Consider the following 72,089-nt stretch of genomic DNA (forward strand, 5'->3'; position numbering starts at 1 on the left):
GTGATGTGCTCAGTGTGGGCACTCAGGGCACTCCAAGCCAGGACTGCTTTGCAAGCGGGGCACCTCTGAGAACTGTCTGTCCGGGGTGGGGGTTGGGTCCCTTTAAGCACAGCCCTCAGCTAGCCTGAGACAGCAGCTCCACGCTCTAAGTCCTAATCTGATGCTCTGCCAGCACTGCTTCCGGCCAGCCTTAACCTCTGTTCAGGGTCCACTCAGTGTGGACATGCTAGTTCGAATTAGCAAAACGCTAATTCGAACTAGTTTTTAGTTCTAGATGCGCTAATTCGAATTACCTTAGTTCCAATTAACTAATTGGAACTAAGTTAGTTCGAATTAGTGCTGTAGTGTAGACGTACCCTAAGGTGGATGAAGGAGATGGCATCACTTTACTCACTTTTAAACTCTTATTACTGTTTCTGCTGATAAGCTGTGGCAACTCTGCCCACTCTGAGGGACCCTCACTCTGCCCACTAGGGATCCTGTTGGGGAATAGGAGACAAGAGCAATGTGAATACTGCTCACTGAGATTACTCCTGCCCTGTTGCACATCCTTGCACAGCAGTGTAGGACATAGCTAAGTTTACCAACAGAATTCCGCCTTTAGTCTCACTTATTACGGTGGTTTCTTGTTCCCTTAATCTTCCCCCACATTTATTCCTCGCTACAGTAGTTTGTTTTATTTGTGAGATTGAGAGAGCTTCCAGACAGATTTTTTTTTTCAGTGAGTCAGTTCACTTGACCTTAGTTTGATCAAATGTATCTGTGAATTGTATCTCCTCACCATTGTTTGTATTACTGTGGCACCTAAGAACCTTTCTCATCAATGAGGACAATACTATGGTAGGTGCTATAGAAACATGGAACAAATAGATGCTCCCTTCTCCAAGAGGTTAGCAAGAGTGTGCAGTGAGGTGCTAAAAACAAGTACTGGCTAATACAAAAAAGTAATGGCTATCCACAGTAGTGTGCCACAACAGATTTAACTGTCAGCTATTCATTTAAACATAGCTCTCAAATGGTGTTTCTAAATGACTTCTGTCCCGAATCAGCATGATGGGATGTTTGCCTCACACATGCACTGGGAGCATTAATGCAGACTGAGAAGGGGGCTAATTAATCTAATTAACCTAACAGGCCAAAGTTCAGGGGAATTAGATGACTAAGTAATGTCCTGGTAGAGCAAGGCAGCTTAGCTGAGGAGAAACAAGCTGGGTTGGACTTATCAAGAAAGGAAATTGGAAAGAGAGGGGGTGTCTGGGAAAGTCTGCAGTCACTCCTGAGAGGAGGGACATCTTTTTGGGCTGGCAAAGCTGGGAGACTCAGGAAGGTTGGACAAAACTCAAAGTAGGAGTGACTCTATGAGGCAGTGAATAGGAAGACTGCCTAGGAAAGACTTTTATACTTAGGGAGGGGGCAATGCAGATAATGTCCTGGCTAGGGGGATGAGTCATGAAGTAGCAGTAGCAGGTCATGCAGCAAGAGAGGGGTTGCAGACCCAGAGAGGGTATGTCTACACTACCCTCCTAATTCGAAATAGGAGGGTAATGTAGTCATACCGCAATTGCAAATGAAGCCCGGGATTTGAATTTCCCGGGCTTCATTTGCATAAAGCCGGCCGGCGCCATTTTTAAATGCCGGCAGTTCGAACCCCGTGCTGCGCGGCTACACGCGGCACGGAGTAGCTAGTTCGGATTAGGCTTCCTAATCCAAACTAGCTGTACTCCTCGTGGAATGAGGAGTACAGCTAATTCGGATTAGGAAGCCTAATCCGAACTAGCTACTCCGTGCCGCGTGTAGCCGCGCGGCACGGGGTTCGAACTGTCGGCATTTAAAAATGGCGCCGGCCGGCTTTATGCAAATGAAGCACGGGAAATTCAAATCCCGGGCTTCATTTGCAATTGCGGTATGACTACATTACCCTCCTATTTCGAATTAGGAGGGTAGTGTACACATACCCAGAGAGAGTTAGAGGATGGGGTGCAACCACAGGAAGGGGTGTTGATGTTGCATACTTTTCCGCTGAATGACCAGGAGGAGATGCCATCATAACAGTGAGTAGAGCACACTGTCACAGTTAGTTTGGAAACTGTTTTCTCAGTTGTTGTTTTTTTTAACTTGTGTTGGCTTCTGTTCATCACTCCCTGCAAGTAGCAGCAATCTGAATGTCAAGGATTATGGAATCAAAAGACTGAATTTCTTATTGTGTTACCTAATGTGCAATATTCATGAGTTGGTACAGTATCAGGTTTTTGGTATTTTGAGGGGAGAACAGGGGTGATTTTTTGGAAAAAGGTGTAAACTTACTTCCAAAAGAAAGCAGCTGAGTGTGGAAATGAAAACAAGTACTGCTAATGGAGTGAACCGAAACTTTGGTTGATCTAAAAAAAATCACTGTTGTTTTGAAGAGAAATGGACTGAATACACCCAATAATGAGCATGAGACAGAAACCAATACAAGGCAGGAATTGGGTGAGCGAGAGGAGGAAGGTGTCTTCAATTCCAGGCTTACATGGTGCACTTCTTCAGACCTGTGATAACAGTCATAGTGTAACTGCTAAATACAAGATGGAACAGATTGTTTAGCATGAGTAGATAACATATTTCAAGGAAGCATTCACGGTGAAGTGGCCTATAAACACCCCTACAATCAAGAGGGTAGTGAGGGGAAAAGGTTGCTGGGGGGGGGGGGTGTGGAGGAATGGATTAAGCCATAAATGCAGTGTTTCTATTTACAGCAATCTATAACCTATTAACAACCCCTTGGATGCCTTACTCCACTTCCTGTTTACTGCCAATGAAGTATAGACTTGCCCCAAGTATGTTTCGCACACCAGAAGGAGAACTCTATATAAGCTCGGAAGCTTGTCTCTCTCAACAATGGAAGTTGATCCAGTAACACACATTAGCTCACCAACTTTGTCTCTCTTGCCTTAAAATGGTCATTTCAAGTAGTTTAATTGTCATGTTAGACAATCACAGTCTCCAGTGCAAAGATAGTAGTTGTTAAAGTGCTAGCTTCAGAAATACACACACACACACACACACACACACACACAAAAGTGGGTGAGAGCAGGTGGGTCCATAGGAAAATATCCATTGGATAGCAGAACAAGATCCCCAAATTCATTATACTTTTAATACACCATTGAAAAATAGAAAACTAATCCATTGCCCTTACTAGATTTCATTAAACTTTTACTAGAGACTCCTATTATCTGTAATGGATTTTAGATATGATTGTGGTTTCCTGAAGAAAAAACATCACCAGTTAAATCGTCAAGTCGTCTTTTGTCACAACAGTTGATTATAAACACATGTACAAATAATAAATAAAATCCAATTTCCAAAACAAAGCAAACTGATCCCCTATGTCTGCACCCATTTATTTAGCATATTTGTGATCCAAAATATAAATAAACTATAAATATGTGTAATGATTACACAAAATTTATCACAATCTTGTAAAAAAGGACAGAGAGATACAGGCTGTGACACCTAGACCTTGCTATTAAGAAGGATATCTTGTGAGGCATCATTTGAAAACTCATAATAATTTGCTGATCATTATTGTCCAGGTAAAATGTGTGGCAACATTGTAGGGAAAGTTTTGAAGTTCTAATGTATGATGTTATTAAGGGCTTGTGTACATTATTGATTAAATTGATGCTTCTTTGATTAATACAGCTGTGTCAATTTAGTGGGTCTGATGAAAACATGATAATTGGATTGAAGAGCATCTTCCATTGACATAGCATGGCTTAGATATTGCTATAATTCCAACTAAACTACATTGATTTAAGCATAACTTAGTTTAACTTGCCTTGTTGTCATACACTAGAACTTGGAGGAGTCACAAACCAGTTCCCCAGAGACAAAATGTTAGCTGACTCCTCAGCCAAATGTCATCAAAATCAAATGGACTATCACCTGCTTAAGTGGCCAATCTTTGGCAGGAAAGATAATGTGAATGAAAATATACATTGTGACAAAGAAACAGCTGTGGGTTCTCATCCACAAATGCTTCCTGCCTCCTGAACCTCAACTGGAGATGCTTCTCAAAGAAGAGAAAAAAAATAAAAAAGGGTGCGCACATGCCCCAAATAATCTCTCCCTTTCTGTGTACACACATCTTCAACACTTGAACAAAAGAAGCAACACTGGACTATGGGGAAGGACCCTGAATGAAAGTCAGTCAGTAAGACTGTTGAAACATGTGATGAGAGATCTTTGCTTTCAATTTATTTTAGCTTGTTATGTTAGGAATTGGTTCTTTACTTTTATCTTCTTGTAACCAATTCTGATTTGAATATCTCATCATCTGTAGTCATTTAAATTCTATCTTTCTGTAGTTAATACATTTATTTTATTTATATTTCTAAACCATTATGTTTGAGAGAATGGGATTTGTGCATATAATTTTCTATTAATAAAATGACAGACTTCATATGAGCTTGTATTGTCAGTGAGAGATGGGAAGCACACTTCTGGGAAAAGTCTGAAATTGGGATTTTGCTAGTGTTTCCTTATAGTGTAATTCATGGGTGGAGGCTGTAGCACTCATACAATATACGTCAGAGTAATTTAAATGCTGGAGGTTGTTTAAGAAGTCCAGGAGACCTGTCACAGCAGAGCAGTGTAAAAGGCACCCAAGGCTGGAGAACTTTATGTTCATGTGTCCAGGTTACACAAAGTATGGGGCCGAGTTGTTCCGGTGTAATTCCATTGACTCCAGTCGAGCTCAGGGATGAATTTGGCTCATGATGTGTAATGGCCAAGCAAAAATTGGTATCCATGAATTATCAACAATAATATTGTAGTTGTAGAGCATTTTCTCATTGCTGACTTAGCTACAGACTATAAACTCCATCCTGAAAATGCTCCTGAATGTATGCATTCACATGGAAGTGTTTGCAGAGCTATCTCTTTGTAATTAAACTCTGGATAATGTTAGACTTCAAATACCTTTTGAAATAACATGTAATTAGCATCTTAAACATGAGCGACACAGTTTCAAATTAGGATAGCAGGTTGGTCTTGCTTGCATTAAAGTGAAAATGGAATTTTGCCATTGACTTTAATGGGAGCAGGAATAGGAATGGGGGGGGGCAAAAACGGAGGAGTGTTAATGGGGGGAAATGGACATTGCACCTAATGGTGAAGAGAATGAGCGTACTGAGCACTAATGGCAGGAAATTATGATAATAGAGGGAATTACCTTGTCATGTGTCTTTTGTTAATAACATAGTGCTGGATTCAAAGCCATCCCAATGAAAAAAAACTCCATTGACCTCAATGGGCTGTGGGTTAGGCTCATGAGGAACACAGAACCAAAATGGACTATATTAAAAAAAATAGAAACTATTTCAAAATTGTGATCCAGTCTGACTTCCTACAAGTTGAGAACTCTTAGTTGTGACTCATATTTCTATAGCAGTGGTTAACCACTTGTGAATTGCAAACCCCTGGGGACTCACAGACTAAGATGTCCAAAGCAGTTCACACATCTATTCAAAAGGCTTAGGGGTCCACAGATGAAAAAGGTTGAAAACCACCATTCTACAGCATTTTCTTTCTTATCTGTTACATCTGCCAGATCTTATTAGGGTTATCCTGGGTTCTAAGGAGAGAAAACATCAAATTTTGCCCTCCTTCCTCAGATAGTTTTACCCAGTAGCACTTATGTGACAAAGTGCTATATGTTATGCAAATAAGCCCATTTATTTTCCATAGTCTCTTCACAGTTTACAGACTCTTATGAATTCTCTGCTGATTTATCATTGAGTAACTGACTCAAATACTAATTCATTATCAAAATGAACATTTATGATCTAGAATCCAAAGCAACTCTATAGAGCTAAACTCACATGCACAGAAAGTATATAAATATATACCTATATATGAAGAGTGAATATTTATTAAATATGTATTTAGATTTGAATGGAATCTGGGTGTTTAGCCTCCTTCGAAAATCAGGTCTTTTATTTAGATTCCTAATTACCTAATCGCAGTAATTCTTTTATAGATTGTTTCATCTCGAGTCCCTATAAATAGCTACAAAATAAATGCCTTTTTAGGACTGTTGATTATCATCATCTGTCTTCTGTATTCTTATTGATTTAAAGTATCACCTTCCAAATAACTCCTTGTTTCATAGGGAATTAAATGAATTGCTTATGTAGAGATTATATGCCAGTTGTATATTTTGGCCTCATAGTTATACATTGGTTTACCTCTATACACTGGACATGTATGTCATGGGAAGACGGCCCATTTAAGATTGAATTAGACATATAATTTGACAGCAGTTAACAAACTGGAATCTGGCAATATAAGATGCTCTTGCCCTTACGAAAGGTGTCATGTGATTACCAAAGTCTTAACATGTTCAGGAACAATGCCTTATGTCTCATCAGAGATACAATATACTTTGTCACTGTACTATCCTATCATAATATTACCTGCTGGCTAAACAGTCACCCCTTTTATGGCTGCTTTGAATAGAAGGGAATCTGAGGATTCTGAGTGGCACAGAGATGGCTAGCCCTCCACCACTGTTTCATGCCCCCACCACCCACATTAACAGGACATGTTAGAGCAGGGATGGACAATAATTCTTATAGAGGAACCACTTAATTAATTTTGGTATGTGGTAACGGGGCCCTCAGAAGGGACTGTGGACTAGCCTCCTGCCAGAATTGTGTGGGGCCAGAGGCTTTGAATTAAAAACATAGCAAAGGACTCACAGCTTCGGCCCCTGCTGGGGTAGTACTGCAATTGGGAGCCATTAGCTCTTTAAATAAGATCCTATTGCCTGAGCCAGTGCCTGGAAATTCGGTGGCAGAATGTAAATAGAGAGCAATCAGATGCAGTCCTCATCAAAGTACTAGGCCAACTGGATCCGGCCCACAGGCCACATCTTGCCCAGCCCTGTGTTAGAGTGGAAAGCTACATAGCCAGAAGACTTCTGATTATCATCTGGTTAGAGAAAGACCTAGATTAGAGTATCCTGGAGTTGATCTAGGCTGCATATGAACAATAACAGCCCCTGGCTGCTCCAGGAAGACAAAAAAGTAATGCAAAGACAATTTGCCCTACCCACTGGGCAATTATTTTCCTGATCATATTATTCTCTAATTTTCATACATACTGAAAGAGAATTATGATGAACATAAAGTTTGTTAGATTTTTGCCGTTAGTGTTTAGAACACATTCCCATTTAAAACAGGTTTTATATCGTATTGATATCTGCTTGAGATTTCAAAACATTAACAGTAGAAGTGGAAACTCCCCAGTATATTCCAGCAGGCCTGGAAGACTGATAGTTGTGTTTACTTCATGCAGAAGCCATTCTGATTCCACAATATGCTTTATACAAAAGCATAGATGAACAAGTAATTAGGAATTCCTTTATACAAGTTGTCAATGCAGGATGACAAAGAAAAGCCAGGAATGAAATCCTTATTTACTTTGTAAATATGCAAAATAAATTGATATGACATTTTGTTTAAAATCATGTTCCATGCACTGAAGGTCAGAGAAAAACTGGACTAAGTAGGAGAATCGCTAATTTTAAAACACAATATCGAATTACAGTTCTAGAAAGAACTGCGGAGGTGAAGTGGAAGTTTGATCAGTACTGTGCATTTCAGAAATGTACTTTAATTTTACACAGACAAGAAAAGTTTGCAGGGGATTTAACGCAGCAAGAATCATTTCACCTGTGCTCTCATTCTCAGCTTCCTTTGGATTTGTGCTTCTGGGACTGAGGGGAAAACTACATAGCCATCATCCAGAAGGACATTTCTATATAATGCTTATCAATTTTCTCAGCTGGGGCCTAAAAAAATTAGCTGAATGGTAGCTTGAGGAAGTGGCTTTAAAAACATCCCTTCCCATAAATGATACTGCTCCAGAGAAGAAAAAAAACCTTGATGAAGTTGTAATGCATAGCCCTCAATGATGATTAAAGCTAGATAAATCAAAATGCATGTGTTTTATTTTTCCCTAGTAAAGTATTATCTGATCTCTTCCAAGTTAAAGCTAAGTCTTCTTCAACTATGAGGATACAATAGCATACAAACAGTTAAATATTTTAAAAATACTTTTTCTTTAACAACATGCTTAATCATCATATAGATAAAATTCCAATCTCTGGTGGGTTAGAGATTGTTAATAATATTATATGTTAGAATGAATTACCAAAGAATTATTGCCCATGATGTTACTTTGGAAGAATTCAGGAAATTCTAGTTCCACTCGAGTAAGTGGAATTTTTGCAATTGACTTCAAATGGAGTCATGATTTCTCTCTTAGGGTATGTCTACACTACAAAGTTAATTTGAAATAACAACAGTTATTTTGAATTAAAAAATTAATTCAAAATAACAGCAATTTCAAATTAACTTTAATAGCGTCTACACAGGAAAACCGCTATTTCGAAATAGTGGAGCCCTTGTTTTGAATTTGGTAAACCTCATTCTATGAGGAGTAACACCAAATTCAAAATAGCTATTTCGAATTAAGTGCTGTGTAGACACTTAATTCAAAATAGGGGGCCTCCAGCCCTTCCCAGGGAGCCCTGGTGGCCACTCTGGGCACAACCAGGAAAGCTTACTCTGCTCTCCCTCAGCCCCGGAGACATTAAAGGGGTAGACCCTGGCCACAGTGCCTGTGCCAGCTCCAAGCCTGCTAGCTCAGAGCCAGCAGTGGCCACTGGGGCCCCTGACCCAGTGGCCTCAAAACAAGAGCCAGCAAGCCACTGGCAGCAAACCCTCCACTGCTCTCCAGGAGCAGTCTGCCAGCTCGCAGGAGCCTGACAGGAGCTGGAGAAGGCGAGCACTTTCCTGGTCCAGGGTGGAGATCATGGACCTTATTCAGGTTTGGGGGGCATGGCCCCAACGTCCATGATCTCCACATTAGACGGAGGAATGTGGTCGTCTATGACAGGATAGCTGCCAGCCTGGCCACCAAAGGCAACATGCGAACCCATGAACAGGTTAGCATGAAAGTAAAGTTGGTCTGGTGAGACCCCCCAACCCTGAGCCCTGTGCTTCCCCTCCCTCTTCTTCCCCCTTCCAGCTTCCTCCTCCCAGGTTTTCCCCTCCCCTCTCCCACCCTCACTCTTCCTCTCTGCCACCTCCTTTTCCCAGTCTCCCCAGAGATTCATTTACGCCCCCCCCCCCCGAGTTCTGTTCAATAAACCCAGTTTCTATTTTTGAACATATGTATCTTTTATTTGACATCAGGAAGGGGGACTAGAGAGGGATAAGTGGAAGGATATGAGGGAGAAATGGGGCACGAGCCCCCGGTGAGGAGGACTGGGGAGGCTCTGTGGGCTCCTCGGGGTGGACTCTCTCTCTCAGGGCCTCCTGGATCCTGACAGCCCCCCGATGGACCTCCCGGATGGCATTCTCCAGCAAGTGCAGCAGGGCTGATGGCAATGACCCCATGAGATGCACTGGCATGCCCAGGGGCAGCTCTGGCTCCATGTGGCCAAGCGTTGTGGTGTCTCGAGTGCACTCCAAGACAGGACTGCTTTGCTGTCCCTCATCGAGGTAGACAATCAAGTGGGGAACCCTGAGAACTGTCTGTCCGGGGTGGGGGTAGGGTCCCTTTAAGCATGGAGCTCAGTTAGCCTCCGGTAGCAGCCCCACACACTAAGTCCTAATCTGATGCCCTGCCGGCACTGGTTCCGGTCAGCCTTAACTTCGGTTCGTGTCCACCCAGTGTGGACGTGCTATTTCGAAAGAGCAAAATGCTATTTCGAAATAGTTTTGTGTATAGATGAGTTATTTTGAATTAGCTTAATTCGAATTAACTATTTTGAATTAAGTTAATTCGAAATAGTGCTGTAGTGTAGACATACTCTAAGTGTTTACCTGTGCTCTCACTCTCAGCTTCCTTTGGATTTCTACTTCTGGGGCTTGTGGGAAAACTACGCAGCCATCATCCAGCAGGACTTTTATAGATAACACTTACAATTTTGTCAGCCGGGCTCTAAAAAAAAAAAAAAAAAAGCTGAATGGTAGCTTTAGGAAGTCCAGTGGTTACACTAGAAATTTTCTAGCAGCATGGCTGCACCAATGAACCTGTGCCGTGTAAGCTCTTTAATGTATCAGCTTTAAGCCCCTGGGTGAGAGCTCTTCCATTGGCTTGACTGCTGCAGCCCCTGCAAGCAGCAGAAGCTGTGTTGGTGCAAGAAGCTCTAATATAACCATAGCCTGAGAGACAATTGTTATGAAACTGATCTTGAAACACACTGAGATTTCTTACTCCTCTAGGATTCTAATTAATGCACACTTCATTGCCATCCCATATTCAAGATTACATAAGTGTAAATATCATTATGTTTTTTTTAAACTCTTAAACATATCAGTTTATTAAATATAACCATGCCCCATTTTTGTGGAGATATTTTGGTCCTATCTGGCAATGCTCCCCTCCTCTTGCAATGTCAGCGGAGAGCAGAAAGAAAAGATAGAAAAGGGAAAGCGGCAGTTCAGAGACATTTTTCCCAGTGTAAAAAAGATGTTGATAAATTGGAGTGAGGTTTCAGAAAAGAGCCATGAAAATGATTAAATTACAAAATGTGCCTTTTAGACTCTACCGGCTCGTATTTAATTTAATAAAGAGACAGGTAGGGGATTACTGGATTACAGTCTGTAAGTACCTACATGGGGAACAAATGAACTCTTCAGTCTAGCAGAGAAATGTATCACCGAATGGCTGGCTGTTGAAGCTAAACAAATGCAGAATGGAAATAAGGAGTAGATTTTTAACAGTGAGAATAGTTAAGCATTGGAGTAATTTAACAAGTATCATGTTGTATTCTCCATGCTGAAATCATGATTGGATGTTTTCCTAAAATATATGCTCTAAGAATCATTTGTGGGTACTTTCTATTGTCTGGATTATACACACCAAATTCACAATCCATTTTGGTTAACTGCATGGTCATAGGATTTAAATTTCTAGATTTTAGGTATTTAAAACGGAAATTTCACGGTGTTGTAACTGTACCAATCCTGATCCTAAAATGAGTTGGGGGGTAGGGGGAGATGGGTGTCACAAAGTTGTTGTGAGGGGGTTGTGGTACTGCTACCTTTACAAGGTAGGATGCTCAGAGGGCACCTACCAATTTGGGTGCCATTCAAAATCTAACTGGAGGAGGAAACATTGCAACTCACCTTGGAACTTCAAGCCAGTGGTTAGAGTACTCACCTGGGATATAGGAGACCTAGGTTCACATCTCCCATCTCTGCTAGATCGGGAGAAAGAAATTAAGCAGGGAGTTTCCCACCTCTCAGGAGTGTGCTCTAATAGGATATTTTGATGGAAGGGGTACTCTCCTCTGAGGGAAATTCTCTCCTGCTTTACAGTCCATGTATACCTTTGTTGTGGCATGCATATGATGTACCAGAAGAGAGTAACTTGCTTTGACTATTCTTGGCTTTGGGAGTCAACCAGAGATAAATAGATTAGAGCCTTCTCTAAATTACACCAGAACCTTGAACACTCACCAACCGTTCTCAGAATTAGAAAGCCTTAATGGTGGCATCAAGCCAATTTTGCCTTCTATCCACTTTCCTGTTCCTGTTCTGAGTGCAGCTTAGTTGAACTAGAGAATCTGAACGATTAAATGAGCTGTAATTTTAGGAAGAAAATGTTCATTATGTTAATACGCAACTCTTCATTATTAAATTGGGGAACTATTATTGTCAAAAAAGTGGATTAATTCTAATAAAGTGGCTAGACTTTAAAAATCAGCCGGCCATCTGCTTGATGTTGATTGCTTGTCATGTAGGTGCAAGACATTTATTAAATCTGGTAAGGTGGTCTGGTAAATGCACAGCACAGTATATCTGTAATAATCACCACCAGATGATAGTAGGTCATTGTGTTGTTGTCTTTTTTATATATAGCATGTGACTTAAATCAGAAAGACCAGAAATATGACAATCTCAAACTGTTTTGTATTCTTGACATTTAACAAGCAGACCATCAGCCAAAACATAATACCTGCTGTGTGGAGGGTGGTGGTGGGGGGGGGAAGAAGGTGATAGACAGATGACCTTCCTTTTAAATGTGAGTATAATTTCATCTCAGATGAGCCATTTACATCAGAAATACTATGTCAAGAAATTTGATCTGGGTAAATCAGAAATGTTATGAACCTGAACCAAAACCCAGTGAAGTCAGTAAGGGAAGCCTTCCTTTAATTTCAGTGGACTTTGAATATTTTAGTGTAACTGCACCCATCTAGGTACTAAACTCTAAAACCAACTTTGAGAAAAACAGGTATCTGACTTCATATTGGTCATAAGCAAATAAGTTATTAACCTATAGATAACCTACAGAGGTAGGCTAACCGTTGCCATAAATAAAGCAACCAGCTGAGGAAGAAATTAACAATCTTCATGGTCTACAACTTTTTGTCTGGATGTCTAATTTGTGACTATGGGGCACATAGCACACAAGGAGAGCCTATCCTCATATGATTGAATCTGGTAAACTTGTGTGCTCTCTCTCATTATTTCTGCTTTATAGTAGCTCTGAGCTTTAATGCATCGTTGAGGTTGATTTGACAGATCCTCCAGCTGTGTTCAGAAACAACAGTGCTTTTCATAATGACTGCTGAACTCTGGAGTATGCAAAAAGTACCGCCAAGTAAATCATCCAGGTACATAAAAAGGTTAATAATGTACCAGATATGGAAAGATATAAGCACTACCAGTATTATAGTTCATCTTATCAGTTAAAGAGGAAGCACACTGTCAATAGAGTTTCAGCCATTTTATGCTATTCCTTTATAATAAAATGGAATTGATATTGTGTTCTGTCGTACCCTGTGTTAGTCATCAAGGGGAATTTCACACTTGTGCAGATGTGTGCACAAGTGTGAAGTCATCTGCAGATGACTTAAGTGTTATATGGATCTTATGCATGTCCTCTGTAAAGGGTGGAATTTCATCACTAATGAATATTTCAACAGCAGACAGGAAATCTGCTATTTTTGGGGCCTTTGACATTGTTTTCCAAATATGTACCAGAAAACCTTACCTTGCATTATGTGAATTAAAAGTAGATACCTGTGAACCACATATTTCAAACAACGCATCATGCAATTTTCTTCAGGGTTATCAACACCTCTGTTTTCTATATACAAATGGGGAACGATGTACATAACTTGCACTGACATTTACAGAACCATATGCTTTTATTCCAGAGGGTACTGCCACAAAGCTGATGTGTCTTAAACGTCTAAGAATCTACCCCTCTCTATGTGTTTTTGTTGGTTTTCTTTGGGGGGGGATTGCCTTTTGGGTGAGGAAGGGGGAGGTTTTGTTTGGTGTTTTTGGGAGAGGAGAAGGGGAGGGGGAAGTGTTGCCATGAAGGAATTATAGGAGCATTGTTCCTTGTTATATTTCCCCCCATGTAACTAATGAAAACAAATTTGTCCAGGAAGCACTCCCAATTTTCCCCAATTCCATTGTGCCTAGTTAGTTAGAATACTGAAAAAAACCTAATGAAAAGGATCCTGGTTATAGTTCAGCACCTCAGAGAATGAAAAATAATGTCCAACTCCATTAGGCACCTTGATCTGGTACATTATTTTTATTGTAAATTTCATGATATGACAGCCCCATTTTGAAACAACATTCTGTTTTACAGGACTCCTGGGGGTAGCATTAATGATACTGTAATTGTATTTCACAGCTGCTTATAATGAAACATCGGGCAATACTAGATTTTCTTCTATCATGATATTTAAACTGCAAAACATATATATTTACCCTTTCTCAAAGCAATCAAATGACAACTTTGATCTTTAATGGCATGCACAAAGAAAACATTTCTTAACTATTCGGTTTGTGTCTCAGGAGATCAGTAAATAATAGACCTTTTTTCCTTTAGGTCACCAATGAAATGGATTCAGGTTACTGGAACTGAAAATTATTCCCATCTGATGGCAGTTTAGGATCCTTTGTGAAATAAGGTGATGATCTCAGACCAAGTCCTACTGGACATTGTTCCAGTCATAAATCTAATAACTTGGAATTCACTGAACATTTCTGCATAAGCAAACAAAAAGAAACTACCTTGTTGTCTCTCACAAATGGTGTGCTATACCACAATGGACATATCTGTGAGTTACTGTGACCCATAGGTCATATCACTACAGGGTTAAACCTTGACAAGTCATTTCTTGCTTTATGTTTTATTCCTTCCGAACTTCATTTTTCTTCATCCATTATGAAGACGAGTGAATTGAAAATCAGGTCAATCTGTAGGAAAAAAGGCAGTGCTGTCTGAGAGGAATGAGAAAGAAAGAGAGGAGAAGAAGAAAAAAGGACCTTTCCCATCATAAAACAAGGCTTGCTAAATCTTTCCTTTTTCTTTTCTTTTATGTATTTCATTGGTTTAATTAAGCTTCCTCTACAAGTGTGTGAGACTGGTGATGTACTTTTAAATAAGAAGTGTGCTCACCAGGTGATTTATCAAAGCTTTTATACATCTACATTTCCCTGTGATGCTCAAATTTCATTTTCCAAGGGTTTCCATCTGCCATACAACTTGAGCTTTATTAGATTTCAAATTAAAATGTATAATTACCAAGAACAAGCTACGCTGCAATCTGTTCTTTCTCTCATTATCAAGAGCAGACCCAGTCCTGTCATTAAGAGGCACAGAAGTATTGAAGTAATTCATTCAATTGTATTTAATATCCAACAACATTAAATGCACTTGTTATTAACTCTGGCCTTGCTTATACTGAGACAGACATTCCCGTCTCAGTGTTTTGTATATTTTCTGTCACAGTAATTTTTATAATGTTTCGAATTAATCCGCTTAACTTCCTGCATCATCAAAATTGTGGGACATTGGCTCAGATACAGCACTCTAGTTGTCCTATGCCAGACCACAGCATGTTAAAAACAAATGCTTCCCAAGATACTTTGTCTGCAGAAATAAAATAAAATTCCTATTGAACTGATTTACATGACAAATCATAGTTTGTTTACAGTACCATCTTAAATGTCTGTATTTGTATGACTTGTATACATCATAGCAACAAATGAGGGGCATGGGAGTTTTGCCATTGGGAGTAGGTTTTGGCCTTGAGTTTGGGTTAAATTTGCTGGCATGGAATCCAGCCGCAGTTCTGCACCTGAGCCAGGTGCAGAGGCATGATAGAGTGTGTACGGAGTGATAGAGCTATTTGTAGTTAGATTTTTAACCAGTTGACTCTGGATAACAGCTATTAATGACTGAATTGATCCATGGCTGTAGTCTTTTATTCAGCTAGACTTCTTTCTCCATAGCCCCCCTGCAGTACAGTGCTTCCTCTCTCTCTCTCGGATATGTTGAGGTATAAAAGCCAAAATTCTCCTCATTTTGTTTGTGAACATGGTTTTATAGAAATTGTTTGTCAATTAATGCATTTCCTTTTGTCTTAGGCAGGGGCAGATATAGGGCAGGGCGAGCGGGGCGGCCGCCCCGGACCCCGCACTTCAAGAAGCCCCGCACATGTGCCGTGTCAAAGGGGGGCCCCACGCATGTGCATGGCACCACCATGCATGCGCCATGTCAAAGGGGGGCCCCGCAAAATTGTGCTGCTCGGGGCCCCAGAAAATCGTCATCTGCTCCTGGTCTCAGGAGAAAGTTAATTGAAATCTGAGAAGCATGACATAAGATGATAAGGCCTGACACTTAAACCTCCTTACAGCTGCTTTGCAGCACAAATCATCCAGAAAAGTACCCTAAAAGAGGAGCTTGTGTTCCACTGGTACCATGAAACTGAACTTGCCAACTTTTTGCCACATGCTCTCACACTCCCATTGTAAGATGTATGTAGGCTTGGGAGGGACAAGAGTGTAGCCAGGTACACTCTTCTGATCCTCAGCCATCAATTTCCCTAATAAATGGTTTCAGTGGCATAACATAGAGCAGCCCACAGGCTGCTGTGTGTTACACTGCAGGTTGAAATGGCCACAGGATTGCAGAAATGGAAAGGTGGCTCCAAGCGTGACTGCAGCTGGGATTCTAACTGACACTTTTTAGGTCTCCATGGAAAGAGTTTATGTATGATAAAACCAATGTTAATTAACCACTTTCCATTATTTATTTGTGATATACAAGTTGAACTTCTCTTATCCGGGACTCTCTGCTCCGGCAACATCCGTGGTTCAGCATCTGCTGGACTATTGATGTTGCTGAACCAGTAGAGTCCTGGCACCATGGGGCAGCCTTGGGGCTGTGGAATACCAGTGGCCCATGACTGAACATGGTGCTCCACGGGGCCCATAGAAGCTGAGCTCCGGAGGCTCCGGGACAGCAGAACCCAGAGCCTTTCAGCAGAGGGGCTTACCTCTCTTCGTCCAGTAAACTCCCTTCTGTGGACTGGTCAGATCCCAAGGGAGCCGGACCACGGAGGTCCAACCTGTAATATTCTGTTCTTGTAGCATTAATAGGAGGTATAGTAGACCTTCACCATGGAAATAAAACAGTAGAATGTGAAAACCCAGTATAGATAAAGAAAAATTTTTAAACTGATAGTTGTAATTTTGGTATATCTATATCTGCCTGTCTTTCTATTTTACGTGTGTATTATATATATTGCAGATGTAGCCTACTGTCAGCAACTCACTGTACACTCTGTTTCTGATTGTAATTGCAAATATTGGGAGCATGTAACATGACATTTCAAAATAGTCTCCATGAAAACTGAGGTTCATTGCTGCTGAGTATGTTTAAATTCAACAATAAGTGGGATCTTGCTAAAGGAATTCCTTATGCTCAGATAACACTCTGCAAAGCCTCTCTAGATTCTTTTCAGGAATGATAGTGTTTCCAGTTTATTCATACAACATGCAATATTATTTGGATCTGCAATTAGGAACACTTTGTGGGAAAACTGGCAGGCAAAAGTCTTTGTTTTGGAAGGTACATTTACTCCTTATGCATGAACTGATTTTTTTCACCAACAAGAAAAATTAACATCCTCCCACCCCGTGGTCAAAGCTTGCCTTCATGTGCAAGCAGATGATGGTGTGGGCTCAGTTGTGCTGTGAACTAAGGGATTGTATAAAATAGCACAGCATGCTCTGCTGGCCACAGCACCGTAGGAAAATCTCTTTCCACTCACTAATCTATTTTGTGGTGCCTTTCATCCCAGAGTGCATTAGGAAAAACCAGTACCTGTGTAGAAGAATAGCAATTGTCATTAACCCATGAGAGAAGAAGGCTTCTTATACATCCTTGCCCCTAGCACACTCAAGGATGCCAACCACAATCCAGCCTTCATATCAAGTGCTAATCAAACTACATCCAAATTGCTAACAAATATGTTAATGTTTTATAATTAGGGAAAAATTGCATTAGAGAGTTCAAAATAATTCAGAAATCCTTTCAGATGCTACAAGACTAGTCCAACCCATATAGCATAATAATGTATTACGTGTTCCCTTAGGAACACAATGAGGCTATAATTGTGTCAGGACTCACTGCCATGGCGCCTTCTTCTAGTCACATTGCGAATTAGCTCTGACTCTCCTGAGGCTGCCCTCTTGCTGGGGTCTTGCTGGTTGTTGCTCTGTGCTCTCTGCATCCTTGGGCTCTGGACCCGCATCTTCCCAGGACCATGACAGCCACTCCCTGACATTGAGACCACCACTCCAATCTTTCACCCCTTTCTAGGGTTATCAGCAGTCCTCAGTCTCACCCTCTGCTACCATGGCCCAACTACAGCTTCAGTCAAGCTCCTCTTAATATAGCAACATCTGATTAAATCTGGAGTTAGATAAATAGGTGCTCTTTTTGAAAACATACCAATTAACATGAAAGAATTGCAGCCCATGACAGCATTTGTTATGTATTTTTTTCTATTGAAGCTATTTCAAAATAATTCTGCAACTGTCTGAGGAAAAAAAGGTAACAAACTGACTGTGTATATCAATGGAGTAGCCATGAAGTGCTCAATAGTGGTTTACACATAGCCTTGAACATCAGAACCTGGTTCACAGAGTAAAGGAATAGTGGCCCATACTCTCAGATCTTCTGCCTTCCACCTGAATGACTTAGACCATTTCCTGACTCCACTGAAGCTGGTAAAGTTTTACCATTGCTTTCACAGGGTCATAATCTCACCCACAATACAAGAATATTTTGAAGGATTATATTCCACAAAAAGAATGTAAGTCCTGAATAGAACAAGGTCAATACACACTACTCTGACATATAAAAAAGCTTTACATTGAATATGAGGCTATTTGACATTACCATGAGCATCAGATCCTACATAGAGTTCATAAAAACTTTCTCTAAATTTATACATGATCATATTGTTTGGTTGGTTTTATTTTTGATAGCTCACTGATTCGCTGACTTGCGAATGGACCTTAATAAAGATGCTAATTACCTTACACATTACAAAGACAGCCTCCCTACCTATTGATAGTGGTAGTAACTCCAGATTAGCCACTTACTGATTTACAATAAGCTATTTCCTCCTTCTTTATCTCTTCCTTGCCTCTCACCCCCACCTTCTGCTCTAATATCTGATTTGTTAGTACATCATTTGTTTACTGTATTCCTTTGTTATATGTGGTCATGCCAATACACTTTCAGAATCTGAAGAAGTGGGTCGGCGCCACGAAAGCTCATCACCTAATAAACTATCTTGTTAGTCTTTAAAGTGCTACATATTTTTTCCTTTTGACTTCTCCCTAGCAGCTTCCTGATTTGGAAGTGCTGATGCCACTAAAAAGGCAGTTACATCAGAGACTACTCTGTGAATTTTTGAATTTGTTAGAACCCCTTTACACACTGCAGTGTAAAAGAATTGTAGCCTTACAATGAATTTGGTGTGCAAAATGTCTTGTCTTTATCACAAATAATGGGTTTGTTTGCTGATGGCTAGAGATTAATTATGAAGATGATTGGTAAAACATCATTAGAGGCTGTAAATATTAATAATACCATGACTAATATATACAAAATCACAGACATAGAAAAAAACATAATAAGAATTACAGAAGAATCTACCTAACATAGGGTATGTCTACACTACAAAGTTAGTTCGAACTAACGGACGTTAGTTCGTACTAACTTTCATAGGCACTACACTAGCGCTCCGTTAGTTCGAACTTAATTCGAACTAACGGAGTGCTTAGTTCGAACTAGGTAAACCTCATTTTACGAGGATTAAGCCTAGTTCGAACTTACTAGTTCGAATTAAGGGCTGTGTAGACCCTTAATTCGAACTAGTGGGAGGCTAGCCCTTCCCAGGTTCCCCCTGGTGGCGTCTCTGGGCACAACCAGGAAAACTCTTCTCCTCTTCCCCAGCCCCGGGCCCTTAAAGGGGTAGACTCTGGCCAGATGGCACTGGAGTGAGACAGCCCTGCCAGCAGTGTCTACCCCTGAGCCAGTGGCCCCACCATGAGCCAGGCAGCCAGTGGCAGTGAGCCGTCCCCTGCCCAGTCCCTGAGCACCCAGGGGCCAGTCAGGGGCCGTAGATGACGCGCGGCCCCCTGGACTAGTGCGGAGGTCATGGACCTCATTGAAATTTGGGGGCAGGCCCCCAGTCTCCAAGATCTCCGCACTAGGAGGAGGAACGTGGCCGTCTACGGCCGCATAGCAGCCGCCATGGCCCGCAAGGGACACAGGCGCACCCAAGAGCAGGTGCGAATTAAGCTGAAGCAGCTGCGGCAGAGGTACGCCAGGGCCACAAGGGGCGGCGCCGCTGCAGGGGCTGCCACCTGCCCCTACTTCCCCACCCTCCACCAACTCTTGGGGGGAGGGGCGGTCCGTGCCAGCCCGGGGGACAGCGAGCCGGGGCCAGAGGGCCCTGACCTGGGCGCACCGGAGGGGCCACCGCCAGCTGTTCCAGCAGGGTCATCAAGGGAGACCGTACCGGGTAAGTAGTTTGAATTAAGTAGTTCGGGGGGGGAGGTGGGAGGGAGACCAGAGACCGCGCGCATGGGCCATGCCTTCCATGGATCATGCAGACACCTGTGCACGTGCGAGCACATGCCATGCCACCCTTGGGCAGGTGGTTCCAGCTGCGTGACACCCAGGGGCCATTGCCCAATAGGCACATGCTTGTGCAAAGAGACGTGACATGCTCCCGACCCCAGGGCAGGACCCAGCAGGATGCTTTCCCTTCACATGTCCCCTCTACACGGAGGCAGGGGACATCTTCCCCTCCATCCCACCGCCCCGGCCACACTATACATGGCACAGGGACATGGGTGCGGTCTTCGGGCAGCTCCCAGTCCCGGGGAGAGCCAGATATCCTGACCATGACCTCTGTACAAGCACAGCAGCTGTGACGGTGCAGGACATGGTCCCCCTCACGTTGCGGGGTGGGGGAGGGGCCTGGGCATCATCCTCTGCGTCCCTAGGGAGAACTGACCACTTCTCTTCTTTCTCTACAGCTGCACCAGCTGCTCGTGCAGGGCGCACCACCCCGCCCGGGACATGCTCCCACACCCGCGGCCTGCTCCAGACTGCCAGCACGGAACAGGAGTACCGGGACCAGCACCTGGGGGCCCTGCGAGCCGTGCACCGCACACTGCAGGCCTGGATGCGGGAAGACCTGCAGGTCCGCCACGAGCTGCTGGCTGAGCTCTGAGGGCTGAGCACAAACCTGCAGCTCCTGCTGCAGAGCATGGTGCCCCGTGCTGGTCCTGCGCCTGCTGCCCCCCCAACTGCTGTCCCTCCTCCCACTCCTGCCCCCTCCCACCTCTTCCTCCTCAAACCCCACAACCTCCACACCCCCCACCTCAACCTCCGCACCCTCCACCCCATCCCCCCGGGGACGCCTAGACCCCCTCCCTCATCGTGCTGGGAGGCAGTTGGCCCGGCGAGACCCCCACCCCTGATCCTTGGGTTTCCCCACCCCCTGCTTTCCCTTGCTTCCCCCTTTCAGCTCCCTCCTCCCAGTTTTCCCCCTCCCCTCTCCCACCCTCTCTCTTCTCCTCTCCCACCTCCTTTTCCCAGTTTCCCCGAGTTTTGTTAAATTAAGAGAGTTTCTAGTTTTGACCACATGTTATCTTTATTTTGTACATCAAGAAGAGGGGCTAGGGAAGGGTAAGTGGAAGGAGGTGAGGGAGGAATGGGGCATGAGCCCCCGATGGGGAGGACTGGACTGGCTCTGCGGGCTTCTGGGGGTGGAAGCTCTCCTGCAGCCCCCCAATTGCCCCCTCTCCCCAGATGGCAGCCTGCGGCAAGTGCAGCCGGTCTGATGGCCGAGCGGTGTGATGTGCCCAGTGTGGGTAGTCCGGGCACTCCAAGCCAGGACTGCTTTGCAAGCGGGGCACCCCTGAGAACTGTGTGTCCGGGGTGGGGGTCGGGTCCCTTTAAGCACAGCCCTGGGCTAGCCTGAGGCAGCATCTCCACGCTCTAAGTCCTCCTCTGATGCCCTGCCGGCACTGCTTCCGGCCATCCTTAACCGCGGTTCAGGGTCCACTTAATGTGGACATGCTAGTTTGAATTAGCAAAACGCTAATTCGAACTAGTTTTTTAGTCTGGATCCGTTAGTTCAAATTAGCTTAGTTCGAATTAACTAATTCGAACTAAGGGTACGTCTACACTACAGCGCTAGTTCGAACTAACTTAGTTCGAATTAGTTAATTCGAACTAAGCTAGTTCGAACTAACGCATCTAGAACTAAAAACTAGTTCGAACTAGCGTTTTGCTAGTTCGAACTAGTAAGTCCACATTGAGTGGACTCTGAACAGGGCTTAATGATGGCCGGAAGCAGTGCCGGCAGGGCATAAAAGGAGGACTTAGAGCATGGAGATACTGTCTCAGGCTAGCCGAGGGCTGCGCTTAAAGGGTCCCGACCCCCACCCCGGACACACAGTTCTAAGGGGTGCCCCGCTTGCAAAGAAGTTCTGGCTTGGAGTGCCCTGAGTGCCCACACTGGGCACATCACACCACTCGGCCATCAGCCCGGCTGCACTTGCCGCAGGCTGCCATCTGGGGAGAGGGAGTAATTGGGGGGCTGCAGGAGAGCTTCCACCCCCAGAAGCCCGCAGAGCCAGCCCAGTCCTCCCCATCGGGGGCTCGTACCCCATTCCTCCCTCACCTCCTTCCACTTGCCCTTCCCTAGCCCCCCTTCTTATTGATGTACAAAATAAAGATAACGTTTCTTCCAACATTGACTCTGTCTTTATTGAAAAAAACTGGGGGAGACTGGGAAAAGGAGGTGGGAGAGGGGAAGAGAAAGGCTGGGAGAGGGGAGGGCAACTAACATGATCAGGGGTTGGGAACAGGTCCCATATGAAGAGAGGCTACAGAGACTGGGACTGTTCAGCTTAGAAAAGAGGAGACGGAGGGGGGACAGGATAGAGGTCTCTAAAAGCAGGGGTTGGATGGAGAGGGTGCATTCAGAAAAGTTCTTCCTGAGTTCCCATAAAGAAGGACTAGAGGACACCAAAGGAAAGGAATGGGTAGCAGGCTTCAAACTAGTAAGAGAAAGTTGTTCTTGACAAAGCAAATAGTTAACCTGTGGAACTCCTTGCTGCAGGAGGCTGTGAAGGCTACAACTAGAACAGAGTTTAAAGGGAAGTGAGATCAAGTCATGGAGGTTGGGTCCATGGAGTCCTATTAGCCAGAGGGTAGGAGTGGTGTCCCTGCCCAAAGTTTGTGGAAGGCTGGAGAGGGATGGCACGAGACAAATGGCTTGGTCATTGTCTTCGGTCCATCCCCTCCAGGGTCCCTAGGGTTGGCCGCTGTGGGCAGACAGGCTACTGGGCTAGATGGACCTTTGGTCTGACCCAGGACGGCCATTGTAAGCTCAGGGCTCAGTGTCGGGGGTCTCAGTGGACCCCCTTGATTTTCATGCACACCTGGTCCTGGGTGGCCAGGCTGGCAGCTCTCCTGCCCTAGACGGCCACTTTCCTGTGCCTAGTGCGGAGATCGTGGACGAGGTCCACGATGTCCGCACTAGCCCAGGAAGGTGCCCGCCTCTTGCGGTCCAGGGCAAGCTCCCGGGAGCCGCCAGCCTGGTCCCGGCAAGAGGGGGTGGGCTGGGGGGCATCGGGTGGGTGGCTCTGTGCCGTGCCAGGTGCAGGGTCTGCTAGCTGGGTGCTGGCAGGCTTGCACCTGGCACGGGCACCGTAGCCAGCCCGTGCCCCTTTAAGGGGTCCGGGGCCGGGAGGGGGGCATAGAGTTTCCCTGGTGTTGGCCAGAGTGGCCACCAGGGAAACCTGGGGAGGGCTAGCCTCCCACTAGTTCGAACTAAAGGGCTACACAGCCCTTAGTTCGAACTAGCTAGTTCGAACTAGGCGTTAGTCCTCGTAAAATGAGGTTTACCTAGTTCGAACTAAGCGCTCCGCTAGTTCGATTCAAATTCGAACTAGCGGAGCGCTAGTGTAGCGCATAGGAAAGTTAGTTCGAACTAACGTCCGTTAGTTCGAACTAACTTTCTAGTGTAGACATACCCTCAGTTAGTTCGAATTAACGTTGTAGTGTAGACGTACCCATATTCTCGCACAGCTGTGGGGCTGTGAATTTTCCTTAAAGTTGGATTAAGTATTAAGTTTGTAGCCATCCTGGGCCATGTCTACACTACAGATAATATCGAAGCAGGCACAGCCAATCTTCTGGGGTTCGAATTAGCCGGTCTAGTGAAGACACGCTAATTCGAACTGAGAGGGGTGCTCCTGTCAATGCCGGTAGCCCTGCTTCTATGAGGAGTAAGGGAAGCTCAAGAGAGAGTGTGCTCCCTTTGTCTTCCCTGAGTGGGGGCAGCACCAAAATTCAAGTTAAGATACTTTGGCTTAAACTACACAATTGACGTAGCTTAATTTGTGTATCCTAATTTGAATTTATCCCCTTGTGTAAACTGGAGGCTGAGGTCTCACTGAGGGTCATCTTTGATTCCCTTTAATGCCTTTATTCCTAACATCCACCTCTTTCTGGGATCCTATTTAATTAAACCTTGGTTTCTTGTCAATATTTGCCATTCCTGCTTTCCATTTTTTTTTGGGGGGGGGGGGGGAGTTCTAACAATTGTCAAAATCATTTGCAGAGTGAGAGGTTATTTCTACAAAGTGATTAATGAAGTTTGGCTAAAGAAAGTCTCTGCAATTAGAGTTGCTGGATTTCTGGGAAAGAGTATGGATAAGCTACAGGGAAGTCTGAGATGATAACAGGGACTGGTGAGTTGTATTGTGAGGTCTCAGCTCTGACAGAGGGGACTCTAGACAGGATCTTCAACCCCAAGAGTATGCTTAGGGGCCCTAAACCAAAAATAATATCTAGATTTTCTTCAGAATCTGTAGGCTAAAAGTACATGGGGGCCCAGTGATGTGATCCCTTACAATAGTCTGGTGAGTGGTATAGAGTGGAAGCTCAATTTGAGTTGTGAAACTTGTCTATCTTCTTTTTTAAAATAACAACAAAATCAGACCAGGACTGGCTGATTGAGAGCCTTTTTTCAGTGCTAACAATTCTCTAATTCTTCCCTCCTCCCTTTCCCTGCTCTCTTTTTTCTTCTCTTTTGCAGTTCAAATACAGGTTGACCTGCCTGACTGGTCCCAAACGGGGAAGTATGCCAGATGAGAGGGGTCAGTGAAGGGGTCATCTGCTGCCAGCTTCTCAGATCTCCCAGAGGGCCACCAGCTTCCCAACCACCAGGACTCCCTTCCTTGCCACTCATCCCCACTCCAAGGTTCCCCTTTCGGCCACCATCCCCACAGCCAGTCCCAGTTATCGGGCTGTCAGCTCAGCTCCTGCCCTGGCCAGGCTTCCGCCCCTCTTCCCTCCCACCCCCCAGACGCTGGACTGGCTCCACTCCCAACCTGGCTCCACCCCTGACCACCGCCCCAGCTCCTTCTCCCAGCCCCCTTCCTACTGGTTCATCTCTGCTCCCAGACTTGTCCAGACCCCCAGCTGCTAGCTTGGTTCCGCTTCCAGCTCTGGCCTTAGCCAGGCTCCTGACTGCCAGCCCCTTTGCCACCTGATTTCCAGCCAGCCCCTACTTTCTGCTGCAGGGCTCTCTGGTCCAGCAACATCTGTGGTTCTGCCCAACCCCAGATGTTGCTAGACAAGAGGGTCCTGGATCAGAGAGGTTTAACCTGCATTTTGATTTAGGGTCTGTTCACACTTTCCCCCTTTGATTGCTTCAGTGTGACAATATTTTGTATTCTATTTTTGATACATCTATTCATAAGCTGTTTTGACATTCATACCTTAATTTCAGCTTGACTTGTGCCTTGTGTCTTATCCCATTGTAATTTTGCATCTCAACTTGAAAGTCAATGGATAGGTAATGAGTATTATGACTAGGTTAAAGATAGATTATTATTAAACATAAACATCTCCAGTTGGTCTGGATTCTTGATTGACTCTTTGTTTTTCCTTGTCTCTTCTCCACTTCACCATGGAGACAGTAGTACAAGGCTACTGCCAGCTTTTCTGACAGAATCCATTGTATCTTGTTTACTCTTTCATCCCTACAGCAGTAATGCAAACATTTCATTTAACTCTATAAAAAGGTAACATTAAAAACGTAGTGCAATATTTTTGAGGGAGATAGCTTAAAACAATTTAATCATTCAGCTATCTTGAAACATCTATTCACATTCACTGTAAGGTTTTCAAACCAGGACATTTTATGTGTTTCTATTGAGGAAACATTGTGGATAGTTTAAAAAAAATACGCAGTGCAGCAGCAATTACAAAAGCATATATCACTAAGTTGTTTGGGTGCATAAAAATAGAGTGAAAAATAACAGTGAAAACATTTTTATGGCACAGTATTCAGAAATATTGCGCAGCTTTTTATCTTGAATACTGGGTCCAGATTTGTGTGTGTATATATATATATATATATACACAATTTAAAACCAAAACTGAAATGTTTAGAAAATATCTAAATAAAACATTTTGTTTAATCCTATCGGATTTTTCCTCCCTCTGACTTGTCAGGTTGCAAGAATTTTTGAGCTTTTGACTTTTCATCCTTATTCAGGGTAGGAAATAGTTTCAAAGGGTATGTCTAGACTGCAGAGTTTTTCTGGGATATCAGGGTACGTCTACACTACAGCGCTAGTTCGAACTAACTTAGTTCGAATTAGTTAATTCGAACTAAGCTAGTTCGAACTAACGCGTCTAGAACTAAAAACTAGTTCGAACTAGCGTTTTGCTAGTTCGAACTAGCAAGTCCACATTGAGTGGACTCTGAACAGGGCTTAAGGATGGCCGGAAGCAGTGCCGGCAGGGCATAAAAGGAGGACTTAGAGCATGGAGATGCTGTCTCAGGCTAGCCGAGGGCTGCGCTTAAAGGGTCCCGACCCCCACCCCGGACACACAGTTCTAAGGGGTGCCCCGCTTGCAAAGAAGTTCTGGCTTGGAGTGCCCTGAGTGCCCACACTGGGCACATCACACCACTCGGCCATCAGCCCAGCTGCACTTGCCGCAGGCTGCCATCTGGGGAGAGGGAGTAATTGGGGGGCTGCAGGAGAGCTTCCACCCCCAGAAGCCCGCAGAGCCAGCCCAGTCCTCCCCATCGGGGGCTCGTACCCCATTCCTCCCTCACCTCCTTTCACTTACCCTTCCTTAGCCCCCCTTCTTATTGATGTACAAAATAAAGATAACGTTTCTTCCAACATTGACTCTGTCTTTATTGAAAAAAAACTGGGGGAGACTGGGAAAAGGAGGTGGGAGAGGTGAAGAGAAAGGCTGGGAGAGGGGAGGGCAACTAACATGATCAGGGGTTGGGAACAGGTCCCAGATGAAGAGAGGCTACAGAGACTGGGACTGTTCAGCTTAGAAAAGAGGAGACGGAGGGGGGACAGGATAGAGGTCTCTAAAAGAAGGGGTTGGGTGGAGAGGGTGCATTCAGAAAAGTTCTTCCTGAGTTCCCATAAAGAAGGACTAGAGGACACCAAAGGAAAGGAATGGGTAGCAGGCTTGAAACTAGTAAGAGAAAGTTGTTCTTCTTGACAAAGTAAATAGTTAACCTGTGGAACTCCTTGCTGCAGGAGGCTGTGAAGGCTAGAACTAGAACAGAGTTTAAAGGGAAGTGAGATAAAGTCATGGAGGTTGGGTCCATGGAGTCCTATTAGCCAGAGGGTAGGAGTGGTGTCCCTGCCCAAAGTTTGTGGAAGGCTGGAGAGGGATGGCACGAGACAAATGGCTTGGTCATTGTCTTCGGTCCATCCCCTCCAGGGTCCCTAGGGTTGGCCGCTGTTGGCAGACAGGTTACTGGGCTAGATGGACCTTTGGTCTGACCCAGGACGGCCATTGTAAGCTCAGGGCTCAGTGTCGGGAGTCTCAGTGGACCCCCTTGATTTTCATGCACACCTGGTCCTAGGTGGCCAGATTGTGGAGGAGGTCCACGATGTCCGCACTAGCCCAGGAAGGTGCCCGCCTCTTGCGGTCCAGGGCAAGCTCCCGGGAGCCGCCAGCCTGGTCCCGGCAAGAGGGGGTGGGCTGGGGGGCATCGGGTGGGTGGCTCTGTGCCGTGCCAGGTGCAGGGTCTGCTAGCTGGGTGCTGGCAGGCTTGCACCTGGCACGGGCACCGTAGCCAGCCCGTGCCCCTTTAAGGGGTCCGGGGCCGGGAGGGGGGCATAGAGTTTCCCTGGTGTTGGCCAGAGTGGCCACCAGGGAAACCTGGGGAGGGCTAGCCTCCCACTAGTTCGAACTAAAGGGCTACACAGCCCTTAGTTCGAACTAGCTAGTTCGAACTAGGCGTTAGTCCTCGTAAAATGAGGTTTACCTAGTTCGAACTAAGCGCTCCGCTAGTTCGATTCAAATTCGAACTAGCGGAGCGCTAGTGTAGCACCTATTAAAGTTAGTTCGAACTAACGTCCGTTAGTTTGAACTAACTTTCTAGTGTAGACATACCCTCAGAGCCATCCTGGAAAAGCTCTGCTGCGTCCAAGGAACGCATCTGCTTTTCAGAAAAAAAAATCGGAAAAACAGACACGTTTTTTCGACATCCTTGTAAATCTCATTCTATAAGGAAGAAGAGATGTTCCTGAAGAGGATTTTTTCCCCCAACATTTGGTCCAGTCTGGATGGGCCAATTGTCAGAAAAGACTCTTTTGGAAGAAAAGCGGAAAAAGATATGCAAATTGCAGTTCGCAATTTGCGTATCTCTTTCTGGTAGAACTTTGTAGTCTAGAGACAGCCAAAGTTTTGAAAATTCTCAGCAGATGGGAACATCGTTCCCTGCCCAGCTTTAATTCTGATATGTGTTGCTAAAATAGACTTCAGAGTTCCATGAAAGACAGAGGCTTCCATGGAGACAATCTTGAAACATATATAGATTTAGAAGGCCAAAACTTTTGGTCATTCTATTTGTAGTAAGCTCCTTGTGTTCCACCATATAGTAAGGCATTAAGGCTACAGAAATTCCATCCAGCTTTGATCTTTCTATCGTTTTTTCTGTGGGAGAGCATAACCTACGTCATACTCTGTCATTCTAATTCTATCAGTGGATCTGCTTCTACAAGTAAGATTTAAGGATTGTGGCCTTCTGATTTTAATTTTTTTTACTAGTTGAGCATGATTACCGGGTAAAGCCTAATATCAGGGAAATAAATAATATAACACTATGGCAAAATCCAACAGGACTTGAAAGTAGTTGGAAGCTCATCAACACTTAGCTGTTTTGCAAATGATACTCCTGAAGTACCTGCACAGATTATTTCTGTGTTTGCTGGGCATGTGACATTCTTCTTTGATTTGCATGTCTGGAAACTAATGTACAGGAGATGGAAAAGATTTTGCTCCTTTCTGCTGCTGTGCTTCTGAAGTTTTGTCACTTTTGGGGGGAGGGAGGGGAAATAAGTAGAAATGTTGTCCCTAGCCTCTGTTTGTCAGAGGCTGGAAATGTATGTCAGAAGAGGGATCATTTGATGATTCCCTGTTCTGCTCATTTCCTCTGGGACATCTGGTATTGGCCATTGTGGGAAGACAGGATACTAAGCTAGATGGACCTTTGGTCTGACCCAGTATGGTCGTTCTTATGTTCTTAAAACTGTTTAGCTGTTTTGGGACTGTGTTCAACCTTTTGAGTTTTGCTTGCCTTCCTGATATATCCTTACTGCTTGATATTCTATCTCAGTTCCTCTTATTCAGGATATGAAAGGATGTTCATAACAATTGTTAAACATTATACCAGCTAAACGCATATGAAAGAAAACAAGTTTGTTCTTTCAGTTTGTAGCTGAGACAAAGGAGGAAATTGAGAAGGAAAGCCAATTGCCTCTCTAAAAGTTTTTCCAAAGATTTAAAGCAGTCCCTGAGCAAGTAGCTAAAATTGGGTCAGTTCCCTTAGAAAATACAGAGGTAACCTTAGCAACTTTGTTATTTGTTATTACATCTTTGGAGATTAAAATGGACGGTCTTGCCCCTAGGGTTGCCAGGGTTAGGGAATAAGGTGGAAGTAGATCAAAGAAATTGTCATCTTGGAAAAAAACTCATAATGCTCCAAATAAAAAGTGGAAACAATTGTGCTAGGTTATTTCACCAACTCTTATAAGGGAAAATTGTTTTCATAGGAAACTGACAACATACAAATATAGTGTTAAAATATGAGGCAAAGAGCTGCTGGCTGGAGCAGAAGAGGATGATTCAAATGACTTGGAATTTTTTTTAAATTAAGAAGGCATTTTGTAATTTAAATAAGCAATTGGCAGGCAAATCCGGTAGCCATTACAATGCTCGATCTTCAAAAATTGGTGCATTTTGGAAGATTATTTGAAGTATGTAGAAAGGGCAGCCTATTATTTCTACTTTCATATTGAGCTATTGACAAAACAAAATGAATAAAAGATGAATCCACTGTGGAATATTTGCTCATGGAAATGATTCAGTGAGAAGGACAGCAATATTTATTTTTTCTTCTTCATTTCTGGGTCTTCCACTACTGCTTTGTTTAAATTATTATTTATTTACTTAAAGTGCTGCTAAAACCACTTGTGATAAAGAGACATAAAGGAAGATACAGCCTTTCGCTGTGAAAAATGAGTGGAATTCAAGCCCAGACAATGCAGAGCAGAAACATGTGTGCAGTTAAACTAGAAACTGACATATACTCACAAAAATCTTAATGGAAGGAGTTTGTTGTAAGCAGAGGTTTGAAGGATGAGGAATTCATTAGATGCATGAGAAAACTGAGCCATGGCCATGGGTGGCACAGAGATAACTTGTTATATACAAAGTGTAGAAGAATGGAAAGGGAACAGTTAGTAAGTTGATTTGAGAGTTTGAGAAACATTGGTGAAAGATCCGCAAAATGCCAGAAGTTTCCAGTGGGGAAGGGCAAAGGGGCAGTTGCCCCAGGGCTTGGTGATTCAAAGAGCTTGGGGCTCCCCATCACAGTCACTGCTCTTGTGGCGGCAGCAGTGGCCAGAGCCTCATGCCCCTTTAAATTGCTGCCAGAGTGTTGCCCCACATGCTCCATACAAGTCTGTGGGCTGGTGGAGAGGGTGTCTGTGCTGTGCTGTGGGTGGCACTGAGGGTTGGCTACCCTGGCCCCACCCCTTCCACTCAAGACTCTTTCCACACACACACACCTTGCCTGGGGACCTGTGGAAGCTGTCAGCCCCCCCTGAAGCAGGGCTGGATTAAGGGGGGGGCTAGCCGGGCAGCTGCCTGAGGCACCAACTTATGCGGGGTGCCTGATTGAAGTGGTAAGGGGCACCGTGCACCCAGGGGCGGAGCCGCACATGCGCCGCATGCCCAGGGCTGGGCCGTGCATGCGCCACATGCCCGGGGCCGGGCCGTGCATTCACCATGCGCCCGCTGCCCAGGGTGCAAGTATGGCTCAATCCAGCACTGCCTGGAGACAACTGACTTGATATCATTGGTATTACAGAAACCTGGTGGGATGGGACGCACAATTGGAATGTTGGTATGGAAGGGTATGGCTTGCTCAGGAAGGAAAGACAGGGAAATAAGGGAGGAGGGGTTGCCTTGTATATTAAAAATGTACACACTTGGACTGAAGTGGAGATGAACGTAGGAGATAGCTGTGTAGAGAGTCTCTGGGTTAAGCTAAAAGTGGTAAAAAACGAGGGTGATATCATGCTAGGAGTCTACTACAGGCCACCTACCCAGGTGGAAGAGGTGGATGAGGCCTTTTTTAAACAATTAACAAAACTATCCAAAGCCCAAGATTTGGTGGTGATGGGGGACTTCAACTATCCAGACATATGTTGGGAAACTAACACAGCGAGGCACAGGCTATCCAATAAGTTTCTGGACTGCATTGGTGACAACTTTCTGTTTCAGAAGGTTGAGAAAGCTACCAGAGGAGAAGCTGTTCTGGATTTGGTTTTAACAAATAGGGAGGAACTAGTTGAGAACTTGAAAGTGGAAGACAGTATAGGGGACAGTGATCACGAAATAATAGAGTTCATGATCTTAAGGAAAGGTAGAAGGGAGACCAGCACAATTGAGGTAATGGATTTCAGGAAGGCAGATTTTGATAAGCTCAGAGAACTTGTAGGTAAGGTCCCATGGGAAGCAAGACGGAAGGAAAAACAACTGAGGAGAGTTGGAAGTATTTCAAAGGGACGTTAAGGGCCCAAAAGCAAACAATTCCGCTGTGTAGGAAAGATAGAAAATATGGCAAAAGACCAGCTTGGCTTAACAAGGAGATCTTGCATGATCTCAAAATAAAAAAGGAGTCATATAAAAAATGGAAACTAGGACAAATAACAAAGGATGAATATAGGCAAGCAACACGGGAATGCAGGGGCAAGATTAGAAAGACAAAGGCACAAAATAAGATCAAACTAGCTACAGGCATAAAGGGAAACAAGAAGACCTTTTATAAATACATTAAAAGCAAGAGGAAGACCAAGGACAGGGTAGGCCCACTGCTTAGTGAAGAGGGAGAAGCAGTAACAGGAAACTTGGAAATGGCAGACATGCTCAATGACTTCTTTGTTTCGGTCTTCACCAAGAAGTCTGGAGGTGTGCCTAACATAGTGAATACAAGCAGAGAGAGGGTAAGTTTAGAAGATAGGATACACAAAGAACAAGTTAAAAATCACTTAGGAAAGTTAGATGTCAGCAAGTCACCAGGTCCTGATGAAATGCATCCCAGGATACTCAAGGAGCTGATAGAGGAGGTATCTGAGCCTTTAGCTATGATCTTTGAAAAATCATGGCAGACAGGGGAGATTCTAGAAGACTGGAAAAGGGCAAATATTGTGCCCATCTATAAAAAGGGGAATAAGAACAACCCAGGAAACTACAGACCGGTCAGTTTAACATCTGTCCCAGGGAAGATAATTGAGCAGGTAATTAAGGAAATCATATGCAAACACTTGGAAGGTAATAAAGTGATAGGGAATAGCCAGCATGGGTTTGTGAAGAACAAGTCATGCTAAACTAATCTGATAGCTTTCTTTGATAGGATAACAAGCCTTGTGGACAAGTGAGAAGCGGTGGATGTCATATACCTAGACTTTAGTAAGGCATTTGATACGGTCTCGCATGATATTCTTATTGATAAACTAGGCAAATATAACTTAGATAGGGCCACGATAAGGTGGGTGCATAATTGGCTGGATAACTGTAGTCAGAGAGTTGTTTTTAACGGTTCTAAATCCTGCTGGAAAAGGATAACAAGTGGAGTTCCTCAAGGGTCCGTTTTGGGACCCGTACTGTTCAATATCTTCATCAATGATGTAGATATTGGGATAGAGAGTACGCTTATTAAGTTTGTAGATGATACCAAACTGGGTGAGGTTGCAACTTCCTTGGAGGATAGGGACATAATTCAAAATTACCTTAGCAAGTTAGAGAAATGGTCAGAGGTAAACAGGATGAGGTTTAATAAAGAGAAATGCAAAGTGCTCCACTTAGGAAGGAACAATCAGTTCCATACATACAAGATGGGAAGCGACTGCCTAGGAAGGAGCATGGCGGAAAGGGACCTAAGGGTCATAGTGGACCACAAGTTGAATATGAGTCAACAGTGTGATGCTGTTGCAAAAAAAGCAAATATGATTCTAGGTTGTATCAACAGGTGTGTTGTAAGCAAAACTCGTGAAGTCATTCTGCCGCTCTACTCTGCACTAGTTAGGCCTCAGCTGGAGTACTGTGTCCAGTTCTGGGCGCCACATTTCAAGAAAGATGTGGAGAAATTGGAAAGGGTACAGAGAAGAGCGACAAGAATGATTAAAGGTTTAGAGAACATGACCTATGAAGCCAGGCTTCATGAACTGGGCTTGTTTAGTTTTGAAAAAGAAGATTAAGGGGGGACATGATAGCGGTTTTCAAATATCTAAAAGGGTGTCACAAGGAGGAAGGCGAAAATTTGTTCCTCTTGGTTTCTGAGGACAGAACAAGGAGTAATGGGCTTAAAGTGCAGCAGGGGAGGTTTAGATTGGACATTAGGAAAAAATTCCTAACTGTCAGGGTGGTCAAATATTGGAATAAATTGCCAACGGAGGTGGTGGAATCTCCCTCTCTGGAGATATTTAAGAACAGGTTAGATAGACAACTGTCAGGGATGGTGTAGACGGAGCTTGGTCCTGCCTTGAGGACGGGAGGCTGGACTCGATGACCTCTTGAGGACCCTTCCAGTCCTATTATTCTATGATTCTATGACTGCAAATACACGCAGTCTCCGGGTTACGTACAAGATAGGGACTGTAGGTTTGTTCTTAAGTTGAATCTGTATGTAAGTCGGAACTGGCGTCAGCCGCTGATGAAACTGATGAGTTTCAACCGCGGCTGAATCTGGATGCCAGTTCTGACTTACATACAGATTCAACTTAAGAAACCCAGGCGTCCGCAAGTCAGCTGCTGCTGAAACTGATCAGCGGCTGATTCCAGGAAGCCTGGGGCAGAGCAACTCTGCCTCGGGCTTCCTGTAGTCAGCTGCTGGTCAGTTTCAGCAGCAGCTGACTTGGGGACGCCTGGGGCAGAGCAGCTGGGGTGCTGCTGGGTTGCTCCAGTAGCGCAGCTCCTCGGCGCTACTGGAGCAACCCAGCAGCACCCCAGCTGTTCTGCCCTAGGCGCCCTGACTCAGCCGCTGCTGAATCAGGACGCCTGGGGCAGAGCAGCTGGGTTGCTGCCGGGTTGGTCCAGAGCGGCGCTGCGGGTCCAACCCGGCAGCCCCCAGCTGCTCTACCCCAGGGGTAGGCAAGAAAAGCCTGGTCTGCTGGGGGGGGCACTAGCTGCACCCCCCCAGCAGACCAGGGAGACGGGGGTGGCGGGACTGCCCAAGTCCTCCACGGCTTTGCTCCGTCTCTCTGGTGTGCTGACCTGGGACACATGGAGCAAAGCCGCAGAGCACGCGGGCAGCGGGATAGTCCAGGCGCGTTCGGGCTGTCCCACTGCAGGCGTGCTCCGAGGCTTTGCTCCCCATCTCCCTGGTGTGCTGGTCAGACCAGGGACGGGGAGCAAAGCCGCTGACACGCCCGCAGACAAAGGAGACGGAGAGCAAAGCCGCGGAGCACGCCCGCAGCAGGACAACCCAAGCGCGCCCGGGCTGTCCCGCTGCGGGCGTGCTCCGCGGCTTTGCTCCTGTCCCCCTGGTCTGCTGGGGGGGGGGTCCAGCAAAGCCGCTGGACCCCCCCAGCAGACCAGGGACACCCGAGCAAAGCTGCCGCCTGGGCGGCTTTGCTCGTTTGCCCGGGAGCAAAGCCGCCCAGGTGGCAGCTTTGCTCAGGTGTCCCTGGTCTGCTGGGGGGGTCCAGCGGCTTTGCTGGCCCCCCCCCAGCAGACCAGGGAGACCGGGAGAAGCTTTTCTCGCCCTGGAGGACACGGGTGGTGACCCGCCGCCCGTGAGCTCCAGGGCGAGAAAAGCCCCGTTCGTAAGTGCGGATCCGACATAAGTCGGATCTGCATAAATCGGGGACTGCCTGTACCAGAGAGCCAGTGAAGCAGGCTTAGAACATAAATCCATTTAAACAATGTTTTTATGAAACAGTGAAATTATTGCCAGTACATGGGTAGTGATTACATTTGTGAAGTGGTCTAATACAGGCACAATTCAATACAGTAAGCCTGGATAGATAGATGAGGTGGAGAAACACTCCTATTCGCTCTGTGCTGTATACAAGACTTAGGTGTTTTATGGTACAAAGAGGAGGCAGTAACCTGATGGAGACCAGTGCTGGTCCATTAGCCCTGGTTATGTTTATAAAGCAATGACCTCTCCTTGGCCTGTATTAATGCACTATGATTTGAAAAGCATGTCAGACTGACTGATGTCTGTAAATCAGGACCAGCTAGGTGTTTGAGGAAGTCAAATGAGAGCCTTATGCTAGAATGTCAGTTCTGAAAGATGTGTAAACAGGTAACCTCAGAAGGCTGAATCAGTACATCAGCCTTAGGTAGATGCATGAGACCTTGAACTCTGAGATGATTGATAAGCAAATCCCAAATGGATGTGAGACAGAGTTGCTGAGAAAGTAAAGCAGGCATGGATATTTGAGAGAATGTTCTCAGTGGGTATGTTATTACAATGTGTAAATGTGTGAAATAATATGAGAAAGCTGGTCTACACCTTCAGAAAATGTCTTTATAATTTAATAGGAAATGCTATTTTTTTCCAGAGAGATTTCTGTATTTATAATTATAGAATGTAATACAAAGTGTAAAATCAGATATAAATGTATATTGCAATGTTCTGTGAGGTTGTTCAAAATACATGGAGAAAGGAAATTATCTGTTCTGTAGACTTTAAGAATTACTTCTATAGATTATTTTAAAATGTCTTGTAGTACCTTGTTGCTTTAATCCTGTTCACATGCTGTAGGTCTTTTTGTGGAGATTATTAGTGCTTACAGTAGGAATATGCTTGAGCTATTGAGAAAAATGGCAGCCTCCCAATAATGTATGGTTATGAAACCATACTAAATAAATAATTCGTGGTTATTTTAGAGAAAGACAGAAATGTGAGGCTAGCATTGTGATTCAGAGGAAGAAAGGAAAACAAAACTAAAAATTAGTTTTTGACTAAATTTTTGCAGTAAAAATTTTGTTGTCTATGTTTCAGCCTTTGGGTATGCATACGTAGCCACACTCTAAGCATCCAGACACCTCAGCCATAGGCTGATGCACAAAGTAAGAAATGAGAGATGTTTCCCTCACTTGCTTGGGGGAACTGATCTGATAAGTTTGCTTGGAGCATCCCTACCTGATTGGGTCCTATATGCAAATTTGAAAAACAGCAGTCCCGTGGGATGAACTCACACATAACTTCTAGCCCAGTTATTAGACGATTCACCTAGGATGTAGGAGACGCCTGGTTCAAGTTCTGTCACTTGACTGGGGGAAGGGTTTGAACAGAATTACCATCTGTAGTGAGCAAGGATGGCTGCTCACTGACCCAAAGGGGAAAAACTCCTCTGAGCCCAGGTGGGCTGAGCCCTTTAATTCCACAGAGGCCAAGGGGTGGGGCAGGGAGCATAAAAACCCAACCCAGGAGCTCAATAGGGTCTCAGCCACTGAAGGAAGTAGAGCTCTCAAGCCAGGAGGGCCCTGAGGACATTGGAGAGGCTGAGGACCGCCAGGCCCTTGCTCCAAAAAAGAGACCTTCTACACCCTGGTCAAGGGTTCAGACTACCATGACCCTGAGAACCAGCAGACAGCATGGAGCCAGGTAGATGTTGAGGGAGGAGGGGTTTAGGCAGTGGCCCAGGGGAAGCTAGCAACTGTCAGGCTGATCTCATAATGTTCTAGAGTGTGTCAGCGTATTGTGGGCTGGATCCCTGCTGACCCCAGTGGCAGCTAGGGCAGCCACTGCTAGGGCCCTGGGCTGGGATGTGGTGGAGGAGGTAGGGACCATGTCCCCCTGCCAATCCACATGCCAGGTGGCAGTCTCCCCCTCCCCGCTTGTGCCTGGAGAATTGAACGAACTGCCCGCGGCTACACACGGCAGTTTAAAGTTAATCTGAACTAAGTCCTTAGTCCGCGTGCAGTTCGTTCGAACTAAGGGGGATTTAAAGATGGCGGACAGATGGGAACATGCAAATAAAGCCTGGGATATTTAAATCCCGGGCTTTATTTGCAACTCCAGTTGCCTGACTTGCATACCTAGCTCAAATTAACGAGCTAGTGTAGACATACCCAAAGTTAGTAAGTGGTTCCCTCAGCAAATCCCTGTCATTTGAAGGGGCACTTGTAGCGGGGGCTTCCACCCCATATGAGTAGTCCAATCACTGGATCAGAAGTTGTGAAGGACCTCCAGATTTTTGCAAAAAAATGGAATAGACACCTACCTCCAAGAAAATGTTTGCAGCTGAGAATCTCAAACAGAGGGTATCACTTCCCTCCAGCCCCAATTTAGATATCTATCTGCAAAAGGGGTTCAGGGCTTAAGTCCAAAAGGTCTTAGCACACACGCCTCACTTTGGCATTTCCCATTGGCAGTTTCAGCAGGAAGCTGCTACACTTGCTGGCTTTTGTGAAGTGCCTGCCTCCCTGTATTCATTACACAGGAAGCCTCAGAGTCTAAATCAGGATTTGTAAATCCCAGTAAATTTTGAAGCTTAAAAGACAGGCAGGACAGTGCTAGATGCCTTTGTGAATCTAACACAAGTGCAGTCTCGATGTCTGAGCTATGTATGACATATTATTCACAGAATGGGGTGGACTAAGCCAATTCATTCTATGCAGACTAAACTTTTTTCATAACAATTGATTTGTCTGGGCTTATGGAGCCCTGCCAATTAAAAGCTCTCCTGAAGATGTTTTACCTTTCAAGAACTGCTGTGTCTTCTGAATTTTGTAGCATGAGCCTGTTTTTGTTTGGCCTCCTGGTGCCAGCTGTCTTTCAGTTTTAGCAATGTGGCAATATTCTGTTATGACTATAATTAACCTGGCTGTTAGCAAGTTTTGAGGAAAAATTATGGAAGAGGTATATGTGTCCTTGTGTTTATTTTCCTTTCCATCATAAAGTTTAAATTCTCAAATTTTGTTATACATTTAGCCTTATTTTATGGTACAGGCAGTCCCTGAGTTACAAACGGGGCTTTCTCGCCCCGGAGCTCGCAGGCAGCGGGACCGCCCAGAGCGCAGCAGTCCCACCACCTCGACCTCCAGGGCAAGAAAAGCTGCTCCGGGTGCCTCTGGTCTTCTGGGGACCGTCTCCAGCAGACCAGGGACACCCAGAGCAAAGCCTCAGAAGCGCGGCACCCCGCCGCCGCTGCCGCTTTGCTCCTGGTGCCTCTAGTCTGCTGGGGACCGTCTCCAGCAGACCAGGGACACCTGGAGCAAAGCCGGGGAGGTGGAGGGGTCCCGCCACCGCTGCGGCTTTGCTCCCCGTGTCCCTGGTCTGCTGGGGGGGGGGGCGCAGCTAGTGCCCCCCCCCAGCAGACCAGGGAGACGTGGAGCAAAGCCCCGGGCCTGTGGTAGAGCAGGTGGGGCGCTGCCGGTTGGTCCCGCAGCACCGCTCCTTGGCGCTACTGGACCAACCCGGCAGCACCCCAGTTGCTCTGCCCCAGGCGTCCCCAAGTCAGCCGCTGCTGAAACTGACCAGTGGCTGACTACAGGAAGCCCCTGCCCCGGGGCTTCCTGGAATCAGCCGCTGATCAGTTTCAGCAGCGGCTGAATCTGGACGCCAGTTCCAACTTACATACAGATTCAACTTAAGAACAAACCTACAGTCCCTATCTTGTACGTAACCCGGGGACTGCCTGTATTAATTTGTATATAGACCAGATCCTCAGCTGGTGAGAATTGCCATTGCTCCATGGAGTTATGCTGATTTAAACCTAGTGAAGACCTGACTTATGTATTTGTATTTAATGTTAAGTTGCTCTTTCATGTTTATTCTCTACAGAGACTTACTGGCCTCTACATACAGTTCGTGGAATGGTTTGCCATTCCCACAGCTGTTAAGAGCCCCTTACAGTGGTCAGGCTGATTTATTTCCTTGCCTGAAGAATTATTAAATACATTATTTAACATTAATTCTTTGTTCAGTATGAGTGGATCTTTTCTCCACAACAGGGCTATGAAAGGAAAGTGCAAATTGTTTATACATCTACATTTGTGGATGATTCTGCACTGTAACTGAAGTAACTAAATTATTTTCTATCTAATTATCCTCAGCTATCAGATCTTAGCAAAATCAACAGTTGGTTATTTGACCTGCTGTTGTTGAGGTGTGTGTGTATATGTATGTATAAACCCGTCTATTGTTTGCTGAGGGCCAAAACCAGAAAGTCACATCTAAATTAATTAGAATTGTGGTGGCAGTGGATCAGATGTGAATTCCTCATCTGAACCTAATTCACAAAACTTTGATTTCTGGTCATGTCCAGAGGGATTGCATTACAATTCCAGTATGAATGGATTCATTGCATGAGAACAATGGATCTGATGAGGTTTTTTTTTTCTGTTTAGGCTTAAAATCGTGCAAAAAGAGTTCATAAGATTTTTATGTCATCAACAGCGAACACTGCTAAACTTACCATAATATGAACAATGATTCAAATACGGCCTCACACCATCTCATCTTGAGTAAAATGTGTGGATCATAGTACATCTTAGTGCATTTTAGATAGGGAGTGACAGTAAATTAGGCAATGGAAATAAACCAGTTCTTGACAAAGTAGTAGTTAAATAATCTAATCATTGTTTTCCAACACTCTTATAAAACAGACTTTCATTTTGGTTTACAAAGTTTAATCAGATTGCTGGTGATTACAGCATAAGCAAAGATAACAGATGTGTTCTAGTTGTGTTTATCCATCAATTCATCTTGGTTCATAATAACAATGAGCCAAATTAAATAAAACTCTGGCTCACACTATCTAGAAACTAAAGCTAAATTGAGCAAACCTTCTCCTCCTGCATGCTTCAATCAATTTTTTTGGTCTTGCATAAGCTTCCCCACTGCAGAAACCAGATGGAGTTTTCATTGACTCTAACCTAGAGATGTTATCTTTATTAGATTTGTTGCAATCATGCTGTTATCATTTCATAAATTCTGTAGCTAACAATAGAAGCTTGTTTTTCTGCAGTTTCTTACTTAAGAATCTGCATACTACTGACCAATGATCTATCTTCACCAAATAGAGATCAAACATTGATCCCTTTTGAAATTGTATAAACAGGCAGATTTTGTTTAAAAGGGAGAAAAAACTAGCTAATAGGGAAAACATCTTAGATAATTCTGATGTACGATGAATATCAAATGTGTTGGTCACTGGTTATGTATCGCCAACATTTCTGTGCAACTGATTTCTCCTCAATAAATGCTTTGCTAGAGAACTTCTTATGTCTTATTTTCTTATCAGATATCAAAGAAATATAGCGTTCAAGAGCATGTACAAAAATCATCATACTGTGAAATGATTAAAGTACCAAAAGAGAAGCTTCCAAACACAAAGCTGGATGACATTCCTAAAATAGATAATATATGGAGTAAAAGATAAAAATCACACTTAGTATAAATGACTTCAGAGACAAATGAGTCAGGACATTCTTCACGCGAAAAAAGCACATCATTGGGGATTTATGGATAGAATTGCATCACTGCAGAAAGACATGTTTTTGTTTCATTCATTAAAAAGTGTCTCTTCAAGGGCAGAAGCAACTTTTAATGGGTCTCAATATGGTAAAATAAAACAAGAGCCATGTTCTTACTAGACGAGATTCAGGACAGCATGATTGTATTCCTTCATTATCAGCAAGATGATCTATTCCCGGACTCATAATAACATCAAGGGATATTGACTGCCTCTGTCAGCACTGGATTTTGGAAGGGGAATGGGAAGGTTGGGGATACCTCTAGGGTGTGCTTAAGTGCTTCCCAGTGCTTCCCAGACAATCAGAGCGCTCCTATATTTGAAGAGTTGCTAGTGATCTTACTCTTCCAGGCAAGGGATATGTCTACATATCAAACTACAGGTATGATTCCCTACTCAAGGAGACATACATTGGCTACCTCTTAGCAAATTAGCATGCTAAAAATAGAACATAGCCACTGCAGCAGGAGCGGCAGAAAGGACTTGCTAATATTGTACGTGCCCATTACAGACATCTACTCAGATAAGTAGCCTCTTCCACCATTCATTCTGCTGTGATTACATCCCAAGTGTAGACATATCCTAAGGAGTATTGTGAATGTTGTCTGGGTGTCTGGACACTACCTATGAAAAGCAGTGGACGGGAGAAGCAGTTCTGTTTCTAGTCTGCAGAAGCCACTGCTGGCCACATGCAGCATTGTCTAAGGGTATGTCTACACTGCAAAGTTAATTCGAACTAACGGACGTTAGTACGAATTAACTTTGATAGGCGCTACACTAGCGCTCCGCTAGTTTGAACTTAATTCGAACTAGCGGAGTGTTTAGTTCAAACTAGGTAAACCTCATTCTACGAGGACTAAGCCTAGTTCGAACTTTCTAGTTCGAATTAAGGGGTGTGTAGCCCCTTAATTCGAACTAGTGGGAGGCTAGCTCTCCTCAGCTTTCCCTGGTGGCCACTCTGGCCAACACCAGGGAAACTCTACTGTCCCCCTCCCAGCCCCGGACTCCTTAAAGGGGCACGGGCTGGCTACGATGCCCGTGCCAGGTGCAAGCTGCCAGCACCCAGCTAGCAGACCCTGCACCTGGCACGGCTTGAGCCAGCCACCAGATGCCCCCCAGCCCTCCCCCTCTTCCCGGGACCAGGCTGGCGGATCCCGGGAGCTTTCCCAGGACTGCAAGAGGCGGGCACCCGCCTGGTCTAGTGCGGACATCATGGACCTCGTCCACGACCTCCACACTAGGCACAGGAAAGTGGCCGTCTAGGGCAGGAAAGCTGCCAGCCTGGCCACCCAGGAGCAGGTGTGCATGAAAATCAAGGTGGTCCACTGAGACCCCCGACCCTGAGCTTAAAATGGCCGTACTGGGTCAGACCAAAGGTCTATCTAGCCCAGTAGCCTGTCTGCCGACAGCGGCCAACCCTAGGGACCCTGGAGGGGATGGACCGAAGACAGTGACCAAGCCATTTGTCTCGTGCCATCCCTCTCCAGACTTCCACAAACTTTGGGCAGGGGCACCACTCCTACCTCCTGGCTAATACCACTCCATGGACCCAACCTTCATCACTTTATCTCACTTCCCTTTAAACTCTGTTCTAGTTCTAGCCTTCACAGCCTCCTGCAGCAAGGAGTTCCACAGGTTGACTCTTTGCTTTGTGAAGAACAACTTTCTGTTACTAGTTTGAAGCCTGCTACCCATTCCTTTCCTTTTGTGTCCTCTAGTCCTTCTATTATGGGAACTAATGAAGAACTTTTCTTGATGCACCTTCTCCACCCCACTCATGCTTTTAGAGACCTCTATCCTATCCCCCCTCCAGTCTCCTCTTTTCTAAACTGAAAAGTCCCAGTCTCTTTAGCCTCTCTTCACATGGAACCTCTTCCAAACCCCTCATCATTTTCGTTGACCTCCCCTCTCTCTTCCCCTCTCCCACCTCCTTTTCCCAGTCTCCCTGAGTTTTGTTCAATAAAGAGAGATTCTATTTTTGACTACATGTTTTCTTTATTTTGTACATCAGGAAGGGGGGCTAGGGAAGGGTAAGTGGAAGGATATGAGGGAGGAATGGGGTACGAGCCCCTGATGGGGAGGACTGGGCTGGCTCTGCTGGCTTCTCGGGGTGGAAGCTCTCCTGCAGCCCCCCAATTGCCCCCTCTCCCCAGATGGCAGCCTGCGGCAAGTGCAGCCAGTCTGATGGCTGAGTGCTGTGATGTGCCCAGTGTGGGCACTTAGGGCACTCCAAGCAAGGACTGCTTTGCAAGTGGGGAACCCCTGAGAACTGTCTGTCCGGGGTAGGAGCAGGCCCCTTTAAGCACAGCCCTCTGCTAGCCTGAGGCAGCAGCTCCATGCTCTAAGTCCTCATCTGATGCCCTGACGGCACTGCTTCCGGCCATCCTTAACCCCGGTTCAGGGTCCACTTAATGTGGACATTCTAGTTCGAATTAGCAAAACGCTAATTCAAACTAGTTTTTTAGTCTGGATCCGTTAGTTCGAATTAGCCCTGTAGTGTAGACATACCCTAAGAAATAAGCACACTACACTCCTGCATCACACCTATTACTCCAGTCAATGCATGTAGTATCACTCATCATGGTTCCTTCCTGATAGAGGAGGTATCTGAGCCTTTAGCTATGATCTTTGAAAAATCATGGCAGACAGGGGAGATTCCAGAAGACTGGAAAAGGGCAAATATTGTGCCCATCTATAAAAAGGGGAATAAGAACAACCCAGGAAACTACAGACCGGTCAGTTTAACATCTGTCCCAGGGAAGATAATGGAGCAGGTAATTAAGGAAATCATATGCAAACACTTGGAAGGTAATAAAGTGATAGGGAATAGCCAGCATGGGTTTGTGAAGAACAAGTCATGCCAAACTAATCTGATAGCTTTCTTTGATAGGATAACGAGCCTTGTGGACAAGGGAGAAGCAGTGGATGTCATATACCTAGACTTTAGTAAGGCATTTGATATGGTCTCGCATGATATTCTTATTGATAAACTAGGCAAATATAACTTAGATAGGGCCACGATAAGGTGGGTGCAAAATTGGCTGGATAACCGTAGTTAGAGAGTTGTTGTTAACGGTGCTAAATCCTGCTGGAAAGGGATAACAAGTGGAGTTCCTCAAGGGTCTGTTCTGGGACCCGTACTGTTCAATATCTTCATCAATGATGTAGATATTGGGATAGAGAGTACGCTTATTAAGTTTGCAGATGATACCAAACTGGGTGGGGTTGCAACTTCTTTGGAGGATAGGGACATAATTCAAAATGACCTTAGCAAGTTAGAGAAATGGTCAGAGGTAAACAGGATGAGGTTTAATAAAGAGAAATGCAAAGTGCTCCACTTAGGAAGGAACAATCAGTTCCATACATACAAGATGGGAAGCGACTGTCTAGGAAGGAGCATGGCGGAAAGGGATCTAGGGGTCATAGTGGACCACAAGTTGAATATGAGTCAACAGTGTGATGCTGTTGCAAAAAAAGCAAATATGATTCTAGGTTGTATCAACAGGTGTGTTGTAAGCAAAACTTGTGAAGTCATTCTGCTGCTTTACTCTGCACTAGTCAGGCCTCAGCTGGAGTACTGTGTCCAGTTCTTGGTGCCACATTTCAAGAAAGATGTGGAGATATTGGAAAGGGTACAGAGAAGAGCGACAAGAATGATTAAAGGTCTAGAGAACATGACCTATGAAGCCACGCTTCATGAACTGGGCTTGTTTAATTTGGAAAAAAGAAGATTAAGGGGGGACATGATAGCGGTTTTCAAATATCTAAAAGGGTGTCACAAGGAGGAAGGAGAAAATTTGTTCCTCTTGGTTTCTGAGGACAGGACAAGGAGTAATGGGCTTAAAGTGCAGCAGGGGAGGTTTAGATTGGACATTAGGAAAAAATTCCTGTGAGGGTGGTCAAATATTGGAATAAATTGCTAAGGGAGGTGGTGGAATCTCCCTCTCTGGAGATATTTAAGAACAGGTTAGATAGACATCTGTCAGGGATGGTGTAGACGGAGCTTGGTCCTGCCTTGAGGGCAGGGGGCTGGACTCGATGACCTCTCGAGGTCCCTTCCAGTCCTATTATTCTATGATTCTATGATTCTATTCTTTGTAGTAAAATAACCTTCCCATCCATTTCTTCAGTCACAATCCAGCTATGCATATTAATATTCCCCCACCTTCTCACGTCTCTGTGCTATGCCTGACCATGATTCTCTCCTCCTCCTCCTGCTTAGCTATGCTATGTAAAGCAACAAAGAATGTGTTTTTTAGAAAGAACTAAGTGCTGGTCATATTACTGGTCCCATTGCAGAATTTTTTCTTTTAGTATCAGCTTACAATAAATCTCAGGGGAATATTACCAATACTCCAACTTCCTTGACTTTGGGGCATATCAGTCAATGATGACGACTTCAAGACAAGCTCTCTATGGGTATGTCTATACTACAGCATTATTTAGAAATATCCTATTTCAAAATAGTTAATTCTAAATAAGATATTTCTAAATAATGTGTCTACACACAAAATGCATTTTGAAATAGCATTTTGCTATTTCAAAATGGTGCATCCACACTGAGTGGACTCTGAACTGCATTTAAGGCTGGCCGGAAACAGTTCCAACAGGGCACAAGTCAGCACTTACTGTGTGGGGCTACTGCCTGAGCATAATTGAGGTCTGTGCTTAATTCCCCCTTCCCACCCCCAACAGTCAGTTCTCAGGGTTCCCCATTTGCTTGCCTACCTCAATGAGGGACAGCAAAGCATTTTTGTCTCTGCGTGCTCTGGTTGCCCTCACTCAGGACATCACAGCATTCTGCAGCATGGAGCCAGAGATGTCCCTGGGCACTCTGGTGCTTCTTTTGGATGTGTTGCTGTAAGCCTGGTGCACTTGCTGCAGGCTGTCATCTGGGAGGTCCATTGGGGGGCTGTCAGTATCCAGAAGGCCCTGCGGGAGAGCTTCCACCCTAAGGAGCACTAACAGTCTCCCTGGAATGCCCCACTGGGGGCTTGTGCCTCATTCCTCCCTCACGTCCTTCCACTTACCCCTCCCTAACTCCCTTTCTGGTGCAAAATAAAATACACATATTTTCATAAATATAAACTCTCTTTATTTAACAAAACGGAGGGGAGGGGGAATGAAACTGGTGAGACTGGGAAAAGGAGGTGGGAGAAGGGAGAGAGAGGGTGGGAAAAGAGGGGGGAACCTTGGAGAAGGGAGCTGGAAGGGGGAAGCAAGGGAAAGAAGCAGGAGGGAAAGCTCAGGGCTCGCGGTTGAGGGTCTCACTGGGCTAACTGTCTCCCAGCACCATGTGTGCGGGGGCCTCGACATCCCTGGGGGGATGGGGAGGAGGGTGTGGAGGTTGAGGAGGGTGTGGAGGGAGAAGCAGGAGGAGGAGAAGGAGTGGGATGTGGAGTAGTAGCTGGGGAGGCACCAGGTGCTGGAGCAAAGCAGAGGTGGAACATGTGCAGGAAGAGGAAGGGTGGAGTATTGAGGGAAGAGGTGGAGAGGAGTGGGGCTTGGAGAGAGGAGGCTGGGCAGGCATCTACGAGTCTTGTTTTTTATTTATCTTATTGATTTTACACTTTCCAATGACACTACACCCTCCTTCAAGGACTTATTTATTTTGGGAGTGTGACAGGGCACCTAGATCCCCACACTGGACCCCCAGGGGTGCATGTCCTGTTCGCACTGCCGGGGAGCTCGTACCAGCCATGCGCCGGGTGTTCCTGTGCCAAGGCACAGCTGAGGAACGCCAGCGTGGCTGTTGGGGGGTGGGAGAAGTCGACCTCACGTCACGAGGGCATCGGGGTCAGGGGTATGCTGGGGATGTCAGGGTGACGTCCGGTCGGGCATCCGGGGTGGCGGGGGATTCAAAAGCTGCTCGTGCAGTGAGGATGAGGGGAAAAAGCAGGGGAAGCTGCCCTGAGCAGAGGGGGGAGGCACCCGTGGAGGCTCCGCAGGAGGTAATTGATGAGCCGGTAGGGTGCACCCTGGCAGAGGGGTGGCGAGCACAGGAAAGGAGATGAGGAGGAGAGAGGAAGTAGCCCAGGGCAGGATGGCGAACCAAGCCCATGGGCTGACGCATTAAGGGTAACCATCCCATCAGTCGGACTGGGACTGCAGTGTAGTCCAAGTCCTCAGGGCTCTAGGCTGGGGCCCACTGGTGAGGGCGGGCCCAGGCCCCCCTTTCTCCTCTGTCTTGAGGGGATGCCAGAGCCAACGAGCTGTCGGAGGGAAAGAATAACTCCCCAGCCGAGTAAGAGCTGGTCGGTCAGACTTGAGAGGGCGAGACGCCCGGGACTATGCAGGGCTGAAGACTTGGAACATCGGGTCCACCCCAGGAGCACAGTCACAGGGGGTAATTATTTGGTAGTAAACAAATGGGATGAGCTATACATCCTACTGAAAAAACATTGAACTACAATAAACAAAGGCACCAGGGAGAGGTAAATTTTAGTCTGCACTAGAGAACTATCCACTAACTTGGATATGACTGGATATGAAAAAACAGTAATATGATTTTTCATGCACTCATCTGGGACACAAACACTGAAGCACGAGGCAAGTACAAATACTTTGAGGGCACGCACAACTCTCATTTGGGAGTAAATATTTTCAGTGTAGACATACTATCCGGAATCAAATTCTGAGGAGCTTGAGGACCTACCAGTGCTTGAAAACTGTCTTAGTAATATCTTTTGATTAAGGGAAGGAATGTGCTGACCAATGGAATTGAAATGCCTTCTCTGTTTTTACATGCTTGTCTAGTAAACTGTACTGCATTGTATTTCAACTTGTCCTCTAGCTTCTAAAATAACATCACTGTCAATTATGTCTCCTCTCCAAGAACTTTTCAACAAGCCCATTTTTTATAATATGACAGTTGCTATCACCACTGAATATCATTTAATATTTCAAAACCAGCTACGTAAATAATTATTTTTAATTGATTCCAGATGGTGGCTTTTAGCCTTCAATAGATTATTATAATCTGTCAGCTTTCTATATAAAGATGTTTCAAATGTGCCATGAAAATATTAAAATATCCGTAATGGTTAACCCCTAGTCGATCGCATTATGCAATAAATCTAAGCATTGCATGGCTTTCATTTCTACAATTTTGTGAATTTCTCCAATGTTCCACATATTCTGACTGGATCATTTAAAGTGTGATCATTATAATTAGTAACAACTATTCATTACTCTCTTTAAACCTATTTTGGTCAAGGTTTGGTGTAAAATCACATAACCTGCTTCCTGCTTTGCCTCTAATATGCAAAGTTTGATTCTCTACTCTGTGGAAGAGTCTACTCACTACCAGCATACCCCCCTGACAGACTGTGGTGTAGCGGGCTCTCTTCCTTAGGCACCCATCACTGATAGGCACTCTGGCCCTATATGATTTGCCTTTACTTGTGTCTTGGTCTTCTGGATATCTACTATCTCTCTATTGGCTACCACTGAGCTGAAGTTTATCTCTTTTTTCTCCTCCCTCTAGACTTGACTCCCTACAATGGTGTAACACAGTGGCTGTTTGGGTTCAGAGGATCTTATGAACCTTGTCTTGATCAGCATGGAGTTTGTAAACCCCATCAGAAACTCATTTACATCTTGCATAGTCATGTATATATATTGTACATAAAGTACAATCTTTGTGACTTAATCGTTATAAGCTTTGGTTGTACTGACATAAATGATGCATAAGAGCAAGGTAATGAAAAATCCAGTTCATACATTTCTAGAAATAGATATGTCCTTAACTCTGAAATTGTTCATTTTATGATGCAAATGCTTACATAAAATTTAAATAAAGTATCAAGGATCAACTAAAGTGAGGGAGGTCTAAACATTTATTTGTTCTAAATATAATTAATCTCACAACTATCTCACTGAACTTTCTAGAGTATATTTAACATGATTAAAATGTAATCTGTGCCAACAAGATGAATATTACTGGCTTTATTAAGGAGTTGGAATTTTTCCCCCAAGGGTCTTTGGGGAAACTTGGAAAATGTTATATGTTTTAACAGTTTATTGAGAGTTAAATCTCAGGGATAATAATATTTGAACAGGATTCTCAGAAATAAATAATCTTAGTCAAGGGCACCCATTATTTATCTTTCTTACACATTTTGACATTTATATTTAATTACATTTAGGAGTAGTATCGTGCTATTACACTTCCCTTTCCCCCCTGTGTAAGTTTTAAGTCATATAAAAACTGAGACAATTTCGTAGGGATTGAAAAGTGGAAGAGGGAGATCATGTGGTTTGAAGGAGGAAGGGAGTGTTGGGGAGAGAAAGAGAGAGGGAGGTATATGAGAGAGTTTTTGAAAGAATATGTGGAAGTGGGAGAGAGGAAGAGGTAGACATTGAAGGGGAAAATCAATGGGAAACTTAAATTGTCATTAAAATTGAGATCTTACAGTCATTCATTACACGCATAGAAAAGTAAAAGAGAGGGAATATTAGTTATGGGAAGGGCAACATGTCCCCAGAAAATTTGGCCATGTAAATGCCAACACAATTTTCCTTTTTCTTCTGGTGTTCTTTGTGTCATAATTGTAGCAGTTTCTTCTAATTGCTTCTCCACTAGATATTTTCTCCTGCCTTTTACCAGGTTTTGACAATGTTTGACTGTTCCTTGGGGACAGAAAGATGTGTGCAGGGCTGGGGTTTGTACTGCTAGTGAAATGGGCACTGGTGAGATGGAGAAGTCAGCAAGAAGCATTGGGAAATTTCCATTAGGAGGTAGTTGGCCATTGCACAACCATGGAAACCTTCTGATACAAAACTCATTTTATTATTCTCCATTATCAGCTTGAGACAGACTCCCAGTCCACAGCATTACCTATGCATTCCCTCTTTAAGGCCCTTTTCAACAAAGCACTTAAGCACCTACGTAAATTTTAATTGAAGCAAGTGTTTAAGTACTTTCATATTAAGCAAATCATTTAAGCAAATGTGAATGTCTCATGGGACTTAATTGTGAGGTTATATCTAACCATCCATTTTAGTGTTTAGCTGAACCTAGTCCTAAGTATATAAATTTACACACTCTGCTATATAATTTACATCTAACATTTAGCAGAAGCTATGGAGTTGAGGATATGGACATTTAAATTTTGATTCATCTTTAGAAAATAGACATTAAAAATAATGTACAGGATAAGGCAGTCTTATTTTCTTCTGTATCCTGAATAATCACATTTTTAATATAAATAAGGAAATTTTCAGTTACATTTGAAAATATTAAAGGTAAATAAACATTGTGTGTATAAGGTTGTATCCTTGTTTGTCATACTTGGTATATTATACGTCTACTTAGGTAGAAAAGGGACCATATCTACATTTCTTAATTCAGCTTCTATCACAGTGGGCCCTTATTCTGTAGAGGAATGTGTGGCATACGGGAACAACTTGATATAGAACAATTAGAGATAAAACATAGTTGGATTTAACGTTGACTTAAGGGTACGTCTAGACTACTTGCCTCTGTCGCCAGAGGCATGTAGATTAGGCTACCAGACATGGGAAAATGAAGTGGCGATTTAAATAATCGCCGCTTCATTTAAATTTACATGGCTGCCGCGCTGAGCCGACAAACAGCTGATCAGCTGTCTGTCGGCTCAGCGCGATAGTCTGGACGTGCGGGGGTCGACATCAAAGGTATTTGTCGACCACCCAGGTATGCCTCCTGGGATGAGGTTTACATGGGTGGTCGACAAATACCTTTGATGTCGACCCCCGCGCATCCAGACTATCGCGCTGAGCCGACAAACAGCTGATCAGCTGTTTGTCGGCTCAGCGCGGCAGCCATGTAAATTTAAATGAAGCGTCGATTATTTAAATCGCTGCTTCATTTTCCTATATCTGGTAGCCTAATCTACATGCCTCTGGCAACAGAGGCATGTAGTCTAGACGTACGAGACATACAGAAAATACCATCCCAAAATTCCTAACAATTTGTGTGTATGTGTATACATAATGGCTGTGTCTACACTGGCATGAATTTCCGGAACTGCTTAAAATGGAATACTATTCCATTTTCAGTTTTTCCGGAAAAGGAGCATCTACATTGGCAGGCTGCTTTTCCGGAAAAGCCCTTTTTCCAGAAAAGCGTCTGTGCCCAATGTAGACGCACTTTTCCAGAAAAGAGCCCCAGTCGCCATTTTCGCAATCAGGGCTTTTTTCTGGAAAAGACTACTGGGCTGTCTACACTGGCCCTTTTCCGGAACAGTGTTCTGGAATAAGGACTTATGCCCGAGCCGGAGCAGAATAGTTTTTCCGGAATAGCAGCTGATTTTGTACTGTAGAGTGTCGTTGCTTTTCCGGAAATTCAAGGGCCAGTGTAGACAGCTCGTAGCTTATTCCGGAAAAGCGGCTGATTTTCCGGAATAAGTGGCCCAGTGTAGACACAGCCAATGATACATTACTATTCCAGAATAGAATAAAAATAAGTTCACGATATCTGCATATGGAAGAAAAAATAGACTTGAAATATCTTTATTTGGAAGATGGCAGTAATGTTCATGAAATGCTTTTCTAGATGCAAGCCATCTGGTAACTTAAAATTTTTTTTTTTTTTTTTAGCACTACTGCTAATAAGATCAGGAAGAATATTGAGACAATACCTCTATTTCTTGCAGTTTGATCATATATATTTATATATTATAATACAAAATCACAAATTCAGGTCAGTGAAACTAGTGTACATACATGCTATTTTACTATGATTTGTCCAAACAAAGTCCTTTTTAAGAAATACAAGATAAATTGGAATGAGTAGCGAAAGTTCAAAAAGATCCCTATTTTATAAGACCCTTGATATAAAGTCAAATTATATGGCAATTCAGGTCCTGATCTTGCAAAGTAAAGTTCACTCACACAGATAATCATCATTAACTTTAGTGAGACTCCACATGGCCAACAAAGTCTGTCTTACAGTTTGCTTTGCCAGATCAGCAGTTTACACTGATGTGAAGCCAAAATAACATAGTGGGATTTGCTGGAGGTGATCCAGTTTTACACCAGTTTGACTGACTGCAGAATCTGACATATTAAATATATGATTCTGAGGATAATTGAATCTCATCCCAGCATATTATAGCAACTAGGATTTAAAAGAATTCCAGCATAGTTCATCTTTCCTTAATAAAATTGATTCATATATGAGAAGCCCAAGCCAGAACTATTAGAGAAGCTAATCTTCAGATAAATCTCACATTTAAGGACAAAGCCTAGCCTTGGATGCACACATGCAGCTTTCTTTATGTTAATTGGAGCCACACTTGCACATCCAAGGGCAAAATTTGTTCCTTAGCAAAACCATGTAAGATAAACTGATAGTAAAGTCCTTCAGTGTAGTAAAGGGAGCTAATTAAAAATGAGGAAATTTGACTGGGGGGTATCTTCACATGCTGGGGGAGAAACTTTTTAAAATCAGTCAATGGCTACAAAACCTAAATATTTCCACCATCACAATAAATAAATAAATATATATATTATACTAGACCAGGCAGGTTGGCTTAAAGTTTGCTATCCAGCTACACAAAATTCATAGCTGGATTTGGCTTACCTTACGCCGACTTACTGCAGCGTCTCCACTGCAGGAGGCAGGTGGGAGCACATGCTTCCATCAGCTTTGCTTATTTCTCACAAAATGCGGAGTACAGGACTCCAGTGGGGGCTGCCCTCAGCATTCGATTTGGGGATCTATACTAGACCTGCTAAATTGAATGCTAGAACATCGACATCAAGGGGGTCAATCTTTTCCATAGTGCAGACAAGCCCTGAGTGCAGGTAAAATGTCTCTGAGACCGTGAGAACCCCAACAGCAGCACAGCTCAGATGGATTGTATCTTTATGACTTACACCGCGTATAAGTGCAAACAAAAGCAGGATAAGATTAAAATTGCATGTATGTGTGTGTGTGTGTGTGTGTATATATATATATAAAAAAATTGTATATGTGTATATGCATGAGTGTAAATAAATATACGTATGTGTATATATTTACACACACATGCACATGTATACATATACACAAACACACACACTCATATAAACACACTCCTTGCTTTATACTCAAAATTCTGATCTTATCTGATAAGCCTTAGGCAAATCCAGGGACATATGCCACAGGGAAGCACTAGTGGAAAGGGGCAAGCCTGGACCCAGAGAAGGAGCATCTTCCATGTTGTCAGGGCTCAATTCTCCAACCTGGTGCTTTGAGTATAGATATGGGGTTTGACTAGCAGAATATATACTCTGTTTGAACCTGTCTCTGTAACTCCCAGAAACAAACTTGTCTGGTCTCAGTTACCCTGAAATCCAAAAAGAGAGAGAATTTGTCGCTTCCACCACCAAGTGTAAATAAAAATATAAAACAAACCCTTTTCCATGGAAAAGATTACTTGGAATCCCCTGCCTGAGGCAAAGCTCTTGCTCCTGCCCTGAAATAGGTTTAAGGAACAAAGATCAACCAATACCAGTTAACAAAAACAAAACACTTTTATTATTAAACAAGACTACAGTTGCAAGCATAGAAAATGACTGGGTGTTAAAAGCCCTGGAGTGAAATAGACTCAGGGAGAATCCCTACACTGTAATTCCTTAGGGTACGTCTACACTACAGCACTAGTTCGAACTAACTTAGTTCGAATTAGTTAATTCGAACTAAGCTAATTCGAACTAACACGTCTAGAACTAAAAACTAGTTCGAATTAGCGTTTTCCTAATTCGAACTAGCAAGTCCACATTGAGTGGACTCTGAACAGGGCTTAAGGATGGCCGGAAGCAGTGCCGGCAGGGCATCAGAGGAGTACTTAGAGCGTGGAGATGCTGTCTCAGGCTAGCCGAGGGCTGCGCTTAAAGGGTCCCGACCCCCACCCCGGACACACAGTTCTAAGGGGTGCCCCGCTTGAAAACCAGTCCTGGCTTGGAGTGCCCGGAGTGCCCACACTGGGCACATCACACCACTCGGCCATCAGCCCGGCTGCACTTGCCGCAGGCTGCCATCTGGGGAGAGGGGACAATTGGGGGGCTGCAGGAGAGCTTCCACCCCCAGAAGCCCACAGAGCCAGCCCAGTCCTCCCCATCGGGGGCTTGTGCCCCATTCCTCCCTCACCTCCTTCCACTTACCCTTCCCTAGCCCCCCTTCTTCTTGATGTACAAAATAAAGGACAATTGTGTTCAAACATTGAATCTGTCTTTATTGAAAAAAACTGGGGGAGACTGGGAAAAGGAGGTGGGAGAGGGGAAGAGAAAGGCTGGGAGAGGGGAGGGCAACTAACATGATCAGGGGTTGGGAACAGGTCCCAGATGAAGAGAGGCTACAGAGACTGGGACTGTTCAGCTTAGAAAAGAGGAGATGGAGGGGGGACAGAATAGAGGTCTCTAAAAGCAGAGGTTGGGTGGAGAGGGTGCATTCAGAAAAGTTCTTCATTAGTTCCCATAAAGAAGGACTAGAGGACACCAAAGGAAAGGAATGGGTAGCAGGCTTCAAACTAGTAAGAGAAAGTTGTTCTTCTTCACAAAGCAAATAGTTAACCTGAGGAACTCCTTGCTGCAGGAGGCTGTGAAGGCTACAACTAGAACAGAGTTTAAAGGGAAGTGAGATCAAGTCATGGAGGTTGGGTCCATGGAGTAGTCTTAGCCAGGAGGTAGGAGTGGTGTCCCTGCCCAAAGTTTGTGGAAGGCTGGAGAGGGATGGCAAATGGCTTCGGTCCTCCAGGGCCCCTAGTGTTGGCCGCTGTCAGCAGACAGGCTACTGGGCTAGATGGACCTTTGGTCTGACCCAGGACAGCCATTGTAAGCTCGGGGCTCAGGGTCGGGGGTCTCAATGGACCCCCTTGATTTTCATGCACACCTGCTCCTGGGTGGCCAGGCTGGCAGCTCTCCTGCCCTAGACGGCCACTTTCCTGTGCCTAGTGCGGAGATCGTGGAGGAGGTCCACGATGTCCGCACTAGCCCAGGAAGGTGCCCACCTCTTGCGGTCCAGGGCATGCTCCCGGGAGCCGCCAGCCTGGTCCCGGGAAGAGGGGGTGGTCTGGGGGACATCGGGTGGGTGGCTCTGTGCCGTGCCAGGTTCAGGGTCTGCTGGCTGGGTGCTGGCAGGCTTGCACCTGGCACGGGCACCGTAGCCAGCCCGTGCCCCTTTAAAGGGTCCGGGGCCGGGAGGGGGGCATAGAGTTTCCCTGGTGTTAGCCAGAGTGGCCACCAGGGAAACCTGGGGAGGGCTAGCCTCCCACTAGTTCGAATTAAGGGGCTACACACCCCTTAATTCGAACTAGCTAGTTCGAACTAGGCTTAATCCTCGTAAAATGAGGTTTACCTAATTCGAACTAAGCGCTCCGCTAGTTCGATTCAAATTCGAACTAGCGGAGCGCTAGTGTAGCGGCTATGAACGTCCGTTAGTTCGAACTAACATTGTAGTGTAGACATACCCTTAGTTACAAAAGAGAAAAACAATTAACCAGCTCAGACATGATTTCCAAACTCCCAAATAAGGAAAACAATAAAACCTGATGGACTAGCTAACTTTTACCTATTTATACATTTCAATGAATTCAACAAGTCTGTTCCTGGGAAAGTCTGTCATTCCTGCTACCTGGGGAAAAACTGCTCTGACCCCAAAACCAAGGATGAGAGGAGAAAAAAAGCTTTTAAATTCTTATCTGCATTTAATTGGCAGAATGCACAAAACCTCATCCCTCAGATGCGTTTCCAGAGTTACTTAACCCTTTCTTCACTCTCCAGGTAAGTCAGACTCTCCTTTGCAGCGCCTATTCATAACAGGTGCCCTCCTCTTTTCTTAAACTTTTAAATACCTTGGGTTGGTTTTTTTTGTAATCCATGTCATGACTTTGTATGATTTGCACACATGATTTATCAATGTCATACAAGAAAAGAAATTCATGTGCTAGGATATATAAATCTGTATTCATTCATGGCATATATTAACAAAGAGAAAAAAAATGTTTCTTCAAAACTAATAGAAACTTTTTAATTTTAAGAATTGCTGAAATGTACTAACAAGAAATGGAACTGTGCACTGATATTGGGTGGATAAGTATTAAATAATGTTACAGTAGGTGACCCGCATTCTTTAGTTCAAAAGGATGCTTTTCTCACCTTTGCCCTCGTATATTTAAGCACAGCATCAGGGAGTCCAAAGATTGGCTGTAGACAATCGGAGCTCACAGAAAGGCTCTCCCCCCTCCAGGTCAGCGGGCAGCCACTCTGTCTAAATCCACCAAGCCCCTTTTTGTCCTGGGTCTTGGGCCCATGATCAGCCCAGTTCAAGTCAGTTAACAAGCCAATCTAGGTATTTAGGAGCCCAGGTCCTGGTTCAGAGTGGGGTGACAAAACAGTCACTGACCTGGGCCCTCATTCAGGGCGGGGCGGCAATACAAGCAGTCGTGGGGTACATCAGCCATCATTGATCAAAGATATGTTTTAATGAACCAGGTTTTTGAAAAGCTGCACTCACTACTCCAAACTGTGATTGGAAGCATGAATAGAATCCTCAAAGTGATCCCATATTAGGAAATGTGTCCTTCAGTCCTGCATCAAGAATGAATTGGCGAAATTGGAATAAAAATTGTTTGCCATGTTGCAAAAAGGGGCCAATGTTGTCCAATTCAACACAGAGGCCTTTATCACTGACATCCAAACATTCCCCATGTCTCAGCCTCTGGTGAATGTCCGTACAATTATTCAGAAATGTTTTTCTGTGTTCCAGCAGCTTATTAAGATCATACAAATCGCCTCCTCCCCCCCTCTTTTTGTGATGCTTCATTTGTCTAAACATTTCTTCAATGGACACCCAAGCAGTAACAATGGGCAAGCAAAAAACTCCCTCTTGCATTTTTCTTCTGAGCATCCCATCACCTCAACTTCACCCTTGTAACCAAACACTTCTTTCCATAAATACGTTTCCTTGAGAGCAGGCTCAACTCCTGAGTTTTCTACTATTTCTTTGGCAGCAGTGATGGTATCTTCAAATACATGGTGTCTCTAGTCCATGATAAAATCAAGTTTCAGAGAGATAACCGTATTAGTCTGTGTCAGCAAAAACAAAGAGGAGTCCTGGGAACCTTAAAGACTAACAAATATATTTGGGCATAAGCTTTTGTGGGTTGTAGCCTAGTTCATCAGATGCATGAAGAGGAAACTTCAGTTTATCAGGGATTTATACATATGCAATGGTGGGAGTGTCAGATTACTATGCAGAGGACCAATGCTAATAATACCAATTTAATCAGGACAGAATTGATAAAGTGAGAATGCCAAAATGTGAAAAATACTTTTTGTAGTGAGGTAGCCACATCCAAGCTCTATTCAGACCCAGTCTGATAATGTTAAGTTACATATGAATTCTAGCTCTGCAGTTTCATGATACAGTGTGTTTTTGAATTTTGTTGGTCAAATATTTTAGTATCTCCTTATTTTATGTTAAGATATTTCAGATATCTCTGTCAATGAAGCATGGTAAGGTACTTCCATGAAAGTCAGTATAGTAATGCAAAGAATTAGTAGCAGTATTTTTTCTCAAAGAATGGTTCTATGAATTCCTTTGGGATTTCTCTTTTAAGGGTTTATAGTTTCCTTATATAATAAGACAATCTCCTTAATTTTCAATAAAAAAATCTTTTCTCTTCAGGAACACTATTATAGTTAGCAAGTTTGAGCCTCAAGAGGTTCTCTTTTCTGTCTTTCCTGATACTATGAGTTTTACAGACAGTTACAAAACACTCTAAGTGGGTCAAAGGAGGTCATCCAAGTGGTCAGAGTTAGTAACTATAACAGACCTCACTGTGTAGGACCTGATCTGATGGGAATCAAATGCTTGTCCATTTCTACATTATCCTGTTATGTGGTTAATAAAAACATATGCCTCAACATTAAGCTGCTGTCCTAACAGGCATGTTCAGAATTCTAGGTTCCCTAAGGTCTCTCACTTCTAACCTCAGTATAACAGTGAGTTTCAAACAGTGTGGGAGGTTTGTTATAACTTCTCTTTTTGATTTTTTGTTTTTTTGTTTTTTTGTTAAACAGTTACAGAACTAGGAAGATCATGAAGGTCAATACGAACTGAACATAACTTCTAATCACTGATAACCTGGGAAATGCTAAATTATAAAATTTTAATCTGTGTAATTGAATGTCACAATTTAGTCTTCACAACTTGTTTCTCAATTTCTTGTTTAAATTGATAGATATATCCCAACATTATGTTGATTTTTAAGAAAAGAAACCAAGGTAGGAATGGAACATTGAGAAAATATATCACAAGGAAGGGGAAAAATAAAATATCAAACTCAACTAGTAAGTATATAAAACTTTTCATGATGTCTCACATAAAGCAGTCATTGAGAAAATCTACACCATGGCATAATGGACGTAAAAGTTTTATACATTCTTTCCTATTAAATTCCGATTCAAAACTCCACGAAGGATCGCTGCTTATAAAGTACTGTCTTGGAGATTTGGACTGAGATAATAAGAACCATGATTAGCCAGCTAAGACTTTTGCTGGATATTTTATAATATATAGTAGTACTAAAATGTGACATATCTTGGAACACCAGGTAAGTTGTTCATCTTTTATATACACATCTATTTTCTTAAACTTGTCTTTTGCTGTGGTAAAAAAACTTAAAAGTTTTTAAAAAACAACAAATAGTTTATTAGCACTTTAAAGACTAACAAAACATGTAGTTGGTATCATGAGCTTTCGTGGGCACAAGTGGGCTGTGCTCACAAAAGGTCATGATACCATCTGCATGTTTTGTTAAAGCACTTCTTAACTATTTGTTGTTTTTTAAGTTTTTCCTGTTACAGACTAACTCGGCTGCTCCTCTGAAGCTTTTAAAAGTTTTAGAGCAAGATCTAACCCACTAGTATGAATATCTGTTTGCATTGCTTCTGCAAACTACGGTTTAGGGTCAGTAGCAGATTTTGTCCTTAGATGCCAAAAAATTAAAGAGCTGGGTGTTTTTGTCACCTGTGGGAGTGAAATGTTGAATACATGTAACTATGGTGATTCAATAAATAGTAGAAATAATGTGGAAAAAGTGTAGAACTGGGAATCGAGACTGGCAGGCAGCTAACAGACTTAATCTTATTTAGAAAGATCATTTTTATTGACCAAAATTATACAGCAATAATTCTCTATAGCAGCTATAAGTTTAACTAGCTCCTCAGACTAAAAAAAAGCAGAAAATGCACTTATGGTTTAAGGTCTGCAGATTCATTGCATGATATTATGTGATATTTTCATGGGTGGAAGACAAGGAAGTTCAGCCTCTCCTTCTGAAATGTCATGCTTTCATATCCTTCACAATGTGCCCTCTAGGCCTAATGAGATCAGCAGACATTTTGATCTCTGATCATTTATCTTGTAGCCTTTTGGAGTATGAAGGACTAAAGTTTCAGAGCCATGCCAAACAGTTAACATCTCTTTTTTCCTGAGATCGGCTGCCATCACTGTGCAGTAATTAAAATGACACAGCTTATTTTACAGGTAAGTGTTCACCACTGCTTTGCCAGAGTTACACTTGTCAGTGTAGCTTCGTGAGAGTTGCATTTTAAGTGCCAAGGAAATAGCCTTCACTAAGGCTAGTCCATTGTTTCAGACTTTCAGAGTAATTTCTCATGCAGAGAGCTAGTAAGGAGATGTGCAAACATTTAGGCCAGAGCTGGGGAACCTTTTTTGGGTCCAGGGCTGCTAACCCAAAGAAAAATAAGTTGGGGGACGTGCACAAATGAGAAGCAAAAAAGAAAAACCAAACCCTCACTGCCATGATCCCTGACTGAGAAGGAGAAAGACATACCCCACATTCCCCTCACAGACCAAAACCTGGGGGGCAGGGTGCCCAGGTTAGTAGACTTTCTGTGCCCCACACTAGGATGCCCCATGATGAGATGCTGGGAGGCTAGAGTTCTAATGTGGGCTTCCCATTGGTGAGGGGGAACTCTGAGCCTCAGGGCTGGATACAGGCAAGCCAGGGGCTGCATCCGGCCCCTGGGACTGAGGTTCTCCAACTCTGATTTAGGCATTTCAAAATTTAATCTGGATTTATAATCTTATATTATAAATGGCTCTACTGTAGTCCAGGACAGGTTCAGATAATACAGAAAGTGGAATAGAGGCATCACACTGACATGCTCCCACATTCTCTCCTTTTCTTCAGAATTCACAAATATATATACTCCTTCCATAGCTATTGCATGATCAAAATACTGTACTCATATTAACCAGTGCCCCATCACTCCAAGCTCAGTAAATTTTGCTGAGTGGATATACAAGGGGAAAGTCAGGGGAAATCTCCTTTTGGTTATGTACATTGTACAGCCATGTTTCCAGTCCTTGCATTCTCTGAGCTCAGGTATCCTGGTATGTGTGTCACAAGGGCCTTAGCAGCAATGTTAACATTCAGTAGCCCTTCTACATTAGGATACTGACCCATTTCTGGCCAGGTCAGTTTTATTGGCACTAAAAATGGCACAACTGATATTTTAATCACCATTACAGAAAGGGTTTTGAACATCAATGAATGATTTCTGCGAAAGTGCAGCAGGCAGCTTTGTCCAGCATGCACTAGCAGTTAAACCATTTGCAGAATTGGATTAGAGGGATTAATTGCTGGCAACTATCGTGAGCTACAGCTCATTTTCCTCATCCCATTCATTGCTACCTTACAGCTTGAATACAGATTTTTCATTACAAATATTTTTTGCTTTGAAAAAAAATCATAAATGAAAATCAATTACCTTTGTTCAGGAAACCTGTTTACAAAACCAAACAAAGTGTAAATAAAAATACAAAATATGTGGAAGAAATTTTACAGCTAGTTGGTAATTACTTCTAGACAGAATACTTTTGTTATGTTCACAATCAAATTCACTGCTCACAATGACTTCATTTTTCATATGTAATAAATTTGGTCACCAACTTTTTACTGACTAGTGACAGCCTATAAGGAATATAAAATCGTAACGTGATCAAGCCACAGCGTTATCAGGATCAATGCTAGTCATGCTCATTTGGAACTTTTTTTCTGCTATGATTAAGCTACACAATGAACAAAGGGCTCTTTTGAAATGCAGATGTAACATCTTTTGTAGCACTGTGTCTATCCACAAGACCTGGCTGCCTAGTGATGGGATTTTAATACTAGTACTTAGCGTACAAGTGTTTGCTTATGTCAGTCACCAGCTATGTCAAGACCAAGAGGTCAGATCCTGAGGCTGACACTGCTGGCAGCCTAGAAACCACTTCATTCACAATGTCTTTCTCGGGCTGAAGAGCTTTCAGTCCTCTGAAAAGAAAGAAAGAAAAATGTAAAACAACTGGTGTCCTTTCTTTTCTGAACTTCCCAAGGAAACCTTTCAACAGTCTGCAAAGTGTGCTTTCTACTGAGTCACTCTGCAAAATAAAGCATGATTAATGCCTTTGTGAAACAACAAAATAACAAAATAAAATCTTTATGAGGATTCCTACTGTGGGCTGGATTGTATTGGTTGATTTAGTAACACTTAGATTGACCTCTTTCATTCTATTATGCCTGATTCATGCTGCTATATTGCATTTTAGTGATTGGCTGGGGGCAACATGGTAACTTTTCTTTAATTACATGCAATAATATAAAAGCTTCTGGGGAAATTTCATTGAAATACATACTCAGGCTCCTATTGTGATTAATATATTTTGCCTCCTGTTTTCTTACATATGACATTAATGTGTGCTTTGAATGTAAGCATGCAGTGTAAGATGGGCATGCTGCTTTCATTCTTCTTATAAATAACTACAGTGGTGACGTATGATAACGTGATGGCAATATCAGCACAAGTTAACAATTCTAATGGAAACAATACATTCTGCTTAAGGCAGTCAAGCATAAAAAAGCTTGCCAGGTGCTCAAACCAACATGGGTCCTTGGTACACTACTTCAGGCAAAACTCCCATCAAGGTGTCAGTAGTTTTGCTTGAGTAAGGATTTCATTAACTTTGTTACCATCTAAAATTAATGATAATAGTGACATAAAAGTCACTCTTTTCTAAAAATCCAATCCTTCCTCCTCCATACACCCGGGATAAGGAGAACAGATCACAATGACTCAGCCCACTAGAAATTCCATGTATTTTTCCTATCCAGCAAACAGTAGTCAACAACCCTAAAACTACAACAGCCAAAATCCATATTTGAAAGATGAAAGTCACAGAACATAGGGAACAGCTGCTCCAGACCCATCAACAGGAGAAGGATTAAATCCCACTAAATTTTTTTTGGCGATTCCTGTCCTGGGATATACCTGCCCTTTAATTCTTCTTCTTCATTTAATGTGGCAGTGCAGACAATCCCAACTCAGTGCACCCTCTCTCAGAGGCCTTTAAGAATTTCATGAAGTGCAAACAAATGTAAGATACAGTCCCCCTGCTGGTAGTCTGCTTCATCACATCCCAAATAAACTTGAAATAAATTTTCTTTTCTTGGACTCAGGGAATGTTCATTGCTCCTTCTTAGGGCCTGTGATCTCTGGGAGTTTCTTTCTCTCTGGAAACATCTCTCTTCAAATGATTGCTGAAGGTTTCTTATGAGGTCCAAATGCTGGTTATTTAATTAGCTAACTAGATGAGTTTGTTCCCCTTAAATAAGCTTATCACAGGTAGCCAGAGACCACACTTCTCTTAAACGGACCAGCAACCTCTTTACACTACTCAGTGCAAAAGGATTGTGATCCAGAAAGCAACTGAGACAATTAAATTCCAGAGTGAGGCACCAAAATCTTCATGAACAGCATCATTTTATCCACAAAACTCCCCACATGGCTGGTGCCTAATCTGTAGTCACCTAAATTCATCCTAGGCATCTGGAGGCCTAGCTCCAAGTTCAAGAATGATTCACAAGACAAATACTTGATTGGTTAAATCGGCAGTCAACCTCTGAACACATCTCCTGGAGTGGGTTCCATTCAAAATGCAGCAAAAGAATGAGGAAGTGTTTGTGGGAATATATGCCCTATGCCTTTTTTGACAGTGGTTACAGGTGGGAGACATCTATTCAAATCCTTTCTATCCTTCTGCCAAAGGGATAAAGGGAATGAATCTCGGCCTGCCATATCCCACCAAGTGCCCTAACCACTTGGCCAAATGTTATAAGATGAACATTACTGCTATCATATACTACTCCTCCTCATTTTATAAGCATGAGACAGATACCAAATTTATTCCCATAAACAATGCCTCAGGTGCAAAATCCATTTGAGTCCAGGCAGCTGGTTCCTGTCTGTGGCTCAAGAGCAGAGATTGCTGCTTCTGTGCATATATCCAAGAGAAGAGATTGGCTTAGCATACACTCCTGCCATCTGTGTTACTCACTGACTACTTTAGGTGATTCTCATCTAGCTTCTTGGTGTTTGTGGATTTCATTCCTAGGTGTCTTTTAGCTCTCATTTATTGCATAGGAAGGCTAAGCATCTGACTCAGCTTAGTGGATCACAGCTTGTTCTTGTAATTTTCTAGGCACCTGAAAGTTAGGTGTTACATCAACAAATACACTGAAAGATTAAATTCACATAAATAAAGAAAACTGATTTATGATCTCAAGTAATTCTATAGTGTTTACCAGTCACTAATTAAACAAAAATCTTGAGCTATATGTATTCACTTGTTTTTCTAAAACCATGAGAACTATTTACTACTACTACCCTCAGTTATTATTACATGGGATCAATTAGCTAAGTCTTCACACTATCCAAAATGTGTTTTCTCTCTCATGTGAAATATGTAAATTATCTCACATTAATTTTACAAAAACTAATGATCTATTGCTGAGAAGTTTTGAATCAACAGACCTTATTTTATTGTCACTGTTACTACAATTATTTTATAATACATATTTTCAGTGTTGTTTTCAATCATTAAGTTTCCTCTCCTTCAAGAATATTTTACTAAAAATGTTTACCAATGCATTTCATCTAATCTCTTCCATATGGAGTACCTGCACTGGACATCCACCACACTTAAATCATTAGTGATGATATCATAGACCATCAAAACCCCTAAACCACTGTGAAGAAGGCTAAAAAAATCCACCTCACCATAGTCAATCTGGCAACGAGAGGAAAAAAACCCTTCCCAGCCCTCCAGAAGAGGAGCTATTAGTACAATCCCCATAGCAGATCATAATAAACCTGTTTTTTGTCTGCTGCTGTGGGTGGGAGGGTGGATGCTCATCCAGGTAAAAGACCTTTTTCCTGCACTGCTCTGGCTATGAATAACCCCTTGTGCTCTTTGGGTTACCTGGAAGGGAAGAGGGGAAGGGGAAGTGCTAATGTCCCTATGGTGATCTAGTGTGAAGCTGATGCAACAAGTCTCCTGCTCAACCGCCCTTCCAGGGGATTACACCTTTTCCAAGCAGGCAGACAATGACTTCCATCACTTAATGAGAGGTGAGGACAATCTCTACAAAAAAAACCCTTTTTGGATTTAGATCCAACCTGGAAACTTGTGAATTTAGAATCAGATTTCAGATCTGGCACCAACCCACACTCCACTATGAAATGTCATATGTTCGGATGCTAAGTTTAAAGATGGGACTTTGGCTTAAATGAATCACTGTCTGGACTGGGTACTGCAATGCTATGATGGACCATCTTAATCTTGGGCTGTCAATCCTCAATTCTCTTTGAGCCATGCTTGGACTGGGCCTCATGGGTGTGGTGGGGGGACCTCAATGTGCCTTTATGTCACCTCTGTACTTTCCTCATCCCAAGAACTCTGAAACCAATTTTAGAAATTCAGGCCTGCTTTAACTCTTACCTACTGAGAAGTGCTGTAGAGCACCTGTATTCCAAACACATGCACACACCCCTCCAGCCAAATCACTAAAGTTTTCTCTCCCCTGGCCACAAGGTGAGAGAGATTAAGTGGATCTTCTAAATGGAGGCAGAACTTTCTGTGATCCCTTCTGCTCCCAGTGGGAAGGAAATGCTGCACCACTTCAATGTAGGGTTGTGTCCGTATGGCTCATGTTCCACCTCTTCATGTTTAAGTACATAGTTTCCTATTTAATCTACTATATATCTGAGAGAGTTTATCTGTCTGTGATTCTGTCTATTCAATAACTCCTCCCAAATGGTAAGAGCTAGCGTCAGCAATTTTGATATTCAGCTTCCTCTTATCATAACTTAAAGCAAGGTAAGGGTTCAGTTGTGCTAGGAAAATAGGATGTGTCTGAAATGGAATTGGTTCCCATAAAACCATTCTGAAAAGAGCGTGACTCACCAGGCAGTTGAAAAGGATTGGCTGGGGGCATGCCCTCACTCATCTATATAGGCCTGCCTGAGCCCTGAGTCTCCCAGCCCCCAGGCATGCTTTAGGGAGGGCAGGGGGGGCTAAAGTCCCTCCTATTTGTGTGGAAGCATTGCTGGCTTTTCCCCATTATCAGGGAGCGAGTAAGGAGAAAGTGCATACTTTACTGCATTCTTCAATTATCATTGGGGAGCACAAGGGTCAGACAAACCTGGACCTTCCCCAGCCAGGGTACATGCACTTCTCCCTTAACTGTGCCTGCCCAAAAATAGGATATACAGGTTCTGCAGCTTGTAACTGTAAACTTGATATGTTATATGAGTTGTTTTGGACAAAGCATTTTTGAATTATGCATATTCATATGCATAAGCCAACTTTCATGAAGCATGGGGGAGGGCACCCGTCACAGTAGTGACCTCCGAATCAGTCTTTTTCCTAACCGTTAATGAACTTGGTGAAGTGCCTGTGGCATTTTATTTATAATTATTCCTGCCATAGGAAAGAGAAGAGAATATGGAATGTCAGTATCTGATGTCATTGTTTAAATGTAGGATGTTATTATGAAATGACATGTATTGCCCTGAAGTACATTTCAAACAAGGAGTGAGTTCTGTGTTATGACAAGGAAGTCTGCTTGGAACTAAAGCAAAGGAAATAATCAAGGCATTAAAGAAAACCAGACATTATACCTAAAAGTAACAATTACTTTACAATTTTGTAATCACAGTCAAGCTGAACTTCAGTAACAATTGCCAGGTGAAAGGGACAGTACATCTGTCCTTAAATGTTCAGACCTTTAAGTATGGGCTTCAAGTCTAAATTTGCTCCACAGTGTACAGGTCTTTACTTTTGAAAATATATATAAATATGATATTTTTCAGTGAACAGGGCAAGGATGAAGGCATAACAAATATTTATGCAGTGTGGCTGTAGCATTGGGTGGACTTTTCTGTTGAGTCATTCACTTTCAAGTTTTGTCTACAATTTCAGTGGTCAGTGCTCATTATTTTCGTGCAAACCTGGAAGTATTACAGAGGTAATGCAATAATTATCTATATTATTCAGCACATACACATGCATTATGGCAAGAAAGCTGCTATTCATTCATTTTAGAGCTATTAAGATGCTTTAATCGTTTTTACGAAAAAAAACTCCTACAAAGAAGAGAAGGTGATATTTTGCAGTGAGCAAAATAGTAGGAATAATAATTCTTTTAAGGCCTATGTAGAAAAACAGCATCAAGGTTTGGGTTCAACAAACAGATTATTGTGTCTAAAACCAATTGTGCCTGGATCGTTGACACAAAGGGAAAGTTTTGGTCATCGATAACATGTGTGCATCATTTTGGAAAAGTCCAAACAACAACATGGACTTGGCCACCCTTCGGCCTCCTCCCTTCGGAACATTTTCCTGCTCTTGGCATTTTGGCAGGAAAACTAGGCTGACCTAGGTTCTGCCCCAAAACCAGCAGCTTATTTAAGGGCTGCCTCTTGAGTTCCAAGGGGCTGCCCTTCTAAGTGGCAGAGTCCAGAGCTGCTTAGAGGGTACACCAACACCATGCAGATAGGTTCTGGTTGTGGAGGGTGAACTTACCTGCATGCAAAGGGCGTGCTACCAGCTGCCACCCCTTATCAACAAGGACATACACACACCCACGACAGTGGGCCATCCATCACTGTAGCGCAGCTGACACACTCTGATCACTCTCCTCTGAGATACCATCTGGAGACAGAATCTGGAGCTGTCCCACTGCTGGGGGGTCCACAAGCAGCAGGATATAGTAGTGGTTTTGTAATCCTCTATTTCCTTATCTGGGTCCCATCCTGGGGGAAGGGAACTCACTTGAGTCGCAGTTGTGCACCACCTTTGTATCACTTACCATTAGCTGTGTGAGTCCTGGTTATAGTTACATTCTTTTCCTTGTTTGAACTGTTAAATAAATGCCCTGCTTGTTAGCACCTACATTGTAGTCAGTTTTATTTTGCATATGGGGCTGAGACAAATCCCAATGACAGAAGCAGGTAGGGAAATGTTCCTTTAGTCTGGTTCCCGTTTCAGCCAAGCATACCAGTCAACAGGGGTGTGTGTGTGTGTGTGTGTTTGTGTGTTAGCTTTCCAGTTTGCAATTGTCTCCATGTTAGCTGTATCCCCTAATTGTTGTGCCTTTTTTCAAAATCCCACACACCCGTTAAACCCTCATCACTTTCTTCCATCTCCAACAGAAGCACAGAACCTGTACAGCTCTGCAAGATGTTCATAAATGTTGCAAGAACAATGCACACAATCCTGGAGTATTTGCCAAGTGTCGAGGATTACCAAATGGGTGGGAATCATTATGATTCCTTGGGGGATAGATTGCTGTGAGACACAAAAATGAATCAATTTAAGGCTGATGGTAGCATTCACAGAGCAGCTGTAGATGGTGGCGCACTGCATCTGGGACTGAGAAACAAATATAGAGTATGTTCTCTGCCAATACAAGAAACCAGTCTTGCACTCACACAGGTGGTGTACCTGACTGCAGCAGCTTTATGCTAATGTACTGTATTCCACATGAGATCGTATTATAAAACAGATTTAGGATAACAAACAGCAGTTGCAGAACCACATTCCTTCATCAGTGCAGTGCACTTACCCCAGACTTCTAGCATATGGACACCGGAATAATTGCTGCACTGACAGTGGAGAAATGAGTAAAGATTGCATTGTGGGCACTTGCAAGGTAAGATTAATATTGGTCAATATGGAATCAGTCTGGAATTAGGAAATCTTCTAGAGGGGCCACTGTGACTTTTGTCATTAATTGTTTCCTCCTATGCAGGACTGTGACTCTTGGCAATGTGGATGAATATTCAGCAGTGGGGTTCTTGAACTATGGTGGAGTGATGTTTTGAAGATATATTCCTATTTTAGCATCAGAATACCTTGCCACTGAGTATTTCTAAAACAAGGACTACTCTTCTATGGTTATGCAAGCATTGGTGTATCACCAGGGAAGCTTCACCAACTTCAGTATAGGCTTTTCAGGGAAGGAATATGACTCTGACATCTTTAAGAACACAGGACTGATCAGAAATTGACAAGAATGGACTTTCTTTCCCTGTTGGTGGATTGCCACTGGAAATATTAAAATGCCAATAGTGATCCTGGGGGCCCCAGGATACTCCTTGCTCCCCTGGATCATGAAGCCATATTTCTGACACTTCAACAGCATCAACTACAGACTCAGTAGGTCCAGAATGAGAATCAAATGGGATTTTGGTCCTTTGAAGTGTCGCTGACATTGCTTATTCACAGGATTAGGTCTCAGTGAGAAAATATCCCAATTGTTATAGCTACCTGCTGTGTCCTAAAAAATATATGTGAAACAAAGTTTCAATTGTGGTAGAGGACTGAGGTGGGGTGACTGTCTGCTCAATTTCAACAGCCTGATACAAGAGCTGTTAGAATAACTCAGTGTAGAGTTATACATCTCAGGGAGGCTTTGAAAGACCATTTAAATAGCAAGCCAAAGTAGTGTAGCTTGTAGTGTATTCTTTTGTATAGGAATCATGTGGTAATTGCTGTAAATGTAAGACTCTTACATTTTCAATGAAGCTATTAATTTTGTTGGTGAATGATCCTACAGGCTGTATGACACTGTACGGTAACAGGTAATTGGTTGCTTTCAGAACTCCTGAGCACTTGGCAGCATATGTTATGAATTAATAAAGATGAATTGAGTTCCAAATAATAGAATGTTATTCTATAACAAAATCGGTGCAATAAAAAAAAAACCCTCACACACTGTGCAATTTTAAAACAAACAAATTAAAAATGCAATAAAATTTGAGAACAGAATTTATGCTGGGGAAAGAATATTCATGTTGATTTCTGCTACACGTACTTCAGTCATGGCTTTCATAGGTTAGTATAGGTAAATCTGTGACAATTTTTAATGCTCCCCATGGTGGAGTGGTAAGGGTAGTAAAGTGCCTCATGATGCTATATGGAAAGTCAAGAAGGATATATCATTTGAAGAGTCTCTGACACTATTCACTCAGGACACTTCTACACAGAGGGACTAAAGCCGAAATAAGCTGCGCAACTTCAGCTATGTCAATTGTGTATCTTAAGTCGAAATAGCTAATTTCAGCTTTTTGCATGGTCTCCACAGCAGGAAGTCCAAGGTGGAGCACTCTTCCTCTGACTTCCCTTACTTCTCATAAAATGAGGGTCACAGGAGTCGGAGTAAGAAGTCATAGCAACCGCCATGGTATATATGAGGAACCAGGGAGATCATACATTGACATTGAGTTTTCCTCAGGTAGGAGCTCATGCGGGAGGTCAGCAGGAAAGCTGTACTGAACAATGGAGAGCTAATTGTTGTGTTCACCAAGCTCACCAAGGAAAAGGAATTTCAAACATTCACAGAGCATTACAGGGAAGGGAGGTTTCCAGTCTCCCCGACCACTGGACAATGGGGTTCGTTGACCGGAGTAGTCAGTTTGGGTCATTGTGGGAGAGGTGGTGGAGGATAGTTAGGGATGCAGTAAATAATGTGGTATACCCATGCACTGTGTCAACCTAAATACATCACCATGGGTCTATACTCCTCAGGGAGTTGGCATTATTATGTGGTCATAAATTGGTCTCTCAACTTTTTAAGTATCCTGTTAAGTGTACAGAAATGTGCAACCATGCCAATGGAAGCTGCCCAGCTGACTTTGTAGTAAAGACCAGGTCAAACAGGATAAACATAAGGGCTCATTATTTTGGTAACTCTAAACTTCATACAGGCCTGATTCAACATAGGAGGCTGAGAGTTCACGATCTCTTGAGGTCCCATCTCAGGAAATGATGCCAGGTAGAGGCTCTGCACTCTAAGATCATGCCTAGACATTCAGAACTTGAGACAGAATCTGGACTCTTGTCTAGATCCAGCCAGCCTAAGAGCTCATGCGACCCAAAGTCTGAGTCTACTACAGAATCCTGGTGAGCAGCCATAAGAAGAAGCAGAATCAGTTTTGTGACACCTGCATACTCCCAGTGTTAGCTTTGGGTTTCTAGAGCTAAGTCATTCCTCTTAGAGTATCACCCAATATTTACTAATGGAAAAATTCTGTCCCCCCCTCCCCCTACACCACTAAGACCCTTATTTTGTGAATCTCCATAGAGATAAATTCTCTCTCCCGTGTTTCTAAACATTTACATGCAGTCGCTAGATAGTTTGGTCAAACAACATGGACCCAAGTGTCAGCAAATGCAGATGCCACACAGCTCTACCTATCCTTTACCACGTATGACCATACCATTAACAATAAGCCAAATATTTGGCTGAGATCAGCTCTTGGATGAAGAACAGATTGCTGAAGCTGAAATCAAGAAAGACAGATATGATGCCAGTGGACAAAGGATTAAAGCATTTTGAGGAGTCTGATACCATGGTACAGTCTCATTTCAATTACATTGCTAACTGATCCATATTTAAGGTAAATACTGGGATTCCTCACTAAATTAAACAGTGACCCAACAGCACCTATGAGTAACAATTTTATCATCTCCAGCTGACAAGGAGACTCCATCACTTCCTGACATACAGGCTAAGTCTAGACTACGGGGAAGATTCGAAGAGGATATGCAAATTGCACAGGGAATTTGCATATCTTCTTCCAATCTCACTTTCAAAAGCAAAGCTTTTGAAAGTGAAAGTAATCTAGACCACAAAAAAATGAGGTTTATGCGGCTTTTCGAAAAAGGGAGGGGTTGCCAAAAAATGCATCTAGATTATTTTCACTTTCGAAAGCTCCACTTTCGAAAGTGAGTTGGGAAGCAGATATGCAAATTCTCTTTCGAATCTTCCCCATAGTCTAGACAAGCCCACAGAGACCTGGCCTCAATTATTCATATCTTTCTCACTTCTTAGGTGCATTACAGAAGTTAGGAAACTACCAAATATAGAAATCTGCAATGAGTCTTCTCAGCATCATGGACGTGAGTGCATCCACTATGACCACCTCTCTCTACACTGTCTTCCTAAAATCTTTTGATGCCAGTATAAGGTCTTGGCCTTTATGTTCCAGGAATTCCATTGGCTTTACCCAAAATAAAACATGGACTTTACCAAAACTAACTTTAATAGCATTAAAGATCACCTAATGCTCTGCGGTTACTTTCCTCTGACACAATGGAACTCTCCACAGTAAGGATAAACCTCAAAGGAGACAAAATTTTCTTGGGGATCTGTCTGAGATTCTATAATGAACTTCTCAAGGACCTAAAGACCACTGTAAACTTTATAACGTTTACTGTTTCAAGTGTAAGATGCTTTTCTTTGACCTAGTCTTCTCTAATATAAATGCACAGCAATATGTGTGTTAAAAAACAAAAACAAAGAAACAAACAAACAAAAAAACCCTACCAAAATAAGATACTCGACTGCACATGGTACTCCCCCTGAGCTAAGGATGAGAAAATCAACAACATGTGACAGGTGTTAGTCATGTTGTTTAATACAGTACTGAAAGATGCTCAGGTACCATGCTGATGAGCATAGTACTGTATTAAAATCTGGATAGACTAATGAATGATAAGGGTGTACATAAATTAAAATTCCATATTTTTAAGTTTTAACTCTGGGAGAAATTGGTTGTATAATATTGTACTCCTTTGGGAAGCTGCCCTTTTCAAACTCTAAATCAATATTTAATAGATATAGATATAGTATTACAATATCTAAACTAAATATAAATGTAAAGATCCCTTGGCACTTTTCCAAAGTGCACGAGGGCTAGCCTGCGTATCCTGGCCTAGCTTTTTCTTTGGACAATTACTTGCTGCTACCTCATTTTCCATTGAATGCCCAATAGGTTTAATTGTCTTTTCTTATTTCATATAAATGCTTACAGTCCCCCTGTGGTACTCAGTAGATGCCACAGATAGTCTAAGAGATGGTTCCATGTCAGTGGTGAGTAAAGTGATTACTAAGGTTTATATAGGTTTATCCAAGGAAAAGATCTAGAATCAAGACAGGAGAATGATGCTATACAAATGAAAAATGAGTATGCCATGGTGAACCTAAGTAATATCATGAAGAAGACACACAAATCTTTTCTCTCTCTTTTGCATAACCTGGAGAACTCTGAAAAAAATTGGTTATAACTGTAAAACAGACACAATGAAAAACTTCACTGGTTGATAAATGACGGTTTAAATGGAATTCCATTTCTGATGTCTGTTTCTTATTACTCTCCTCAGTTCTTCTTGGGTTTTTATAGTTTTATCAATCTATGTCTTTTCAATATCAAGAACATCTGTTTTATATATTTAAATGAACA

At 43.3% G+C, this 72,089-nt stretch overlaps 1 long non-coding RNA gene across 1 annotated transcript; it reads right to left on the minus strand.

Moving 5' to 3' along the window:
• Window positions 1-13,808: 13,808 nt before the first annotated feature.
• LOC112544268 (uncharacterized) lies at window positions 13,809-36,610 on the minus strand. The gene is made up of 5 exons (XR_012900782.2): window positions 36,317-36,610; window positions 36,125-36,214; window positions 25,200-25,257; window positions 16,370-16,486; window positions 13,809-14,285 (listed from the first exon to the last, which is right to left on the minus strand). It is a non-coding gene; the product is annotated as an uncharacterized LOC112544268 (long non-coding RNA).
• Between the last annotated feature and the right edge of the window lie 35,479 nt (window positions 36,611-72,089).

This window comes from Pelodiscus sinensis, chromosome 1, assembly GCF_052426305.1.
Source record: "Pelodiscus sinensis isolate ZL-2025 chromosome 1, ASM5242630v1, whole genome shotgun sequence".
Taxonomy (NCBI): Eukaryota; Metazoa; Chordata; order Testudines; family Trionychidae; genus Pelodiscus; species Pelodiscus sinensis.